General features: G+C 28.8%; 1 protein-coding gene across 2 annotated transcripts; it reads left to right on the forward strand.

Moving 5' to 3' along the window:
• Positions 1-17,704: 17,704 nt before the first annotated feature.
• Positions 17,705-44,538, forward strand: LOC116774362 (uncharacterized). Of its 2 annotated transcripts, none has more exons than XM_032667078.2 (6): positions 17,705-18,024; positions 32,323-32,489; positions 33,203-33,386; positions 36,485-36,624; positions 39,881-40,100; positions 42,468-44,538. In XM_032667078.2, exons 1-6 carry the CDS (start codon positions 17,994-17,996, stop codon positions 42,551-42,553), a joined length of 828 nt encoding a protein of 275 aa, XP_032522969.2. In that variant the 5' UTR covers positions 17,705-17,993; the 3' UTR covers positions 42,554-44,538. The 2 variants fall into 2 exon arrangements, with proteins under 2 accessions (XP_032522969.2, XP_061377313.1); XM_061521329.1 differs by lacking the exon at positions 42,468-44,538 and adding an exon at positions 40,513-40,739.
• The last annotated feature ends 27,551 nt before the right edge of the window (positions 44,539-72,089 follow it).

Raw genomic sequence — 72,089 nt, forward strand, 5'->3', positions numbered from 1 at the left:
TTATATGGTGGAATTGTGTATCTTATATAAGTCTACAAAAAAGTCCGCAGTGGCATATGTGAATGAACCTTAACGATAACATACTATATCCATTTTACAACTTTTAAAAATTGGCATTCCTAAAGCGTTTATTGGAAAGCTATTTACATAAAAACGGTTCAAGTCTTATCAAAATAAATTACTTTGTTTTTAAGCTTACATCAGTATCTGTAAATTACTTTTAAATCATTTAAATCGGGTGTACAATTTGAAAGTTATCATAATTTAAGTTTAATAATTCTGAAATTTAAATAGGCTTATTTATATTTTTTTGTAAAGAGCCCGTGCGAAGCCGGGGCTAACACCTAGTTATTGATATATGTACAACTATACCGACATAGCTTTGTTATCATCTCCGATGAAGAAAGAAGTGATCAAGGCTAACATTTTCCTATTTTAAATAATTTGTTCAGAAGAAAAGCTTAAATCAATTTAAATTGATTCAAATTTAATCTTTTAATATTTGTAACCTCTAGCATCCAATAACTTTTAACTGATGAATAGTATAACATTTATTACTTTTATGTTTTCTTTTATCAAGACACGATCCAATTAAAGGGTATTTTAATTATTTGAGCTATTACTATTGTAATAGTTCTAAAAAAAAAACTTTATAAAATAATTCGGTAGTTTAGTATTTCTATTAATGTATGGAATTAATCAAAACAATCAACATAAAACCTAATATAATAATATTCTATTTAAATTTTCATATATTCCAAATTATGCAATATCGAGACAAATAATAATTAAGTTAATACAAGTTTATAATACGAAATTAAAAGTTCATCAATATGAGCAGGATTTTGAACATGAGACTGTTGGATTTTTGAAATTCCACTTACTTTACCAATGATTTCACCAACGATGCTTACGTAATCTTACTCATGTTTGTGATAAGTATTCGTAATATTTAATTTCACTCCTAATTATCTATATGAATTTTAATGAATTTTAATTCAATATATTCCTATTTCATCAACCATGAAATAAATTGGTATGGAATACAAATAAAGCAATGATTTACTTCCTATAAACAATAGATAGACAGAAATATTTTAAAAATGGCATCGTATCAAATCCACTAAACTGTGCTGTAATGATAAAATTGAAAGAAAATGTAATTTCTAAATTTAATCAAATGTACGTAGCTCTGGCGTATTATAATTGGAGTGTGAAAATGGATATATAATAAAAAACTATTAAAATAATAAGTAATTCTTATAATAGAAATCAACTGACTAATGAAAGTAGAACACCTAAAATAAATGACAGGGAAAGTTTTTGATTAAAACTCAATGCTCCTATATGTGTATTAGGAAACTGCTCAAAGCTGTTGAACCAAAGTTTGGAAGAGTCAAATCGCTTGGGAGTCTCGTAACAAAGTGTCAGCGCGACGGAGGAAACTACGTTCCAGTAACGTTTAGACTTTAGCTGGCTGTTTCGTATTATTATACTTACTTTATACTTTTACATTTAATTGTATTAATTTTTAAAATGACTTTAGTGACTCTACGAAGCAAAGAGCTATAAGAAATAAATAAAGAATTTAACGAATTTTCAAATTGTTTTATCGTTTAAAAAAATCTATGTCCCCCAAGAGACCTACTAGATGTTCTTCGTTTGTATCGACGTGACTGTGTACAACAACGGTACTTAAAATATCTATAATACATTTTTAAGGTATTTAACAGAACATCAAATTACAAGAAAATATATTAGGTATTCTTAAATTACAATTATTTGTTTATGTTCTTATTTCAACAGACAACTTCAATTACCTACATATGTTATTTTTTATTTGGTTAAGATTCTTATATATTTGATGATATAAAAAACTCGTCACACATAGTTTTATCCTTGCATAAGCTTTTAAAAGAGATTTCTTTATTAGGTTTAAGAATTTTTATATTATGTAGATTGATTTCTTTGAAAATAATATTGTCATCCCTAAAGAAGAACGAGATTAATATTAGTTTGTCCTAAGACGTTGAAGATTCATTATTATTCATTGAGTGTCTCCGGATAAGTGACAAAGAGTCCAATGCGGTATTGGAACGCTTCCGATAGATTTACGATTGTGCAAATCCTTTAATGCTTTACAATTTCGAAACTGATACATTTAAATGGGAAACTAAATAAAATGTCCACGAAATGAATGACAGATTAGTTACGGTGTGCACTCGTAATGCTTATAACAACCTCTAACAGACAACCTTTGGTTAAAAAATATATATTCCTTTTATTCTGGTACTGGTAATATTTACTAACAATTACTTTTGTTCATTTTTGAATTCATAGATACAAATCGTAAGCCTTGTTAGTTAATTTTTAATTTATATAAAAGTATTTTGTCATTTCGTTTTATCTTTTAATACTGAAGATCTATTTTCTCACTACTTAGAAAAACTGTAGAACGAGAAAAATATTTGACTTCAAGATAAAAAAATAATAATATGAATAGGGCTTCTGTTTTACAGCGAGATTGGTGAAATAATTTCATAGCAAATATCAATTAGCAGTTCATTTCATAAAATATAAGTCACATTTATTATAGTATTCGTAGTGCATATGAAATTTTGAAAATATATAATTAATTAAATAGGCAAAAATATCTAAAAATTATAAAAAAATCCTTAATTATTTAATTAAAAGATAAACAAAGAAATCATATTAATTCGTAATAAACAAATCTGAGTAATTCAGACTATATAATACAGTTGTAAAATAGTGTAACTGTAATCCTTGTTTATACTGTTAGTATGTTGTTTTAGAAGCTACCAGTTTACTAGGTTTACCATTTCACCTTTGTTTGCGGATTATACAAGAGCGCTTTCACTGGATTAAACTGCCCCAGATTATATCTTTCGTCCCGCAATATATTGGATAGCTGGCCCAGTCTTTCTTTTTGACAAATATACATTTAATATATACATATATTTTAGTATATCAGTTACTTTATGGCCAAAAACTTTTTGCTTCACGCACTTACGACTTAAAGCTGATAGGAAAGTAATTCATAAGTTTTCTTTTTGTTACTATATCTGTTTTAAATAAAATATGAATAAAACAATTCAAATTATTTTAGACAAAAATAAAGCAACTTATATTTTATAATAACAATATAATCTATATTTTTATATTTAAATAATAGTAATTATAATTACTATTCCATGTTATTTAGTACCTAGCCTAAACGGTGTAGTTCACGCTAAAAAATTGTATATACAATTGAAGATGAAAGATATTCTTATTCTTTTTTTATTAATAACAACACCGTCCCTTATAGCTTATCAATCATATAATAAAGTTATGAAAAAATAAAATTTTTATATGTACCCCTTACGTATATTAAAAACCCTATCGAAAGTTTCATTTAAAAATTATTCAATTCTATGAAAAATACATTCATTTTATGATAAAACAAAATCGTTTATTGAAAATATGATGTTAAAACCAGTGTATTACAATCAACAGAGTTAATGAACAAATGAAGTTTCTGAAATATATGTGAACTGATTTTAATAAAATTCTCGGAAATATAACGAAAATATATTTCAACAACAAGTCTGTGTTAAGTCATACCAAATTATGTAGATGAAAATTCCTGTCAAAAGTTAATACTTAAAATTTTTGCTAAAGAAAACACCGCAAGCAGTATTCATGAAGGTCTCAATAATAAACATCGAGATATTTATTAATTGTGTAATTCATAAATCACAATGCTGTGGAAAGCGAACTTTTTTATTTCAAAAACTTAACTGGTTATGACATGACCTGCTAAAATTTTTTGTGAACATTCTCTTATTTTTAATCTTGTTACACCTAAACTATTTTTTTATATCTTCAGAGCAAGTATGGAATTTTGTATTTCCAAATGTTGGAATGACATTTCGATACCAATCAAATCAGTGTCCAAGTCAAATGTAACTTAAGAGGAAATATAAAGTCTTCTTAATCGGCACAGATCAAATTGGTCAAGCAATATCGTAAATATATAATATCGTAAATATACAAAAATAAATATATTCAGTTTTTTTTTCTTAAATATTTCGTTAATAGATAACATTTTTTGTGAAGTTTTGTTAAGTAAATAAATATTTTTCATCAATCGTATATAGGTACATTTACTTTAGTTATTATTAACGATTAATAAGAAAAAATTTTAATCAATTCTATACAACCTTTTTTTTAGGGGTCATACAGGCAATTTAAAACAAAATTCGCTACAAACGTTGACAAAACTATTGCTAGCATAGGCTTTAGAGTCTAGACTCTGCGGTCGCTAATTTGCGCTATTCCCTTAAAGATGTTTACCGAAAGGCAGTCTAGACTATGAGAAACAATTAACGTGTGCTCACTATGTAATCGCGGGTATTTCTAGCAATTTCTAAGTATGTTGTATGAAGGTCTTCAGAAACTTCCTGTTATTAACAGGATCAACGGACAGACATTCACATCTCGTCTGTTCGTGATCGCGGTTGCTGAAAACTAACTGAAACGTCGGGATTATGTAGTTTTAAAATATAAAATTCGCGTAGTATATCCGAAATATATTAGTTTCATTTAAATGAATAAAACTCGCGAAATCTTAGGTCTCATTAAGCTCTTCAGAATTTAGCACGCCTGTTAATATAGTTGGAACTTAAGTAAAGAACAGTGTACGCGGTGACCAGAGATAAAAAAAATATATGTTTGTACGAGTAAGAGTATCCACAAAGAATTGTACATAAATACAACTTTACATTGACATAGTAGTGGATAACAAGTTTTCCACAAACCAATTTATTACTGTTTGTTATTTATAATATAAAAAACATAAAACTTGTTCATATCTACACATATTCATTTTAATATATTTTTAAATTTTTATATAACTCTTCAGTCTCTAAAATTGGGACTAATCCTCTATGGACTTTGTTGTATTCCAGCACAATCAAAACGAATTAAATTAAATAGACATTTATACGTATATATTGGTCTTCAAATTGAAACATATTATTTTATATTTACCATTGTAAAGTCGAGGTTTCTCCTCATTAATGAAATTGCAAGAAGCCATTCTACATATTTCTGGATACTTAGTGATATATTTTTAATGAAATAGTCCAAGTAGGAACTGCAGAACTAAAATATAATTTATTATTATATCTGGGTTCAAAGAATATGAATATATTAAACAAATAAATAACTATTTTCATACGTATTGAAATTCTTAAAAACAAACACACCTTTATCCATTACATTTATTATTCTATATTGAATATTCGAGACAATAATTTAAATAATTATGTTTTGCTTGATATGTATAAACTTTATTTAACTGTATATTTAAACATGTAATAATGAAAAGGATTAACTTTGGTATCAAATTATCTGGAAGTAAGAGCAACAGTTTCTAACTATATTAAATGAATGTAATCAAATCGTGAGGATGTGTAACTTGTAGACGGGTGTTTGTTACGTATAAATACGGTGTAGGCGATAGTTGTATTAGAAATGGTCTGTAATAATTGCGCTTTAAGAGTTTATAAAAATAAATCTTTATTACTATCTACCCGGGTCGCAAGTCCCAGGAACTTTTAAAGCTCCTCTCCATGCTTGCGATGGACTCGGCAACCATGCGGTGAAACTATGGAATCCTGAGAAGTTTCGTCTCTTAGACACTTGATTTTTTAAATATACATTAAATACTATTCAATGCTTTTAATATTCTATGACATTAAGTATTCAAGATTTTTAATAGCAGGGATAGTCTTAGTTTCAGTGCAGCTCATTATTATATATATAATATAATAAAATAATTTAAATGCAGTACGTTAAGCCTATAAAAGTGCATATTTGAGGTTCTTCTTGGTATACCGGTGACAAATCAAACTTTCATAATTTATGTTATATATAGTAAAATAAAGTTAAAGCTAATCATTTCAGTACTTGGTAATATGAAATTCTAATGTAAAAAGGATAAGAAAGCTCCACAATTGTAATATGTCTTTTAATACCTCTAAAAGTAAGTTATTTTTTGATACTAATAACGACTTTCTTCTTAAAATAGGTTGATGTTTATCTCCAATAGTATTTAATATTGTAATTTATATCTTAGTAGATAAATTAATCAGCAATGAGGAAAATGGGGGTATCGGTTCAAGTTCAATAATAAATACACGGAATCCATTTTAGCTTTCGCTGACAATCTCGCCATACTGACACGTAAGCCCAAACACTGTCAGGTACTTTTAAATAAAGTGGATAAATTCTGTAAGTGGACGGATGGATTGAGGACAAAACCAAGTAAATGTCATTGTCTGTGTCTCGGTAGGCGTAATAAAAGATATACCTCATACGATCCGGGAAAATTGTTACGAGGTCAATGCGTTTCTACGGTCACGGAAAATGCGCCATTTAAATTTCTCCGTCGTATGATTGATAATATAGGTCGTACTCCATCTTTTTGAAGGAGTAGTTGATAGTTTTTTAAACGATCTTAATAAGGTAGATAGCGAACAGGTCAGTAACGTCTTAAAAGCTTGAATCTACGACAATTATCTAACTTCACGTTTCAATTGGCCTTTCCTCGTCTATAATTTTAATAAAACCCTGTTGTCAAAATAAGATGCAGGCGTCATAAATATGTTGAAGTTGTCGCTCAGGCTCACGCTGACGGCTGATTCATCTGCTTTAGTCAGGGATCGCAATAGTTTTGGGATAAGTCTAAAAAGACCATCGGAGCTCTATAAACACCTACGAGTTTCCAAGAGATATATCCAGGGGAGAACCCATTTTGAAGTCGTTAAATCGCTCCCAAAAGACAAAGATGCCTCAGAGCTGAAGTCACGACTTCAATTCCATAAGCAGTGTATTATAGGAGCACAAATTAACAGAGTAGGGTTTCGATCAAGCAAGAAGGCCAAAGATACGGATATATTGAAGTCTTTTATTCGGCGTATAAATGATAAATACAAGATTTATGCGATGAGTTTAGCGATGCAGAACTAGTGGTTAGACATAGGAGATATTTGGCGCATCTAGGCGCACGGCGCATCTAGGCGCATGGCGCATATAGGCGCATCTTAATTCATGATTGGTCGCCAGCATTGCAAAAATGTAACCTTAATGCTTTTCAGATGACTCTCCCAGATCAGAGTAATTTAGTAAAATGGGGTAAAGGTATCAAAAAAACTTGCTATATCTGTGGAAAGGCATTTGGAACTGTTAAGCATTTGTTGGTGGGATGTAAGGTACTCCTTGATAGTGGCTAATACTCGCGTTGTTACGATAGGGTTCTGGAAATCATACGTGAAGAGGTTAGTCTTTCGGTAACCAGAGCGCATGGGGAAATAACCACAAATGAGCGATCAGTAGGTTTTGTGAGCAAAGGCACTAGGGCTACAAAATCAAACGTCAAGCTTTACTCAACCCTTAAAGCGGTTTCAGATTGGACTATAATGATGGATACGTATGAGAAACAATACAAAACCCCAGCGGATATTTGTGCGTCGTCCTCCAGACCAGACATATTTATGTATTCGCGAATTTTAACGCGTGTTAGATAGGGGCCTTAAACCTACTCCTGGGTCGCAAGTCCCAGGCACTGTTGAAGCTCCTCTCCCTGCAACGCGATGGACCCGGCACCCGGTGATTCCATTGAACGCTAAGAGGTTTCGTCTCACATACAAGAATGTTACTAAAAAGTGTAAAAAGTAATTTTAGGTGTAAAATGTATATTAAATTCAGAATCTATATGAAGCATTAATATAAAATAAACCAAGATTAGAATTATTAAATTAACTATGTAACGAATCGTCTAATTAAACCGCAGGATTTTCCCCAGGAAACATTAATTACTTATGTCAAAGTGTGCTAAGCCCGCTCAAAACTTTTGAAGTTTAAAATCTATTGACCATTGGATACGGAAGTTGTCAAGTATAAAAAGTTTTCATTGCTGATAAGGATGTAAAGTTACCTGAAAAAACTTCTACACTGAAATATGGGAGGTGCAGAGATTATAAAACATTATTGAGCCACAATGGAAATATTCCTCAATGGATAAAAATAAACTGCTGTGAAATAAAATAAATGTTTTTTTATAAAAAACTATTTCAATTTTTTTTGTCTAGTGAGATGTTACAATTTTTCATGTTCGTTTTGATGATACGATGTGAAATTTGTTAATTTTAAAATCTGAAATGAAATTGGTTTTGCAAAATCTGCAAAAACAAGGTAATTTTTTTTACATTTATACCAGCTTCCAATGAATATCTCATTTTACATCATTAATTTTCTAACCGTGTAGTGACTAACTATTATAATAAGGATCTCCACTTCTTTGATTTTCAATCATAAAAAGTCTTTTATAAGAAGCGAATGTATGTTTAAATTTTAATGAGTTTATATATTATTTATTTATTTATGAGAATTATTTTCCGAAGTACGAGGTTTTTTATCGAGTCCTCTATTTAAATGGAACATATCGACAAAATTACTTTTGGAAACATGTACAGTTACAAATAGCCTTCGCAATTTGTTTGTAGCTTTATAGATATTACGGTAAACGGTTTTGGCAAAAATTAGATTTTTAACATTTAAGTTACTTTCCTATTAAATATAAAAATATACGAAAATTATTCTGATATCATTGGGATTTTACTTTCTTTTGAGGAATGTGATTTCATTTGGTCTACCATTCTTAAATTCTATTTATCTACATATTATATAAGGTAAAAATATTATAAATAATAAATAAAAATAACAAAAAGTATTATTTACACATAATATGACATTATTCAAAGAATATTTTACTATTTATGATTTTTTTATAAAAACAATGACAACGACTATGATAATAAATAAAGCTTTATCAAGTAATAACTATTAAAGTGCTAGTGTCTGTGAAAGTGACCCCAGCTAGGGGAAGCCTGGCGTCTCGAGTGTAATAACATTGTCACTCTGATTACATTGTGATGGACTGTAAAAACGACACATGATTAAGATGTCTCGATGTCATAAATAAAGATAAAAGTATAATTACTTTTCTTATATCCTCCAATCCGTAGTCTTTGTTTGATTATTTTTTTCTTACAGACTGCAAATGAAAATTAAGTAGAGAATATATAGAATCGGTAAAATAATTTGAAAATGACGATTTTATTAATTCCTTTAACGTAAACATCAATTAAGTCTATTTATAGTACACATGAATCAGTTAAAAATATTTGCCATAGTCAGTAGTATCGAAACGTATATGTTAATATGCAGAATACAATATAATGGTATATGTCTATTTATTCAAATAAATTATTTTCGAATCAGCAGCTACTTAATATTAAACACATAGCTTTGAATTTTAATATGTTTAAATATATAATAAAGGAGAAAAGTATTTTTAATCAATAATAGAATTGTTGTTTTTATTAATGTTTGTTACTTATTTAAGAACGAAAAATTGTAAACCCTGTCTTAAAATTTATATCTTCATAAATTTTCCGTACCTTTCTACAAAAGTATTTATTAAAGAAATTTGAATTGTAATGGGTATCCGCTATTAATTTTTTTTTCGTCAAAGGCGAGGAAATTTCTCTTAAATTCATACGTAGCTTTTTAAAAATCACTCACCATTAGGTCTCAGTATTTGTCGTTTAAACTTTAAATGTTTATATAAACTTTTACTGTTTCAGGTTCCACGTTAATTCGTTCTTCCAATTCTGTTTAAAAAGCACAAAATCGATTAACTTTGACACGTCTATTAAAGATTTTAGGCTCCAAACGTAATGAAAATTATTATATACTCCGTAATGACTTGCTAAAGGTTCAGATAAGCTTTTGATATTCAAAACAACCGCTTTGTAGAGTAATGAACTGAAAGTCCATTGTGTTAACATATAAGTTACGGAAATATTCAACTTATTATGTCAATACGCTCATGGTTTTACTCTTAAAAATCTACCTCTCATTCGATAATAATCCACCTATGTTTTGGTTACTCAAGCTAACCAACTCATTTGCACAAGATTTGACCAGGGTCCAATACATCGTCGAATGTGGTCTAAAATCAGGAACTGACTCCCATTTCTTCTTCGACTGTCCTAAATTCTTTCATCCTCTGTATGATTACTCCCTTTAGACATATGTTTGATTTATTTGCAATATACCTGTACATTGTTGTAGCGACGATTCTTTTAATTTTTACAAAATGTCTACATTTTTCTCTAAATAAATAATATTGCAATGAAAATAAATATTGGAGCTATAGAATGAAAGAAGATTAAAAATAAAGTATCAATATTTCCCACTAAATTAATATTATTTATAAAGTTCATTTTTAATATATACTTGGTAAATTAATACGCTTTTTAAATATATTATAATATCTATCACATTCCAATAAAAGAGGAACATTACTAACACTAAAATCTTAGATTTTCAGAATTATTATAGAAAAAAAATTGAAAATCTTTCAACAATTCCACAAATTTATTGTCGGTTTAATTAAAATATAAGTAATTTTCGCTATATTTTCTTGGTTCAAAAGAAAATTTCCTTTCAGCAGCGGAAAATTGCCACCAAATTCTTCACACTCAATAAAAAGGAAATGATCGTAATAAGCGTGATGGAATATCACTCCTGTTTGAGCCCAGGGGAACGAAGAGCTGATCCTGTTTGATGTCGTCTCTTTTTGTTAAATAAGGAATCCATTCTGTTTTGTTATCACGGCACAATACAAAATTACAAAAGAAAGAAATTAAAAACATTATTATATTTAAACACACTTATTCGTAAATTTATCAAAATATACTTTTTTAAATTTCTATTTATAATGAAATCTTTTACCGTTTTAATGTCATTTATGTTATATTTATATACTTTAAAGTATAAATCACTACGTTTTTATCATTATCATTAAGCTTTTTGCTATTGTTATGTAGATCTAGGACGTTAAGAATTTATAAGAACAAGGATGTCCCAGCAATGTTAGACCTCTTACTAAAGGTATTTAATGAAAAGTTTTGTGGAGTGAAATAAAAGAATAAATGATAGTTTATCTATTATTAGTTTAAAGTAATTAAATTTATTATATATTACAAATAAAACTAAACTATAGTTAATGTTAAATGTAATACGTAAGTTTTATATGATTTACCTTTGTTCTGTGTTTTAGGTCATAATTACATTCAATGAGATCTAAGATTTTCGCGAGTAGTCATTTAAATGAAACTAATAAACTCATGACGTTTTGGTTACTTTGCGGCAACCGTGTCTGCCCGTGATCACAATAATAAATACCAAGATGATAATAGCCTGGATTACTAACAATCGGTTCCAATTACAATTCTACATTACTTGTATGTAATTTCATGAATATTGGATTTCCAACGGAAACAGCAAAATCAATGTAGTGCTGACACAGTTTCTTGTTTGCTCTTTGCATTGAAAGTGAACACATGGCTAGTGGTTGTTCCTGTTGTCCTATTATATCTTGTATACTTATTGATTATGGATATTATTTTAAAATTCATTAAAATCTATTCGATTTATGGAACTTAAATAAAATATGTAAAATTTTAATTTAACAAGATTAGCTGGGCCTCACTAGGAGACTGCCTAACGTTGAAATTAACAAGCCAAACTATAACTGTAAATAAAAATGCAAGATCGAATAAAGATCCTAAAAATAATTTCGTACCATATATTATTACATGTTACTTGAAAATTTGTATTTAAAATCAATAAAAAATTTGAATTGATTGTAATGAGTGCTTACAGAAATTATACAAGGCGAAGCCATTTAAATATGTGTTTAAGATGATCAGTTATTGTGTGAAAAGTGTTGTAAGTAGCAAGCAAAGAATTAAATTAATTAAGTTAACAAATACAATTAGATAGTATTTTTGAAGGTATATTTATACAGTTTATTATAATTTGATTCATAATTTACTAATTTTCTATTTAATAGTTATATAAAACAGCTGCTCCTTTTTAATTAATATAAATTTAATGTAAATTTATTGAAATAAATGAGTCCGCAATTCACAGAACTCATATGAGATATTACTTATTATTTTTTTACAAATTCCACATAAAATTCAAAGAGAAATTGTTTAATAGTTATTGAATCGAGACTTTAAATATAATGAATTTATTGATTAAAAATGTTCTTAAAGTTTTTATGCGTCTGACACAAATATGTTTTATATCTCAAAATATTACATCATTGCATTTCTCTAAAGAACGTTTATTGCCGTTTTTATAGCATAATGTTGTTCCATAGAATCTGAGCGAAAATGTTTTTGCATGACAACTAACAATTTCCTTTTCATATTTAACTAAAAAGCTAAACGCTTTCACGTCGAAGCATCATAACTGCAAGTTAACAACAAGATCAACATACATGTTTCAGCTTCCAAAATAGCATAAATAACGAAACGGTATATTTTGACCAAAAACATAGCCTTAAAATAGCTGAAATAGCATTGGGATTTTCAAAATTTTCCGCAATCCAAATCCAAATTAAATATTATATTTTATATGATTTACGGTAACATATAAGATAATGAAGCAAAAGAAAACATCATAAGACGAGTTTACATTCTTAATTCAAGCAAACAAGCATGCAAGTATTTTTTGCAACTAATTTGAACATTTATCGAGTTGGTTCCACATGCCACATAACTAAAATCGAAAAATCCCGTTTAAACTAATTTTAATTTATATAATTATTTTTTTCATAACGCTACGGTTAATTGACATAGTCTACATATTTTTTTTTAAGTGTCAGATGCGAGTTGTTTTTAAAATTAAAACATTTATCATTCTTTAGTTCCATTTCAAAGAAGGTTAAGGTTCGTTTCACACAAAATTTATATAAACCGGATTTAAAACTTGTTTAGATACAGAGCTCAAAATATGTTTCTATATGAATTATCCTTGCTCTACTATTCTGTAAAAAATTTAAGGCACAAATATATTAAAAATATGAGACTACTAGACAATTAAATTCAACAAGAACTATTCAGGATCAGTAATGTATCAATCTTGATTAATATTGTAAAAGCAAGTTGATGCTGAAATCTCTAATTAAACCACACGATTTGCTCCGGGACACATAAATTACCTCTATCAAAGTGAACTAAGCGAACTCAAAACTTTCGACCTTAATCGATTAAATGGCGCACGTAGCAGGTACAGATTGATTTTTTTATCGCGATATAGAAATGTTAATAGAATTTTAAAAGTTAGCTTAATTCCATCTTAAAATAGATAATGAACTGTTTTGAAATGAAATAGCTCAAGAACTTCATTAACTAAGAAAAACAAACTTTTAAGTGTAATTAAAAATATCATAATGTAAAAAAAAAATATCAGCTTACATTTACAGCTTACTTTGCTAAATTACGTTTTATCTTAAAGTTAAAATGGTTATGTAACTTATTTAAATTAGAAGACACTAATTGTAAAAACACATATTCCTATAAAGTCTATAGGAATATATGTTTATAGTATAAGCATAAACTTATTCATAATTTATATTTATAATTTTTTTTTAATGAATGGCAATTCAATATTCTTTTAAATTTGGTATATTAATATTTTAGTAAATATTTTTATTATTATATATTAATATTAATAGAGTCACCAATAAGAAATTAAAAGAAATTTCTTTTATATTTGAAACATGAAGTACCAATCACATATCACAAGTGGCATTAAATTACGTTAAAATATGATTCATAGTAATATTTTATATTGGAGCAAGAATAAAGGAATTTAGGAAGAAAAATATTTTACTTTCTTTTTATAACATTAATTTTTTTTAATAAAATATATGTTAATGTTTTACTTGATCACGTTTTATCAACCTTTGTTAAATACTTACATAACTAATAGACTTACGAGTTTATTTATTATCAATTTACACCTTTACATCTTGAATTATAACTATTGGTTTAATGTATTCTCAATACAACAAAAATTATGTTCTTGTGGGAAGATATCAAAAGCATTTGCTGTGAAATACAAAACATGATGTTTCTTCCATATACATAAATAAAAATATTTATATATAAGTAACACTGCTATCCTATTTAGATTTCTCGTGCGATGTGAGTCGTCAGATCTCACCGACAGCTGATCCAGCTTGAACTATTGCATTCTCAACTTCGTTGCGAAACATTTACAGCTAAATAAATGTTAACATGTATGGACTACGTAAAGTTTATTACTCAAAAAAACTCGTGAAAAGATTTTTAGTGAAACATGCAACGCATGGAAAAATTTCCCCGGATGTCTTTTTTATAAAGCATACTGAAGATTTTGACATTTATGAATGTAAGCATAAGTAACATTTGAAACCTTTATACACATTTACAAATTAAAACATGGGCTGTCTCATTTTGTTCAATTGTAGTATATGTACATCAATTTCATAATGAATAAACGGGTTTTACTTAAGTGGATTATTTAAACTAATAATTCAACCAAAGCCATTAATTAGAGATATTTTAAATAAAATTCTAATTAATGAGGCGTCCTTTAATGTAGGTGCCTAATTTTCGACTAAGTTTTTTTTATTGTAGTTAGCAACTTTAACAATTTGTACTTTGTTTTTTTGTTTTCGAACTTCTGCTTAATTTTTAGAGTTCAAGATATTTTATTCGAACTTTAATAAAGAATGTTATTATTAGAGACGCAAAGAACTGCACAAACGATTGTGTCTATTGATTGTAATTTTTTTTTGGGGTTTAGGAATAAAAAGTATATATGTATATAAGAAATAGTAAGTGACCAATATATTATTGGTTTCTAATGACATGTCTTAAAATTGTATTAAAAAAGATTTTGCAGGTTTAAACATTAATTTTTTAAATCTATGACGATAAAAATTAAGCATGTAACTATGGTTAAAAAGAGTATTTACTGTCCATCTACTGCTGTTATCTTTCATTATGGGTGACCTGTGAATTCATATCTTTCCAACGCTGTATACATTAAACTTATAGATAATTTTTGATAAATGTAATATAGGAATATATGTTAAATATTACTCTGATACAAAATAAACAAACTTCTTTTAACATAGACCAAGTACACATAAAATTCGAATAAAAATAAATACAAAAACACACTCATTCACGTCTTTTTCAATTTTATACCTATTTTTAAGCACCATACTGTTCTTTTTAAAATTTATATGTAGTAAAATATCAACATATCAAACCTAAGTCATGAATACCTTATAATGTACAATACATCACTATTTAGAAAATAATATGTTTTAAATTTATCTTATTGTTTAAAACCAATTGTCTATTTTACGATTGGTCTGATCATTCTTTCCTAAATCCATGTGTACAAATTGTGATATTTTGATAAATAATTTGAAAAATTCAATGTCATTCTATAATCTCATTACCATAGAATCATAATGTTAATAAAAAATAATTGAATTTGAAATATTGTTATAAGAAAATTACAATTCCAAAAAGAAATAATTGTCTATATATGTGGAGAAACTAGAGTTTTTATTTCCTAAGAGTTATTGCAGTTTCTACATTTTATATGAATATATTCAGACTTCATGGAAATTAACACTGTATAGATAGCGCGGGAAGAAATATTTTAAGTACAATAAAATCCGCCATCGTAATTATTAAATCCGTGTTTTTAGAAGAATCTTTAAATGGTATTATCTGAAACAAAGTCTTTAGTGGTTACCCGAAAAATATTATTCGTATAAAATGTTATATAACAGTATAGAAATAGCGATAACGTTTCACAATTCTAGATAGCATCAAACTCAATCAGCTCTTTGTTCCCACGGGCTCGAACAGCAGTGATATTCTATCATGCTTATTACGATCACTTTCGATCGAGTTTATCGACTTTATTGAGTGTAGTCTATTGTGTGACAATTTTGAACTACCTAGCTTTTTCTGTCTATTTATAGCGGTTCGAAAATAGGGGTTCTTTCGCATATTGAAAAACTACAACTTTAAATAGTAGTAGAAGTATTTTGTCATTAAAGAAGAGTTAAAAAGGTTATAGAACTCATAACTTAAGCTACAGTTCACATGATTTAATTCCACTACAGCATGAAATATGTTTTTTGCGGTTTTTCAATCATTATATTTCTAGCTGTTGCTGTTTTTTAATCATGATTACTAAAATAGATCTTTCATTGCAACAGTTTTCAATATATTTAATAAAACTGTAATAGTTACAAAAAGACAAATACAATGCAGGTATAACTTATGTAAATTTTGTAAGTGATATGATATGCAAGCGCTTAAAAAAATATACTTGTTGCTAACCAGTATGTTTTAGTTAAAAAAAAAATTTTTTTGAATTATAACCATTAAGATTTCTATGATTGATTATTTGCATTTCTTTTTCTTAAAAAGGTAAACACATTTCGATGATAAATTAGAGAGAAAATTTACAATTATGCAAGATAACATTTTACAGATTTAGTTGCCTACTACATTGTTTTAATTGATGTATACTTGTATGTAGGTAATTTATTAAATATTAAAATTAAAGTTTGTTAAACTTTGAATATTAAGCGGAAATCATGGACTAGTGGCAAACTTCAAATCGTTAAAGTTACTAACTGCAATGGAAAATCATACTCGGAAACTAGGTACCCTCCGTAAAAAAGTAAGTACTTAAAAGTTTATAAAGTAAGCCTTTATGTTAATAGGAATCGTTAAATTAGTACAGAGCTCGAATCTTTAAGACTAGAAGACAATATAACTATAAATTTTACCTAAATAAAGGAAGGAATTTGGATATTGTTTAGAGCATATAGATTTAAAGCATTGTAAATTGTAATTTGACCGATTATTAAATTGTTTGGTTCAGCTTATATTAAACCGGGGTAAGCAGTTACAATTGAGTGGTGTAAACGGAAACAGACATAATGTTTCTATGAGGGGAGGAATGACGCGTACCAAATAATTCACATTTAGTTACATACCAATATCTGTAGCCCTTCAAAAGCTCAATACCCTAGCGCGCCCCTAATTGGTAGAACGTATAGCAGCATAGACAACAAGCTTGTATAAGTGATACATTGTTTGAAAATATTTTTACCCTTAACATATGAAGGATGAGTACGTATGTAAGTGGTTATATCATCGTAGCTACCAAAAAAGTATATCGAGTTTTATTGACTTCATTAATTAATTTCTCTTCATGCATTATTATTGTATTTCATATAACAACAAAAATGATACAATTTAAATACGAAAGGAAGCTTCGCAATTAACTTTTAACTTCATATGTAGTTTGTACCCTATTTACTTAAAGCTTCACAACAAGACTTCTGACGTGGTGTCTATTTGTCGTGTCTTTATCAAGCTCCGGATGAAACCACTACGGTACAAACTAATTAATGTTCTATAGTTCTTAACATTAAAAAAAGAAGTTCAAGTTATATATAAAAAGAAAATTCAATAAAGAGAAAATTTTTATAATACACTGGTTAATATGATATTTACGATATATATTACTTGAGTTGTCACTTTTCACTTAAAGTCTACCTCCTTATTCGATCTCATTTTATCAATTGTCAAAGTTTAAAAACTTAATCCACTTAAGGACCCTTTTGGGAAGCGTGCACTGCGCATGTCTTTACCCTAGCGGGAAATCCAAGGACATTCGGCGAGTCAGCTCGACGCGAATAGCACGCTTGCTCTTTGCCATTTGATTATGTTATACAGTCGCGTTTGGTGACTCGTAAACAAGGTTCCAAATTAATAATACAACAAAAATTTTATATTTATTCTTAGTGTTTTTATTTAATATAAGGGACTGATTATTATACCATGTGTTAGCTATTAAAATGGAGATTAGGGAAAGACTTATTGGTGAAAATTGTGACTTATTTGTTTAATCACTAGTGGTTGGAAATCTTGCACAACAATATTATGTAAAACAGTTTGTTATTGAAAATTATAACAATGAAGTGTCTAACTCTGATAACTTTTTGTGGTAAGTACCAATTATTTTCGCGGTGCTAATGGAGTTGATAACATAATTAATAATAAATAATGAAGACTATGTTCTACTTACATACATTTGTAAAACGTATATAGACATAAAATTTGACATCAAATAGTTAATCATTTCAATGGAATCGATTTTCAAAATGAAAATAATTTACTATATGATTCTTTCACTGGAAAAGTTGCTGTGTATTTTTTTTAATTTCAAAGTAACTCGAAGCTTGGTTCACACCCAAAAAACTTTCAACATTATCAGAAAAAAATGTTACGAAGGAAAAATATTTTTACACATCCTTATATAGAAAGCAAAGAGATAAAATTTATTACTAAATATAAATTCATATCAGTCCCGGTTTGGTTATGTCCAAAGTTATGATCATATAATAATGACAAGCAATTGTTAAGGAAATGAAAATAGTCTCAGAATTGATATGATAAGAAGTTGAAAACAAAACAGAAATTATCATAACCTTTGTATATTTACTTTTAACTGTTACTTTTATATGATAAGGTTAAATAATAAACCCAATTTAATTATTTTTTAATTTTTATACATATTTTTTGTTTCCTTTTAACGTTTTTTATTTCGAATCTCCAAAATCTTTTTGTCAATAAGCACTATAGATATGATTAAACGATCCGAAATATTTAAATAACTTCAGACTTACTAAAATAAAAGGTGATGACTCTATTTAGAATGTAATATCTTCTTCACAATAGGTTCAACCTTCAATAGGTTTCACTGCGATATTTAAAATATCTTAATATTAAGGGATAAAATTAATGTAAGTCCACTGATTCTAATTTTTATAATTTTATTTCTGTTTTGTTTTTCTTTGTTTCCTTTTGATGAAAAAATAAATTTTAAAGAAAAATATTGGATTCATTTGTAAAAATAGAATAACATTCTAAAGATTAAACTGACAGCAGTCACAATATTTCATTATTCTGAATAACCATGAATTAAGTACGAACGTAGAATATATATTAATTCAGAAAAAATGTAAAGTCTTAACAAAATTAAAAATGAAATTTATGAGAATGAGCTCTAGACAGAGAGCACAATTTCTAAAGAAACTGAAATGGCGTATTCTACATACCAATGAAAATTAAATATTGAAGTGTATCAATTGTATTTTGTTTAAATTATATTACTAAATCCAAGTGGTTCAAAATATGTACAAAAAATATTCCCGTGAATTGAGATAGGTTAGAATAAAAAGAATGAGAACAATTGTAATGTTAGTTGTGGCATATCAATAGTTAGTACCGTTTGTTCCTGTAGATAAAAAAAAATATTACATATGTATATATATATTGTAGGAGCTTTAACAAGTGCAGTATTTTTATTAAACTTTAAAAAATTATCTATTGTGTTGTTTTTTTACTTACGAAATATATATATGGTCTCTATTTACTGTAAAAAGTTTTGACAAAAAATTAATATATAAGTTAATTTATTTTTCTGAATATTTCATCGGTTTGGCAAAAAAATTATTTGTTCAACGTTATCTCTAAAAGCTTATCGTTAAGTTTGCGAATACAGAGCAATTCAAACAAATTGTAAGATAATACTATGTTAGCTCGAAATAATGTGGTTTAATGATTCGTAACAGTTGCCACGCGTCAGTGACTTTGCAAATAAGAAACCTTCTTACTGTTTACTTGCTAAAAATCATGTTAATTTTTACATGATCTTCTGATCTTGCATGATTAAATAAAAAATTACATGCTACGAAACAGATTATAAATACGTTTTTGATGATTTCGATTCTAAAAGATTAGATACATTAAAATTATTTAAGCAAAACTAAAAGGGAGAACCCGATAATACAAATTTTTTAGATCGTCATATGGATTAAAAAAAGATGTGGTATTTTTAAATTGAGAAAGTGATAAGGAAGTGAGGGGCAGTTGTACACTAGTAAATAGAGTAGGAACATACATATATTTTTATGTGAGTATGGATGACTTCAGCTATCTCTAAATTTTGTTTCTCGGCAATCAACACAAGACTAATATAGGTATTAGTAAAAGATCATAGAAATAATATAAAAAGACATTTAACAATTTCTCAAATCTACATACATTATTTAGAAAAGCAACTTCCGTAAACACAACTGCAACTCTAACTTGCATTCGATAGCCGGGCTGGCACAAAACTAATTTCCCGACAATTCAGTAAAAGTTTCTTACTGATATTATTAATTTCAAATTCGTTTAGATTCTCTTATTTGTTTGTGAGTATTGGATCTGCTTCTATTATTGTAATAAACAATTAAAGACAGATAATTTTGTATAATTTAAAAGTCTACGGTTTTATTAAATAAAAATCAATCGTTTTACACTATGTGGAAATTACTTAAGGTATGAATTGCTACTATTTCATTGCTTTCGGTTTAATTGCAACACGCCATTGAAACAGATTACTGTCCTTGGGGGTAAGAGTTTCTGCATGTATAAGTTTAAAATAAAGTATGGAAAATTTTTTATTATGGACAAAAAATATTTTAGCTTCACTTCTGTACAAAAAGTGAATAAATTATTTTTAACTAGATAAAATGATCTTAACATAATTTTAAGGATGAATTAAGTGATAGATATAATAATTGATGGATTATAATATCGTTAATATTTTGTATGTATATAAATTTTGCTTTGACTTTTTTCTGATCAAACCCTTAAAGTTGAATTATCAATATATATATTATATTGATAATTCAACTTTAAGATATTAATCAGTATGTAGAAAAAAAAATCTTTAGTGATTTTCAGCTATTTATCCCATCAGATTTAAAGTGAAAACATTTTTTTAATGAAAAATTCGTAATAATAATTCAAGAAAAGAAATAATTTGTTATCTGTTTCCACCCCCTATAATATTTACTTTGAAGTTGTATAGCTGACCAATCATCTCAATCTAAGCTTGAAGTGCAAAAATAAACAAGGTATATAGAAAATATCACTCTAAATCTGAAACAAATCGAGGTCATGTCAACTATTACATAACATTATATATATAATGGTAGGAGGAATAGACATTTAAAATAGTCTCAAAGAGTTACATGAATATTCACAAAATGTATAAATGTATACAGTTGTACTCAAAATGCTAATGATGTTCTTCTTGCTTCAGTGCTCTCATATGCTGGTATAATTGCAAGTGTAGGAAATAGCCAGATGAATGTAATTTACGGTCAACGTCAGATTACAGCACTGAAAATAATAAGATATTGTACATACATATATTACTTGATAAATAGAATGCTTACTTTGGTCGTGATTTACCATATTTCTGAGTAATTAATTTCATTACAGGATTTAATAACATGAAACTAGAGATTTGCATATGATCAGAATGCATAAAATTTTATTTTAGCATGGTGAACCATTTATATTAGCATTTAAATAGCTGCCAAAAGTTAGTGACAAAAGAAATCCTCATGGTAATTTAAAAACTTGAGTATCAAAAGTCAAGACTAAAATTTGTTTAGTAAAAGGGACCAATAATAACTTTAATGAGTGCTTTATTTTCTTAGGTGTATTTAAAATTATATATTTAGAAGAATACATAAATAACATGTTTTAAGCAAAAATAATATTAATTAATTTAAGAGAATTCTTTTTAAGCAAAAAAATATGATCTGCTGAAAATAAAGGATAATTAAAAAAAATATATATTAAACTGTCCAATCTAAGTTCTGAAATAATTAAACATACTTGAGTATTTTGAGTTTTACGTCCGTTAAAATATCTTAAACATCGTAGTCGGTATTTTTAAACGGTTTCAGCCTGTCTCATTTATTTCGGTCAAAAGCTGTGATTAAAATTTTAAATACATTCTTTAAAATGAAACTAATATTTTTCGAATATTCTACGCGTGCTTTATTTTTGTTAAAAACTTAATACTCCCGACGTTTAGGTTCCTTTTCAGCAACCTTAGCCAACCAGCAAAATAAAGCACGCGTAGTATAGGTATCCGAATAATATTAGTTTCATTTAAATAAATAAAACTTGCGAAACTCTTAAATCTCATTAAATACATTCTGTTAAAAAGGTGACTACAATTTATAAATTTAAAAAGATAGGCATAGATGCCTACTAATGCCTTGCTGAGGTACGAAATCAGGCTTAAACAGATTTTTCCAACTTTAGTTCATACAGTGGCTACATACTTTTCTATTCTGTAGATTTTCTATAATATACATAAATACGTATAAACAAAGATACGTGGACATAAATAGTATATAAGTGTATACATATATTTAACAATGCAGCACATGAATATATTGCTTCAATTCACAACATCAAGTCTAGCCGTCAACTATATTTTTAAAATAATTTTCACCAACCTACAGAGGTACAAAAAACCTTATTATGTAGTGTTGTGTAGTTTGTTTCATCATACAGATCTATTCATATTAGCTGAAGGCCTATTCTGTATATACATATTCACAGAAATAACTAAATTATCAATATTAACAAGCAAAGGTTCAACAATATAGTGCTCTCATCACTATTAAAATAATACTAAGATTAAAGTAAATCAAATAGAAATAAAACTTCAAAAACGTATGAACAACATCAAAGCTGATTCTACGTCAATATCGTGTCGGAGTAACTTTTTGTAATTAAGCTCGTTTGTAATATCGAGATCGAGATGCCGAATAATGTTTTGTTATGCAATCCCAATTTATGCCTTCTAACTTTCCAATTAAATAAACTTTGTGAAAATGTTATTATCAATATAAATTCTTCACAAATCTTTAATATTTAACCTCAAAGTCATTATTTCAATATATGCAAAACGTAAGCTATAAAAAAAAATATGTTAAAAAAACTATAATATCAAGTTTTCACTCCATCTAAAAGTGTTTAGACGATAAACAGTTATCCTCCTTGAAACAATAAGAGCTCAGAATAAAAGACTATGAATAGAGTATCATCAAAGAATTGAGGTAGACGGATACAATAAATAGAAAAATGTAATAAATATTCTGTTTAAGATTTAATTTTCATAAATATATTCCGACTTTTTAACTATTCTATGTAAAAGGTAAACCGTGTTTTGCTTACAATGAATGCGTTGTTGCGTTTTTCCTGAAACACATTCCCAAAAATAGGGAAAGTATTAAGCAAAATCAGTGACTTTGCTGCCGATGGTTTAAGAATATTTGAAATTCGTTTTTTTATTAAAATAATTAAACAGTAAGCACCCATTTAATTTCACATGAGCGTACATAGACTAGCTTCTATATAGATAAAGCATGTTGTCTGCGGTTTGATGACATTTTTCATATATTATGCTGTCAACTACAAACTATGGAAGCAATTTCTCTTTAGCGGGAGTTCATCTTTAAATGAGGTCAGGACATATATAGTATTTCCTGTTATTCTATTAAAAACGTAAAAATTAAACCTCTAATGAACGATCTGTAAATTTCCAAAACTGGCACATCTTTTATAATAATAAAACAGTATAATGGTGATTTATAATACTTAGCATTCAGCGCTAAGTTTTGGAGACAAGTATTGATAATAATTAAAAGTAAAACTCAATAACGAACAATAGTCAACTGTCGATGGTGGATATGGTATTTTATATGTGACTGGCAGCTATGCCGATCCCTGGTAAAAGCTAAATTGTTAATTCTATTGCTCTCTAACACATTGGAAACCATGTTTAAGCTGGCTGGCTTGGCAGCCGTCCAGTCGACGATTGTGCTTTACTATAGCGATTATTTTCACTGCACAGTTCAAACTGTTCTAGAATTCAACGTCTGAATAGACATGAAAGAAATTTCTTGTGCAGCAACCGTTTGAAACGACCCTATATTTCTTAGAGGGAAACCAAATGATAAAAATCGGAATGTGATGTCATTTTATTTATTTCTTACTATATATTTTTTTTAAAACTTCATTTTGAAATACATATGAAAGTCCCGTTTATTAATTTTGTAGCCTTTATTACAAAAAAACTACCTTTCAATCACATGCACCACGGCAACTGCTTTTAATCTACATATATACAATAGATCTGTTCTCGCAAATACTAGTTGTTGATTTTGAATTAAAATAACACTGTTTTATATCCATGTATATGATATAAATTGAGATACAACTTTTCGAATGGGGATAATTGAGAAATTTTACTATAGCACCAAGGCTCATTTATAATCATACTACTAAGAGTCTTGAATGCGTTTTCTTACAAGATTGAGTTGACTAACAACTATCTAGATTCAAGAAATTTTTTAACGTCAACGTCTTTATTAAGCCCGTCACATAGTGCTGCAGTGTATCATGCATTAGTTAAATTTGAACCCTATAGGATTGCGATAGAACAGAACAAAAAAGGCAAACAAGTAAATAAAAGCTGGAAGAAAGAAGGTAATTCATAAATAATTGGTTAAAACACCTGAAAACGGTTAGTGGTGTTCAATTTTTGAACGATGTATAACTACAGAAACTCTTTCTTGGGCTATATTTTATGTAAAAAAAATATATTATAAAATATCTTATATTTAATACATTAAATTTTCCTTAAAATCCTTATAATAACCTACAACTCAAATTCAAACTTAATTCGATTATAAATCATAATTCAGCCAGTATGTATATATATATATATATATATATATATCTTGGATAACAAGTTTGATATTACTCATATAAGCTTGGAACACAAAACTAAGTTACTAAAACTATAAAGTTAAAACGCATAGTTCGTAGAAAACATGACAACCACATTAATTTCTGTTGTATGCTCCCAATTAACCCGTTTCATAGCAGAACATAACGGTATCACTTTTAGGATAATGTACCAAGGTATGGCCAAGGCCATCCTTCTTAATTTAAAGATGTAGGTATTAGAATATGTGAAGCTGTTTTATACATTATAACTGAATATAATACATATTGTTTCTCTTATACACTCGTTTTGGCGAGTGAATGAATTTCAGAAATATATTGTATTAATTATGAATGAGTGAAGATTATTATTATGAAATAAAAATATGTGTATATTACGAAATGGATGTACAAATAAGCTGGCATTTCAGAACTAGGTTAGGTGTCAAGGGACGTCATTTTGTACCTTATGACAGCGTTCCACGTGATCGTAATTACAATTTTATTTATTAGCTTCGGTTATCGCAATATGATTGGTCTATTGGGAAGTCAGATACTAGTTTTATTTTAGTTTCCAATAAAACCAGGAATAACTTCATTAAATATATTATAAAATTTTCTTCAGACTTGATATTCATATGTTGTTTGATAACGTATCTTTTATTTTTTAACAAAAATATAAATGACCTCATAAAAAATTACTGAAAATCAGTTTACGAGTTCGCCTTGTTTATTGTATTTTTTTATTTTGTTTACGTATGTCATTGCAATAGAAGAATATGTATGTCAGTGAGTACTTGAATATTATTTTACATCTATGAGTGAACAGCTTATAAATAAAGACTTAGAACTGTTAAATTATTAGTATTGAAAAATATTCAAAACGTCGCGGCACAAATATTTATAAGGTTAAAATTATAAATTTTTAGTCAATATAGTCACTGTTAATTTAATTTGATATTATTCACACAGAAATTCACAAAGCATTCACTTTATAGAGATAATTAAAACTGTTTTATTAATTGACGTTATTAAATTTTTTTACTTACCGAAATTAATTCACTTTATATTTTTTTATTTTATGCAATAAATTCAAATTTAATATGAAAAATGAACGAATATCATATAAAGTGCTTGTTGTCACTAACACAATAAAATAACACTTCAATAGCATATGAAAGAAAACGTAGTATAAATACTTATTTTCTGTACTAAGAAAATGGTGTGTTGGCAACTTTCGCTATATGGGACGGGTTCATATTCACTACAATGGCTGAGTGCATATTGTACGTACGCGTTAACCCGTGCAGAGTAGGCTTAACTGTTATTAAAATGTGATAAAATATTCCATGAACTATAAAAGTATTTTTCGGCTATGAATGACGAACAAATTGTACTTTTATTCCACAAAAAGTAATTGTTTTGTGACAAATTAACGATAAAACTGAAAACATTGGTTTATTTCATGTTTTTTCAATAGACCTGTTTTAAGAATTTTGGTTATACGATTATTATATAACATTAGTTATAATTTTAATCAATATTGATTTTGTGATCTAATTTTTAAAAGGCTTTTTATTCCAGTTGTGATTGTTATTAAGTAAAATATTTTTTCCTATAAATTAAGTTATTACAAGATATTTATAATAAATAAAATTATTATTTTCTATAAATCACTTCTTCTTCATGTAACATGAAAGACGATTTGAATATACTACACAAAGTGACAGTGTAATTACTCAGGGGAAAGCAATTTTTCATGTATTCTTGAGGCCAGCTTAAACAATGCGAAGTGAAAAATACGTATAGAAAGCCCGATTGTAGGCGGAGATGTTGGCTTAAAGCCAGCATTGGCGACAATTCTACCTTTTTGTAGCTGATAACATTCCTTGTCGAGAAATATTTTTATATTACAACTGTTTTTCTAACAGCATAATGGCTTCAATTACGTAAAACGCAGCAACCGTTGTAGTATCTTTATTTTGTGTCTGATTTAATAGAATTGAGTTTTTATATCAAACATGGAATGAAAAGACATTAATAAACATGTTTTTTGATATTTTACCAAATGTATTTATAAAGATATTTGTCTTTATAAAATGCATTGATAAAATCGAACACAGAGAATAATATGCTTATTTTATATATGTATAGAAAGAATTACGATGCGCAGTGATTTATGTTTGAATTTACGATACATATTTAATTGTAATACGAATCCGTACTGTACTGTTATGACCTCCGCATATTCTAAACGTAACTGCTACATACAAATGTAGAGAAGATTGCGTGATGCATGTAAATGCTTGCTATTTCGCTGAGCATATTAAATGTCAAATAGCGAACACCGAGATTTAAAATATTATATTCTTTTATACAAAATGGTACTTTAAAAATATAAGACGTGTAGAAATTTTGATCTTACTTATCACAGTTTTTAGAATGTATGTCTCGAAATAATATAAATGCGGCTTTATATAAAATTTTAATTTACTAATATCTATGGAAAGTTTAAAGTTAAATAAATTTTAATATTGATATAGCATTACAAAATTTAATTAATGTTTGCGTGCACTCACTTAAATTAGTTTTAGATGTATTAAGTTCCCTGTTATTATGACACAGCAATAAATTATTTGGACTTGCGTTTTATTTAGAACTTAAGTTTTATTAGTAAAATTGTATATTTTGATAGTAATTAAGAGTTTATGTTAGTTATATTTCTGTTTTCGCTTCCAATTGTAATAAATGACAACCCTTGAAAATTTTTCTGCCTATGATCCTAATTGGTTTTGAAAACTACTAAATGTTATAGCTGCAGGAGATAAGGAATAAATATGTTTTCTATTTCATAAATCTTCTTAAAGATATGCGTATGTCACCACCGGAAGATCGTATATGTATATAAATATTCAATTTAATAGCGCTATCGATATTTTGAATAATTTCTTTGAACGTTTCCGCTTATCTTCTGAGAGAAACTTAAACAAATTACTCCGGGAACTCTCCACCATAATTATTATTCAACCTTTATCCAACGCAAATCGAGTAAATTTGTTCCAAAATTACTTTTATTAAAAGCATTTCTTTCCCTCCGTCGAACCAAAGTGCTAAAGTAAATGGACTGGAATTTCCATTTGTGAAATAAATTATTAAGTATTGTAAATTTTACAAACCTCTGGATATTGCATACAATAAACATCAAATTAATAGAAAAAGTTGTGTCATATGTATGCATAGTCAGATCACCGGTACAAAAATCTTATATGAAGAGAGAAATTCTTTATGTAAATATATTGTTTCAATATGAATTAGCATAAAAAATATTTCTAAAATCATTTTTTTTACGTAATAACTTTAATAAATAAATTTAAAGAAATATTGTTGTTTAATGACAAAAATTCAAGATAAATTTAGTCGCGTAAAGTTAGATTTTTACTAGACAAAAGTGAATAAAAACTATTTTATAAAATTATATAGTCAACCTCCTTATACTACAATCTACGAAGATAATCCTAATGGACTGGACTGGAAATGGGTCTAAAAAGTAAATCATTTATTTTGCATGATATCTTCCTTTTCAAACTCTTCTATTTTATTAGTTTACTCCTTAATGTTGACGGCAAAGGTAACTCCGAAGTTGGTTTGAAGTTAAATTGATTGTAATAAAAAGTTTATTTTATTTCATCTGACTATTTATATAATTCTTTTGGTGAAAATGTTACTGAATACATCTACAAGTAATTCAATAAAAAACTTACTCATATGATACGAAGAAAATATGTTATTGACAAAATTATTTCGATTATAAATAAATTTTTACGAAATGCTTTAAATCAGATTGGTCAAGTGTTAGCTTTAAAAGCAAACTCTTGAGCCTTTTTATTAACTTTTATAATGACCTTTTTGTTTGTCTTGTAGTGACCCGCATTTGGTAACTAAGGGCGTTTAACCTTTTGACACCACCAACTTTATTAATTTTGCCTTAAATAAACTTTAAATTTTCAACGGTTTGAATGCCTAAAAATATCCCAAATCAAAATTTACTTTCATTTGAAAAAGAATCCATAGAGCTCTTAATGATGAGGTTGAAATTTTCACTATCATTATATATATTTTCGTTCTACATAGGAATATTTTATTTTCTTTTGGAAAAGCATGAGATAATCATCCGAATAAGTGCAAAATGAGGAAGTCTACGCGTCTTGTTGATGGATATTACTGAGTCATTTTCGTAAATAATCATCTGAGATCGCTCGCGTTATCTTTCTATTAACTCCTACATACCAAATTGGAGTTCATAGTCTTATAATTGGCTAATCGGCGGATATGCTTCAGTGGGTTTCAATAAGTTATAGTTTACTCTTAAATGCTTACCGTAACTTATATTCTCAGATATTTGAAAACTGTATGAAATCTTTGAGTACCAAAAAAGAATAAAACTTGACTATCGATTTAATATTATATAAATAGGTACACAAAAAGCGTAGAACAAATTTAAGTCAATTTGCCGCGTCTATCAGCTGTAGATTGATTTATATCAACGGTCTAATCTTGGAACATTTGACAGCTTCTTTCGTTATCGTAATGACTTCCTTTAGGGGCGGAAACTTAGTCCTTTCTCTTAAAAACTTTTTATTGCATTTGATAGACCTTTCTCGTAGTCTTAGTTACTTGATATGAATAAAGTAAAGTTTTTATGACTATTTTTGTTTTTTTTTTTCAGTTCGATACACTACAAGTTCACTAAAATTTCCAAAGATTTCTTTTAACTATATCTAATTATAAGCAAATAATGTGACAATATATTCGTATAATAAATCTACATGTTATTGCATGTACAATGTACATACAGCGAATATTACATAATGATAACATCGAATTCTATTATAATTTCAATAAGCAATCTTAGTTCCAAGTTATTTATTGGTATATTAATCAGATTCATAAGGACGGCAATAAATATATGCGTTGGTGCTAGACCCGGATCGCGAGATTTGTGAAGATTTCCAATTTAGATAAAGCTCTGTGTAAAATGGCTTCTATTTAATATCATTTATTATTGAGTCCAAGTATCGTACGTTCGGTTGTTCTGTATATAAATCAAGCTGTGTTTCCATAGAGATAAATATTATTGTAATTGATTGGATTTCTTAATTTGTTTAATTATAAAACGTTTTAAATAAATAAATATTATGTAGACTATATTAATGAATATCTATTTATTTTAACTTAACTATTTATCTATGCCATGATTACTTCACTACTAAAGCGACTGAGACGCTATTTTATGTTAGTTGCAATTTTTGGTCGTGTTCCTATGATATTTTTTTAATTAAAAAACTATTTGAGTCTTTTAGGCCAGGTTCACTATTAAAAAAACAAAAGTTTAATGTAGTAGACACAACTATAAATATATATACAGATGGATATTAAGAACCCAGACTAAGCAAATTAGCCTTATGTTTGTCGGTCGAGCCCGAAGTTCAGCAAACATTTGTTCCTCCTATTATGATGTTTGTGATGCCAATATTTAGTACTTTAGTAGAGTATACAGGTATAATTATATCACTTCTAATATGTTGCCCTTAATTAATGTTATTTGGAGGGCTGGTAAGTAAAATAAAAAGTTTTTTGACATTTATATGTAGCGCTCCTCATTAGGAAATTATGAGCGGAAGTTTAAAAAAAATATATTAGCAAGTTTGGATATTTAGTTTGATAAGGAAAAAAATAATACTTAATCTTTTATGTATTTTAAAATCCAAGAATTATTTACATATGTAGGTATTAAATCAAATAGTATTCAAGTTTGTCCTTTAGTGTAAATCACAAAATAAATAATATGAACACAACGGAACAAATATACATACTCGTATATGTTTAATACTCAACATCTAAAGTGCTCACCCATAATAATGTAGAAGTGCATTAGAAGCTAAATAATTCCATATTTGTATTGTAAAATAAATTATCAACGTTTAAAGTAAATTTGATAAGAATTTTACACATACAATTATATTTTTACCTAAATTCTACATATAACGTAACCATTTATACTATAAGATAATGCTTTAAACTTAAACATAATAATTTTTTTTTATATAATATAATATCTACTAACATCACATTTAATCCATTGAAATACAACGAAATTTGTCGAGAATTTTGTCGTAACAACATTAAATATTCAGTGATCGGAAGCTTTTATTAAAAAAAAATTAAACCTTTAAAGTACACAAATAAAGTTATGTTATGATATTTATATATATATTAAATAAAGTCCTAAGTCATTATTTATATTGGAGCCACTATAATGTGCATGATAATAATCTAAAAAATCTGTAATGTATTCATTAATTAACTAATATCACATAATTATAGTTTTATTATTTTTTTTATAATTTACATTTAATACTTCTTAATAAAATGAATGATTAAAACGTGTTCATTATTATACGTGTATAATAATGAAAAATGTGCCACGTCATAATTACGCACTAAGAGCTACATTTATAGGGCCTCTTGATTCAAAAGTAAAATGTTATCCATCTACGAACATAATTTATTAACATTTTTATGAAACGCGAAGGGACGAAGTGTCACTAAATATTAATATTTCATTCATTGCCCGCAGCCTTAACAGAGAAAAAATTTAACAAGTGCGAGTCGGACTCGCCTATGAAGGGTTCCGTAGCACCAAGTAGACTGTCATCTATATTATGTCATAATATAAAAGTTATTGTAGTGCGTTGTAACTTTGATCGATGTTTTATAAAAAAAAAATAACTTGGTTTTACATAGTGTTTGTATGAATGAAAAAATTGTATATGCATTTTTGAAAATATATTATTTCTTAAAAACTAATAATGATATCTCGTTCAAACCATTGAACCATCGTTGAAAGTTTCCATTGAAATCAACAGCATATATTTTTTAAAGTTTTTTCATTCTCTTATTTTAAAAGTTTGAGGGGGGACACTCATTTGTCTTTCTTCAAACAATTGATTTTGACGAAAAAGGTTTTAGAAACCTTAATAAAACCTTTTTTAAAGCCTTATCCATAAACACCCATCACGTATAGGTTAGCTGAAAAAAAAATCTGTTCCATGTATGGACTGCCACCCTTTAATTTTTAAATTAATTAATTTTTATTCAAAATTTTAATAGCGGTTACCAGAATACATCAAGCTACAAAGTTTCAACTATGTAGGCTCAACAGTTTCGGAAATAAATGGCTGTGACATACGGACGGACGGACGGACAGACGGACAGACAGACATGAAGAATCTATAAGGGTTCCGTTTTTTGCCTTTTGGCTACGGAACCCTTAAAATGTAATAAAAGAAGGCCACATCCATTTTGTTTATCCAACCAAAACAAAATACTATAGTTAGCCTCAGAAAGTTTAGATTTCAAATAATTGTAAATAAAAGAAATAAAAATATCTTTTTTTTTTCAAAAAGTTATAAATACATAATAAGATCATTTTTTTTATTGATTCCATAACAAAATTAAGATAAAAGTATTATTTTTTTTAGAATAACGTTCACAACATAAATCATATTTTTGTACAATCGCTCTAAACTAAATAAATCAAGACCTTCTGATATTTATTGAATTGCTGAATATTTAATTTATCATTTTATTTCAGCAATAGCATCAGCACATAAGATAACTCAGCTTAAAGTACCTCTGTACGCCGACTCTCGGCGAGCAGCAGAATTGAGCTGTCACTTTGAAATGGATGATCAGAAGTTGCACTCCGTCAAATGGTATAGAGACATGCATGAGATCTTCCGATACAATCCCTCACAAAAGGTACAATGGTTTCTTTAAAATATTAAGTATGTTAGATCGATTCATGGTTTCTTTGAATATAGTAAATTTCAACATATATTGTTAATTTTTAAAAGAAATATGTAATGTTATAAGATATAGGTTATAATGTACTACGCTTTTAAAAATTATTAATTAATGTTAAGCTCATGAAAGTTACGGGAAAAAGGAAGGTTGGTAAATGTGACGGTTTATCCCGTTTGAAATATATATTCGAAAATCTAAATTAATGTCAGAAACTTGACCTACAATAACAAATAATTTGCAACGGCCTATGTTCCATTTTCACTTGTTGAGTTTAAGTCACGTTTGTGAGGTCACGCTAAGTATGTACACTGCGGACATTTTAATGAGTTTTGTGTTTATTAAACTATTTAGCATAATTTTCTTATGATTTACACAGTCTTTATGCAGTTGAGAAATAGTATTTATGTTTAGGTTTTCACGTCTTACTTGTGTCCGAAGGAAATTAAACGTATAATTCTGAATTGATTTTTTTTTTAAATGAATGAAACAAAATTTTGCAGTAGAGCTTTTAATTACTTTAAAATAATTAAGCCGATTCCTTGCATTACCTTCAACTCGTTCTATGTTATGAATATACTGTATTGTAATGATTGTTCAATGCTCGCTAGGGTTTTTCAAGTAAATTATTATATAAAATTAAATAACCTGTACTATTTGATTGTCCCCAGCCCCCAATTCGTCTCTACAACGTCACGGGTATCATGGTACAAGGAGGTGAATGTCAAACTGATTCGTGTACGGTGAGGGTGATGCCACCCCCTGTCGCCACAAGAGCCGCGTATAGTTGCGAAGTGTCAACAGAAGGACCTAAGTTTCAGATAGCAAGACAAACCAAACATATGACGGTTGGAGGTAAGTCAATTAGTTTAAGATTAAACTATTTTAAACATCAAGAAATTCTCGGTATTAATATATTATAAAATATATACACACGTAAAAACATCTTCGTTTCATTTCTAAGTTGCACAGGGCGTATGAAAATATGTTGGAAAGAAGGAGCTGTTAGTAAAATATAAAATAATAATATTGTTTTTTAAGCTTACTATTTTCATTTACAGTTTCATTTAAACGAAAATAACGTATGTTTTTCTTATAATATTCTATAAATTCTATTATCTGATGTGATAGGCTACAATTGTTTTTTTTGTTACTACTTGTATATTTTATTATTTCGTGAGATTCGCTTATTCGCAATATATGGCAAGAAAATAATGAAACAACATCCATCAATGGCGAAAATTCTGTTTATGTATATTCAAGGATTTTATAATATATGTCCAAAAGTGATTCTCCATGACATTTTTCAGAAATTTATGGGGGATCCATATCCCTTTACATTAAGTGAGTTATGAAATTCTTTCAAGTCATTTAAAATATTGTCAGTCATCAGCCATTGTATGTATCTTTGTATAAAAATATATGTATGTATGTGTGTAAGGATCTCATTTTGAAGGTGCAAAAAAAAGTGTTTTATGCTATATAGGTTTTTATATTTGAAATCCAGTTTTCCTAAATCAAGCTTTTGTCTCACTAAAAACAAGTTCAAAAACAAGATGTCTTAAAAATTATATTTTTTTAAGTCATTACATTTCAACTAATTCAACATTACAATTGCTTAAATTACTATTTTTATTGCATATATTACAAATAATGATACCACATGCCATATAGTTTAATTTGTGGGAAGAAATAATAAGTAAAATATCATTAACGATATTCTAAGCAGCATTTAGTGACGTGCAGTGTGTGTTTTACAATACAATTTTCAACCATTAAGATTATAAATTTTTCTTGGTATGTCTTCCTTTAATCGTTCTTATCTTATTTTCTTGAAATATCAAACAATAATATTTTTCACTGACATAGTAAAACTGTTCAAACGATCAGCTGTTATAGCGAGTTACTGCCCGCAGCTTTATCCACAACAATTCGGGATTAAACTCACCCTTGGGGATAATGGCTTTTCTTTGTAAGCTCACAATGTAGGCTTTGCTTTCTTTTGAAATGGTTATATCTCATAAAGACCTCTAAATTAACCTAAAATGCAAATGCAACTAGAACATGTTATCTCAAAATTAATTAAAATATCCAGCTACATTATACATGTGTTATTTTGGTGCTGTTCGCTAAACATCACTGTTTTCATCTAATCCTGTTAAAACCAGCTGCATACACCTCTGCGAAATAGTTTTTTAAGGTAACGTTTTAAATTCTACATATGATTGAAAGAAAAAATATTTCGTTCAAGAACAGAACTTGTGTTCTGTTCTGTTTTTATATGATGGTGATGATCCCCAAAATAAATGTTATTTTTAAATTTCTAATTCAGTTTTTCTTAACAATTATCATTGATCTTATATTAAATAATACCAGACCTGGTAGATTATTTTGAAAAATTTAACCAACAAAGCTTTTTTACGTAATTGAAAAAAATTTTTTTATAAATTAAAACAACAAAGCTCTTTTACGCAATTGAAAAAAAATATTCCATTTGATAGGTGTTGAAAGCTAAGCCTTAGATTGATTCATGAGACTATTTGAACTTAGAACTTTAATTATGTTCACTTTCCCACTATTCCACATCAAAGCGCTTTATGTTACTAAAGTTCTTATACAAGATTATCTTACTCTCTAAGTTCTCTGTAATTTAGGAAGGTCCCTCTAATTCGTACAAACGAAATCTAATCACCCTAACTGGTTTGTAAGCAAATACTTTTACACTTTAAGATATTTTTTATTAAAATTAGCTGTGCCTATGAAATTATCTGGGTAGATTCAATAGTATTGCTAAGCGTTATCTCATAGGAAATAAAATATAATTGTAAAAAAATTCATACCGATAAGTTTGAATTGTATCTATATATACTCAAAAGGATTTTTGTGTTTGTCATGTTTCAGAAGCTTAGTGATCAATTTGTTTATTAAACATAAAATATTATTTATCAAAATTAAATGACATTGTCATGATATATACACAATATACTTTACAATAGGTTGTACTCTGTCTTTGTAAACTTATCTGGGTAAGGTGATGTCGAATATGAGTATATTATTTTTATTAAATTGTTTTTGGGGGCCGAGTCTATAAATAAATAGTTACGACATGGTTTTTTCATCCAAATATAAAAAAAAAATATCCAAAACTTTTTTCAACTGGCTAATTATTATATAACAAAAGACTAAAAATTCTGTACTTCTTTTGCTTTATGTATCTATTTAAATTTCGAGGATAGAAATGTAACAGTTTTTTATATTATATTTCCCACTTTTTTATATATTTGTACTTTAAAGATATGAATATGTTAATCGAGATATGTACTTAATATATTTTGAAGATTTTTCTTACAATAATGATACATAATTATAAGCGAACTTTTGTAATAAGTTAAGAAGGTGCTGAGTGATATTTGTTAAGACTAAAAGGTACGTAATAGATCTGAACTGCTCTCTTTTTTATTGTTAGTCTCTTTTAGGACAGACTGCGTTTTTTTTGTTTTTGAGGAATGACAGTTATGTATTAAGCCAAGCATTGAACAGTCATTTTCATTATCCCAAATAATCATTCCAATATTTGAGCAGCAAGCTGGGCAACAACAGTACTTGACATTATTGTGAAAATTTGAAGACATTGTTGCATTTTATTTATGTGGCTTTAGAATATGATGTACATAACTGTTAAGTATATATTTGTTAGAATAAATCACAGTATTATAAATATGGCAGACAGAATATTTTCAAATTTTAAGTCTGCGCTAATTTTATTCGGTAGTCCATTTAATATTCAAATATTCCTGTTCCTAGATGGATAAATTTTTATGACAAAAATCTAAACAATATGAACATGTAAAGCATATTTCACAAGTTTAAAAAAGTGGAAATAAACAAATGGATTATCTAATAATATTCGAACACTTAATGTCCTTAATATTATGTTTTTTTTCCTTTTTTAGCAATGCCGGATAAGGATCCGGTTATAGTGGGAGCAGCTAAATTAGTGAAGCCCGGAGAGCAAATACTTCTGAACTGCACTTCTGATTACTCGCTTCCCCCGTCTGACATCAATTGGTACATCGATAACGAGCTTGCTAGGGTAAGTACTTTATGTAATACGTATAAATTTATTCTGTTCTTCCTAAATAATGAAAAATTCTGCATTATAGAAGCAGTTCAGGTTGAAGACTTGTGAATTTGTATATTATTTAAATACAGAACCAAAAATATTTCACCATTTTTAGCTCTGCGGTGCATCTGCTAATGTACACCTTAAAGTAGACTAAACAACAATTTTACATATAAATATTTATTGCTGAAATATTCCTATATTAAATTTATAAAAATAAATCACCTGAATTGTGGCTTAATTTTAATATTCCTTATATTGAATAAGAATAAGAAAAGAAACATTTCGGAATTATCAATTTTCCATTATTATTGCTACCATTGTAGTGTGTAAGAAGAGGATAATATTATGCAATTTTAATTTCTTATTTTAATTCTCCTTTCTGGGCAAAAATATTTTTTAAGTTATACCAATTAGTGTTAACACAATTCTCTGCTATTTTCCGCTTGAATGAACATAGATATGGTATATTATAATAACATAATCTGGAAATCCTAATTATGTAATTAGTAGCCCATTTGCTAAATTTACTGAAATCTCAAGTCATGCATATACAAATATAAACACTGATGCATAAACAAACCTTCATACTTTAACCATTAACCGTAGAAATATCATTACTATTTGAATAAAAATCACATCTATTTATTATTAATTCAGCTCACCCAAAATCTCAAATGAAATTATTTTAACTAACTTTTCCTTGAGGAACTTGTAACATTTTTATGATATTTATGTTGCATCACAGCTACTTACGAATAAGGTCGATCGTGTTTGACTTTTGTAAAAACACAACCACGCTGAAGCTAATAATATTCATAAAATATTGATATTTCTTAACTTTTCCAGAAAAACTCTTAAGTGGAATCATACATTTCTGGAGTTCATTAGGGATTAAGAATTTTAATACAGTTTCGTTTAATTAAATTATAATTGTATTGTACTTATTTTAAAATCAACGTTTACTCATAATTGTATTGGTTCCCATGACAATTTACACTTCTGCAGTAATCACTTTAAAAATTATATTTGTTATAAATATAATCCATAAATGTCAATAACAAACACGTTCTTGATTTTTACCCTCACTAGACTACGACTTTCTTATCACACATTCTTAGAGAACGTTTTACGGTTTTATAAGACTGAAAAATCATTTCATTCATCGCATGGAATTACCACATGACATAACATAATAACACATAACATGTCAGAAAAAATATCACTTGGTTTGAAGACAAATTTCAATGGTACTTATCGTTTTATAATTTTACAAATATATATTTGGGAAACTTTATATAAATTTTGTTGCGAGATGCAATACTATATTTAGGTAGTTAATAGATATACTAAAACAATTCGTGGTGAAATTTTCATATGTAGAAAATTTTATTACGTATTATAAGTATATTTCTCTTTTTTTCCTACATAAAAAAAATTGTATGAATCACAAACCAAACCTAAAAATTAATAGTCCTTGAAAGCCTTCAGAGCTTTTAAGCAAAGAAAACAGAATTTCGTTCATAAATGAAAATTTAAAAAAAAAATCATTTATGAACGAAAAATAAAGATTGTTTTCCATAAAAATAAAGTTATTTTTGTACTGATGACTTACTTCAATTATATTCGGCTTTATTCGATAAAAGGACTAGTAATATTCGTAATGCTTTCGAGACAATATTGCACTCAAGAGATGGCTAACTCGATTTAACTGTTTGCTCTCTTGCGCTGCTAATGGAATCAGGAATCCAATCTGACTGGATTAGGTACTATCAATTATTGTGATTGGGCTCAGTTGGCAATTGAAAGGGCAAATTAAAACAATTGAACATTCGTAAAAATTATTACATTTCCTAGTTAGATTATAATGTCGGCATAAAATCGTATTCTCTTCACTTCAATTACTTTAAGGTATAAATATTATACATTGTTTTGTATAATTTAAACTCAAACTGTTTGTTTTTCATTTTATGAGTTAATTAAAAGCCGATGATAAAAAAATATTTTAATAGTCTAACTTAAATAAAGTAAAGTAGAATTTCATAAAACATCATACAACAACAAAAATAAAAGAGTAAAATGAACACATTATTTAAAGAAATATCTCTTTTTGATAAACTATGATTTTACATAATTTTATCAAGGAAACGATAATGTTTCGTTATTAATGTAGGTATACACATTAATTGTTATACATTACATAGAATGAGCAAACAATAAACTAGTAAATGTGATTAAAGTTATATAAACTTAAAACTGGAACACTTTTTCACTGTTGATTTTCTTATACTAAAATCATTTTATGGTTCATTAAGACGTATCTCTGTATAATTATTATTGGGTCATGTATAGATTGCTGCAAAAATCCCTTTTATTAATTATTTTATTCTTTAAACTTCATCTCGAACCAAACTAAAAACAATAAATATTATTCTGTATAATTTGCAAATATGACTTTCTAAGAAAAAATAAAACATAGCATTCTTGATTTGGAGTTACTATATAATTTAAGAGACTTTTTTGTTATTGAAATTGTTTAAATAATCAATTGTTTCTTAATTATTGTGGGCGTATTACTTTTAGGTCGAATATGTGAACACACCCGAGAACCTAAACGCAGACTTGGTAGTTTGTATTGTTTGCCATTATTAAGCTCATTGTTAAGAGACTTAGCAGTCGGGGCACTTTAAATCTTCACTAACGGCCTTTTAAAATGGTTAATATATTTTGCAAATTCTCCATTATCCTCTGAATTGTATTTTAAAGTATGTAATATTTATCTTGTTTATAGTTGTTCCTGACTTAGTTTGTGATAATCTGTTTTAAGGGTCACTTTTGTATAGTTTTCATTAGTTTTACATCCATTTAATGTATCGAAAAAAGGAATATTTATATCTTCTATGCAAAAAATTTGACCCATCTATTTGAAATTATTATGGTATTAACGTTTTAAAAATGTTATTGCATTTATTTTTAAGTTTATCACAACAGGCAACTAGAACGAATAACTAGTTGTAGAAATTTAAGTTAGTTTTTTTTATCCAAAGAGCCGTATAAAATTTTCTCGTTTGACAACCTCCAACAGTTTTTTGAGCACAAAGTGGAAAATACTGAATTTTTTTTCATCTTTCAATTAGCCGAACTTAAAATTCGACGAATACAGTTGGATAATTTTTTATAAAATAAAATATTTTGATTAAAAAAACTAATACTATAATTCTTAAAGACAGAACCATGGCAGAGAACAGAATTAAGCGCACCTCAACCTGGAGGACTTCGCGCCTCGTGGCGTATACTTCGTGTACCGGTGCCAGCTTCAGCTAGCGGTGCCCTACGAGTGCGATGTGAAGCAATACTCTTAGTGGAGCCGCCAGTAGTCAGAGATACTACAGCAATAATTACGGTGTATTCGCGTACACAGCTATCTAAATATGTTTCCAATATAGGTAAGTAATGACTACAAACAAATGGAAGAAATGTTGCTTATAAGTTTTGTTATACTTGATAAAAAAATAAGCGGGAATATACATTACTCCTTTCGAAGCTGTTGCATTTTACAAAATAAACAATTATTAATGCCTGAATTAAAGATTTCAATAATAATTAATAATAGATTTTAATAACACTAACATGGAACTAAAACTACATTATATGTTTATAGATTTAGTGGTAACGAATAACAGTGTACATAACAACAATCATTTCAAAAATTTAGTTTCTTGTGCTTTTTTCTTCAAAAATATATTTTGTAAAATATTAAGTAACCTGTTCATGTAATGGTCATATTACATTAATATCTACAACATCATAAAAAAGGTTAGTAATAAAGGAGCAAATATTTTTATCGATTACATAAAGCTTTATGCCTGGCGGTGGTGTATTGCATTATACCCACCCCTTCACCGGCAAAAGCCAAGTGTCGACGAACTAACTGGCATCGAGACAACAACCCGAACGGATACATACGCTTTTTAATTTTTTTAATAAATATATTTTTTTATGATTTATTTATTGGATGTGTGACTCTAAGTCCGAAATGGTTTAAGTTTATTTTAAGAACTTCGTTTTGAAAATTTAATAAACAAGAGATTTGTTACCTTTTCAGTGTTTTCAACTTTTTAGTTTTTCCTATATAATATGCAACAATAGTGTTTAGAACACTGTTGTCGCATAATAATGCATGATAATAATAATTAAAACAAACTTTTTTTTGTACAAGTGTTATTTAGTAATTTATGTATAACGAGATTTGATGAACTCCAACAATAGACCAAAAAATAATAATTAATCTGACTATTTGATGGGAAATTATGCATGCCAATGAATAAAAAACATATACACGTTAAGTAAGTAATTTATATTTAAACAATACAGTTTTGCTAATCTCATCAAATATAAAAAATGAGAAGTGCATATTAATTTCTTAACAAAATCTTGAAATAAAATGCAAATGTAAAATGACAGAACCAAAAAAATCCCAGTTAATATTTGTGTCTACTTATTTTCATTGAGAAATATTTTTCATTATAATAACTGTTTATTTATTTATTATTAACCTTTATACATTAAGTCTAGTTTGATTATTTTGATAAATATCAATATGTTAAATTTTTTAGATAGTCTTTTGTATAAGGAGAATAATTTTGATCAAATTTTGAACAACACGCCTCAGGTCAGGACGAAATTATTTGGCTTTGACTAAGATAATCTCAATTTAGACAAGTTTTATGTTTATAATTATATATATCCCTTATTCTGAGCTATGGTATTTAAAATAATATTTAGAAAGTTAAATCGAATTCGCTATTCCAAAATAAAAATAGCTCTATTTTAAACACTGGTGGACGGTATATACAGTAGGATTTAATTCAAAGTCTGCAAGTTTTCTCGTCACATTTTTTGTAATAAGCAAAAGTATTAATAATACATATATAAGTGAAGACTTGAATAAAAATCTTAAACAAGAAATTAAGTTGGGAAGAGAGGCCATGGTAGAAGGTGTTAATTAAACAGTTCAGGCAGTCTCACTTGGGTAAATGCGAATCTAGCGAAAATTTATGGTACCAAAATACAAGAATGTTTATTAGAATAAAGAATGTTTTTTTTCCACCAAGACTCGTTGGCTAACCTTGATTCTAACTTGTTAGAGTCAAAACAAATGTGAGTAAGTATGCTTTTACAGAGATAGTTAGTTTACCATCTACGGATTAAATAATAGTGACTATCAATCAGGTAGAGTATTCGTCAAGCTCTATCCAGTCGATAAATTAGAAGAAACTATCCAAAAGAATTTTATGTCTCTATTAGATAAATCCTCTTTATACTACCATAATTATTTTTTTCTAATAAATACCCTTAACTGCATGAATAAAACTTTTATTAGAACATTACCTTATAATAATATGTTACTGAAATAATTAACAACTTTTAATTGTTTGATCTAATAAATTTCACGGTTATTTTAAACTGTTGTTAAAATAAACAAAAGTGTTATTTGCACTAAAGTACTCAACATTATTAACACAGGTTAACGCTTTGAGGAGCCCAAGGGAAATTATGAGTAATAATAACAAGTCTGAATAACTTCAATATTTATGAAGTGAATCCACTTCAGCTATTTAACTTTGTTATTGTTCTAATTCTAACCTTTATTTAATATATTAAAGAATAATTTCATTTAATTTACAGATTGTATGTAAATTTATTCAAGAATAATGATATAACTTGTTTTTGAATTTTGTTTATCGCATAGTATTTAAAATTTTAAAATACTCGTGTAAGAAAAAAAAATAACGTATTTGTTTTTGTTTCAGGTACTCACATCGAATATAATAAGATAGTTATTTTAATTGCTTTGATCATGAATTTTAAGAAAATTTCAAACTTTCAGAGCTTATGAGGCTTGGTTTGAAGAACTTTTACAGTGATATTAGTATAAGTGTAGATAAATGGTAGCCATTGAAACATTTTAATAGTCAAAGAGCAGAAATTGGTTGAAATTAAAGTGAGATCTATCAGCTCTTATACTATTATTGTCACAAATCATTATATCATTTGTGACCTAAAAATATATGAATTAAATTCAACATTGTAGAAAAATATTAGGTCAAGATATATATAGTCCATGCGAAATTATTATTTTTTGTACATTACAAAATTTTTAATTAACGGTAAAAATTAATACGTAAAGTGTCAAAATAGTTAGAAAAACTCTATGATGAACATTTAAAATGTAGAAGTTATTCATTTAAATAATTCTCATTAAACCATTTCACATTCCTTGTTTTATGCATTACTTCTTCTATATGAATATCAAATAATCATATATAGTTTCACTTAAAAACATTATCATCAAGTATTACGGAATTTCATGTGCTGTCTGTTGTTTTTATATAAATATTTGTTGTTCATTCTCTGAGTTGCATTCCGTGAGCAAAACGAAAATTGCTCTTTCAGGGATTTTCAAAAGGTTATCAACTTACAGGCCCTGTTTGTTTTTTTGCATCCTTACAGGCGTTATCCCTATTATTTTTGCAGTTTTATCAGAGAGTTAGGTCATCAGTGAAAAGAGTTAAATGGATTGAAGTTTTCTATAATTAATGAAATAACGTAAGATAATAGAGCCTAAGGGACTCCATGGAGGGTGCAAGGAGTTCACAATTTGCGAATGTAGAAATTCGATAACTAGTCAATGTTTACGAATGTATTTGACACTTAAAATTTTAACAGCCTATAAATTAAGGCACTTTGCCAAAACTTTACTGAGTGCTTTTGGCACGTCAAAAAAAGGTGTTCATCTTATGGGAGCGTTTATGGTTGAGTCCTTTGATAATATGCTTTGACTGGACAGTTTTGGCTCTGAACCTGAAATGTTTTCAGAGGATGATTTGTATTCTATCAAAGTCCGCATTAGTCTGCTCAAGACAACGCTTTTGTACATTTTACGGATTTTACGTTTTACAGGTTGATAACGTATACGGTTTAAACGGTTTTTGTGTTTACTTTTATATATTACTGATAAAACAATTGTTTACATCAAATGGAACTTATTAAAAACATAACTTTTTGTTTCCTTGTCACTTATTCCGTCAACATAATCTTCTACATAACTTCATTTAAAGAATGTGAGTTACGAAAAAACGGATATGAAAATACTAAACCTTACAGGAAGTCTTTTTTCTTTTTTGAAGGAATGCACTGGTGGTCCACTTGTTTTGCGGAATTTGTATAATGTTTGGACATTTCTAATAATCAACCATTCCTTATGTATATAATGTGAATTAAGAACGAAATAACTAATAACATTTTCTTTACCATTATTTAAAAAATATAAAAAGTTTATAGGATAACAGAACAAATAATAAATTCAAATGATAAATCTTACTCTACCCTCTACATTTTGATATTTAAACTCGTCCAACTGTCGTCATAACAGTCTATCATGTGATGCATATTCATAGCTGTATGAAATAAGGTCATACTATATGAAATAAAATACTAGAAAAGTATGGCACATGCTCAGTTTTATTTTTAATATCGTTCCTATATATCTTCGATATTGTATATTTATTGTACTAGTCGTCGACTTCAATGTTAAGCTTACCTTATTAAATATGAGTGCGAGCATTTCGATGTTTTCTTTCGCATATTTAATGAATAATTTTATTTAGTTTTTTGTAATTTGTACACATTTTCAGCTTTTTGATAATAGTTTAATAATATGTATAATATAGGTGTTAATCTATGGCTGTGTTTCACTTAAGGTAATGTCAATTCTTTGCACGAAAACATCTTTTATCTTAAAATGTACAGTTTTCAAATGATTGTTTTGTTTTAATTCTTGTAAAAATAAATGGAATACGTAAATAAATTATGATACTAAAAGTTTAGATTTTTTTATTTTCACCGATAATGTTTTCTTTAGAGTAATAAACAAAGGAACATACTTATTTTGAAAACAATTATTTACCTAAATAACCGACAATCATCAATTTCTTTATAATCCAAATTAAAAAAAATAACTACACTTTCTAAAAGGTATCAAAAATCAATATAATTAAGAAGTAACATGAAAACAAAACCATTTGATTTTAATAAAGTGAATGTATATTAATCTCGTGAGATTATTAAATGGTTCACAATATTTTTATAATTATGAAGAGAAATAAATATAGGAAAAGAAAATAATGAATATAATTTATTGAAATTTTTGCGTAATGACATTGATATATCAAACAATAACGGATAATATTAATTGTATGAGATTTACATGATAATTTAAAAATATATATTAAAAAATGTTTACAAGACATCATATTAGTTTTTTACTGTAGAAAAAAATAAAAATCATAATAGTTTCAAAGGTGAAGAACCATACGAATCGTATAATTTATACCTAAACAGCCCAAAGCCTCGAAACCTATATTGCGATCAAAAAACAAGCATGGAAACTAGTGTATTAAGTCCGTTATATTGTTTTACTTGCACATATTTGACATACGTCTAATTAAAAGAATCCCCACATATTTTTAATTATTTTTATTAGAAAAGTAAAAAATATATACACAATAAGTCAAATAAAACATTAAATTAAAAATAAAATGTTTAAAAAACGTATATTCTATATTCAATTAATATATAAATAAATGAATAGAGTAGGTAATCAAAACATAGACAAAAATGGTTTTAATATTGATCAGTAGTCAAACAAATTTCTCTGTTGGTAAAACCGTAGATATCGATTTTTCGTTCACAGTCTATGCATATTCATATTCCTCCCTGTTGATAAATGACTTCGAGGAATCTCCCTCAAGGCGTCGGAAAACATTTATTTTGTAAAAAGTTTGTTTTCTGGTTATAATGATATATTTATTAAAATTGCGGTAATTATCCCTCTTTTATGGAAAAATATCTCTGAGTACCCGTTGCTTCAAACTCAGGCATTATTAGTATTTCTGATACAAATGATCCGCAGTTCCGTTGGAACGTGCCAAAATGGCTAAATTAAAATAGAGTACTTTTGGACACGAAATTTTATGCGTGCATAAAAAGCCACAATGAACATAGCCTGCCGAGTCTGGCCAGCCTCCAGCATTAACTTGAGTTTAACCTTATAGACTATGTACATTATGACAAAGTTTGAACTCATCTCGAATGTAATTAATTTTGTTATTATCATTTTACTTAGTAACTTCCGCCAGTGCTTTTTCTCTTCTGAACATGGCGTCAGTTTAGAAATCAAAAGTACCCTATGTCTATTCTTATGGCTTAGAGTTCCTCAATTGCAAATCCTTGTCCAACTTTTGGGTTTGGTTTACCACATACTTAAATATTCTTTACATGGGAAAAGGTGCGGATGGGAGCAATTTTTTTGAATATCCAGTGTCCTCCAGAGTCCTCTTTAAATATTTCCTTATAAACAATATCTTTATCCTTGCTATCGGATTGCGGTAACATGTGATTTATAGTATATTATATATTAATAGGTACTATAAAAATGTACTTTATAACGATAATTGTAATTTTAGTCATACTCCAAAAGATTTAAACATTTGGTCTTAAAATGTGTTTATCGTCTATCGTCTATCGTCTAAAATTCTACTTATCAGGCAAATGGATCGTACCTTCAAAGTCAAGGGGAATATCGTTTGAAATTATGAGATTTTAGGTAGAAACTCTATTTAACTCTGATCATAGGCAGTTATAATAAAAACATCATATAAGTTTTGATTTAGATGCTTGACCTACAGCTGGGTACCGAGGAAGAGGTTTGGAGGCCTAAATTGTAATAGTTATAATATAGACGTCCCTTGTCTGTAATGTAAGTTATGAGGGAGCATCAAAAATTTTACTGAATAATAAATAGCATATTAATTTTAAGAAAATCGCGTTTAATGTACACAAATATAAAAATACGGGGGTTACACGATCATAATTATTTGTGGTATACTGGTTGACATCCCAAACATGATAAATAATACATGACTTGTTAATATTACTTTTGTAATAAAAAGCGTTATGCGTACTTATCTAAAAATCTATCAAGTTGTGTATCTTTTTCTCTCACGTCAACTATTTTTCACCATTTCATGAATTGCGTCAGCTTGATCGTCCTTGGGTGTCTTTAGTCATTTCTTAAAACAATTTGAGACCTATTTTTGTATGTCTTATTTATCAGGGTGTATTTTGCTAATTCATTAATAGACAATAGCCACCATAGTGCACGACTCGTCCTTTTCAGGCACTTATTATATGTTAATCAACATGTCTTCTCTCATTTTTGTAAGTTTAAGAAGTGTTACTGATGACCAAAGAACAGATCGTTCAATACTGGCTTTACTGGATACATCGGCTCTCGTTTCCAGCTTCTCAACCGATAGAGGTGTTCTCGCACTACTATTAAATTTCTGTTTTTCTTTATACCAAGAATGGCACTTTTTAGATTGCTAAACTATTATTTATGTACATTTCAATAACTTAGTGAAAGGGCCTCCTTTAGATACGTTTAATTTATGGTTTTATCAAATAGTGAAGAGAAGGAGCAATTTAATTTAATTTCAGACGAAGCAGTTGATTATTTATTAAAGGATCATTTTGATCAAAATATCTCTTTTTAGTGAAAGAAAGTACAATTTTGCATTTTGATTGATACTAGAAAAGTTTTTGTAAGAATATACTTTCTGTTAAGATAGAAATGTCGTTTCTAAAGTAATAGTTGAAAACCAGTGTGGAATATCAATCATACACATAATTAAGTACGTACTCAAAAAAAGTTTTGAAGAACATGGAACTCAAGTTTTATTTAAATCATTGATATCTAGTTTTAATATTTTTCCATATTGACTTACAACCCCTAATTATATCCTTAAATCCTTTCTTAGTGGTTTTGGTATTTTGAATTAAAATAATGACCTAAATTTTTCTACAATTAGCGGTTGTTTTACATAATAATAGTATTGATCCAACTCTTTTACAGGATGAAGAATAGTGTGTCCTAGTTTGAAATTGAGAAAAACTATATATTACAATGACATTCTTATTTTTTTAATATAAAAGTGAGCAGTGGGTACAGAGGCTCACACACTAATCTTTTTTTAAATAAAATTTACATAATTAATGTGGTGACTGCTAATGAATGAACTCCACACATTGATAATATTTAAAATCAAAAACGGTGACAAATCTTTGTTTCAGTATCTTGGTTTAAATAAGTTCTAAGATAATTATGCGATTATAAAATAATAAAAAAAAACTTCTGCATCACTCCAAAAATTAAAAAAATGCAAGAATATGAGTATAAGTTTTTATTTTCCTAATAACATTTTCTGATTATTTTCTGGCTTCTGGAATTCTAATTTTATGTTTTTCCTAGAAAAGTCAAGTTAAAGGAAATAATAGAAACGAAAGCTTAAGAAACTTCATTCCCGCTTGAGCTATATTATGTTATCATCTAAACGAGAACGACGGAAGAATAAGATAGAAATGCAAATTTTGTGGCGTATTCACTATCCGCTTCCATTAATTAGAGAACAATAAGTAGGACATCTATATTTTTTATGTTTTTAAGTGATACATCAAATTGGTTTTACAATCTGCGTTACGAACATTAAATTTTAATAGACTGAAACAAATTGTTGCGGTAAATTTAGTTATTTCTACTTGTATTTATTTTGCATATTATTAATTGAAATCATGTTAAATCTGGATAGAAATAGATATTGATTGTCACTTTTGACAAATAGAATATAGAATTTAGTATATAAAGAGACATTATAACCTTTGGGTCTTTGCATATAAAATATTTTGAAAAGAAAAAAAATAATTTTAGTTTTTAAGTCGCACGAAACACTATGAGTCACACTAACTTTTGGTATAATCTTTTTTTATTTTCATTGTGTGTCTAAATTATGATAATTGTAGTGGTCAGAGACAAGGAGGAACTCGCTTTAAAATTTTGTATCCGATATAAACTTTTTTAAAAGCACTTTTTAGTTGTTTTTAGAAAATACGAACAATAGTCATACAACAAAAAAAATTCAACATTCGTTTTTTTTTTAAATACAAGTAATGTGTTATTTCAATATCGTCCAGAATGCGATCAATTTTTTTTTGTATTTATTAGTGAAACATTTTTGCTTTTTAGCAATTTGTTCATTCTTTTTCCGGCTATTTATATTGAATTATTATATACCATAGAATGTTCTAAAGTAATCTATTCAGTAATTGTAATGCTTGGTTTAATACAAAATATTAGTAATAATTCTCGGTTTCTAGAGTTTACAGTTTGTTTCTTGGGGCGACCACCTATTGGCTGAAAATAGTAAGATTTCGAATTCTGAATACAAAGTGAATATATCCAACTGTGAAACAGAAGTCTGAGGGTCTCAGAATAAATATTAACACATGCTGTCGGCATAAAGGTCCAAATACTTATAACAACGTATTGAATTAAGTGTGTCTTTATATAGCATAAGGAAACAGTAATGCTTGTTGAATTTTTTTTTTATTCTAAAGTTAAATTTTTAAATAATTCAAATTATCCTGCCAAAGAAAATATATACTCATTTATTTAAATTTTTACTTCAACAAATATTATATGCATCACTATTTTATACTATAAAATTAGTCTATAAGTTTTGTATGCGTCATAAATATAAATGTCACATACGAATTTAATACTTTTGATACACATCCTCAAATATATTTCTAAAGTACAGTGGCTATCTCTACTGAAGCTCTAAATAAACATTGCTATTTACTTTTCGCAGATCCGTTTTATACTCTTGAATAGTATTTCTAGCTTTATATATGTTATATCTTATACGATAAGCTTTTCAAGAGAGAATTTTCAAGTGTTTGTATTGTTTAATTTTTTAATATTATATTCTTTGACTTAAATAGTAATAAGTTTTTTGAAAGTTATTTTAAATATTATTTACTCAAGTCACTTACATTATTAAGTTTAAAGTAACATATTTTCAAAATACTTAAAGAGCCTTACAAGGGTGCTCAAGTCACTTTAAACTTGAAGAAGTTTTCAAAGTCCTTTGACTTTATTCTTAACCAAAAGTAATTTTAGTTATAAATCAATTTGTAAACTGAATTCGTTTATAATTTTCTTTTATAAAATTCATTCCAAAGATGATTATGCCAAAGTTGATGCTCCGAAAGATCAATTATTATTTTTTTTATCATAAGAGTATACAAATTTGAAAGGCGGAGTTTTTTGAAAATACCAAAATTAGGTATAAAACTGGTTTTGACTACCAATACTAATTTTTAATCTAGTTAAAAAAATGTTTGTATCTAATTTATAGGTAACATTTTGATCTTAACTAAAATGTAAATGAAACTAATATTTTGGGATTACTAGGCGTTATTTTTTTAAATACACACTCCCGAAGTTGCGGTTACTTTGCAGCAACCGTGATTGGGCAGACGAGATGTGAATGTCACAAAAATATAAATTTCATTTATCTCATTATTAAAAATACATCCATTAAAAACCGTGTCTCATATATAACTGAATCACTACTGTAAAGTTTATTGCCAGAATCGGCACTAATTTATATCAACCTTTCTGTTAAACCCACCAAAGCAACATAGTGGTAACTCCTTCTTGAAAACCTGTTTGGTGTAAACCTTAATATTCTAAATACAGGATTTGAACCAAATTATGTTACCAAATGGATATAAAGAGATTTTCAGGAACACATTCCCAAAGAGATTCAACCATACCAGTATAATATTATAGGAAGAAATATGGTTATTCGGGTACTCTAGAGTGAGAGTAAACAAGTAAGCTAGAAAAATGTTTTGCCAATGATAACATTATAAATACTGAGGTGGTACCTCAGCAAATCAGAATATTCAGTATCTATGAGAAATATTTTCTTTATTTTTCAACTAGCTGAAAAAGTCCTTTTAGTTAGTCAAAGGAAATTTTGGCTTTCGGATATATAACCTAAAATTAGGAATAGTAACTAGTAAGGTATACTTTCATTTAAAAGCCTGATAAAGTGAAAAGTTCTTAAACTTTTTGATATATCCGTCTTTAATCTTGATAATAAAATGTAACTGAAGTATCTATATGAATAAATGTAAAGAAAGGTATTATATTGCATCTGTTTCTCAGTATGTTTGGTATAGGTTGCTCGGTCAACTGATACTGCAGAATGACACTAATACCTCACTGTCTATTGTGTGATCAGTCTGGCACTTAGAAACAGGACAATAAAAAAGTGGAAAATATTGTTTTATATTATCTTTTCCTGCCTAATTATTTCTTGCTTAGTATCCAAAAAAATTATTACGATTTTCACTCATGTAATTTAGGCCATTAAGCAGAAACTATTTTGGTAGATATACCATTATTTTTAATAAGTTTGATACATTTCAGTATCTTTAATAAATGGCAAGTTGTTCGGTGGTCATCTAAACTAATTAATTATTAGAACGAGATTTGAAGAACACATTAATTATTATCTGTTTCAAAAAGTATGTTTCGGAGTTAATATGCATAGAAATGTACAAGAGACGAAACCTCTTAGCATTCAATGGATTCACCGTGCGGGTGCCGGGTCCATTGCGTTGCAGGGAGTGGAGCTTCAACAGTGCCTGGGACTTGCGACCCAGGTGTAGGTTTAAGGGGCCCCTAACTAACGCGCGTTAAACGCTCACCTCCACTGTCCAAGCTCCTCTCCCTACCTAACCATATTTGAAAAGAACCTACTAGGGCTGCCTTCGAAGTACGTTCCAAGAACGAATTGATGTGAGTTCTGGACAGGCCTAAGTCTTTTAGTAGGTTGTAGAGAGATTTAGCCGTTATACCTCTCGCTCCCACTTCTACCGCGTATAAATTCACGACGAACCTATTTCGAGTGAGTTCGTTTGTGAGCTCGTAATATTTGTTGACCTTGATGGTATGGTCTTTGGGGATGTTGGTTTCCCAAGGAACCGTAAGCTCTATCATCACAACGCGCTTTAAGATTCGCGAATACATGAATATGTCCGGTCTGGAGGCCGACGCACAAATATCCTCGGGGATTTTGTATTGTTTTTCACACGTATCCATCATTATAGTCCAATCCGTAGCCGCTTTAAGGATGGAGTAAGGCTTGACATTTGTTTTTATAGTCCTAATGCCCTCTCTCACAAAACCTACTGATCGCTCGTTTGTGGTTATTCCTTTTTGCGCTCTGGCTACCGAAAGACTAACCGCTTCACGTATGATTTCCAGAACCCTATCGTGACGACGCGAGTATTGACCGCTATCGAGGAGTACCTTACATCCCACTAACAAGTGCCTAGCAGTTCCAACTGCCTTCCCACAGATATAGCAAGTCTTTTCGGTACCTTTACCCCATCTTACTAAATTACTCTGATCTGGGAGAGTCATCTGGAACGCATTGAGATAGAATTTTAGCAATGCTGGCGACCAATCATGGATTAAGGTGCGCCATTTTAGTGCTAATGGGATGCAAAAATCTCCTATGTCTAACCACTCGTTCTGCATTTCTAAACTTATTGCATGGATCTTATATTTATCATTCTCGTCTTGTCGAATAAAAGACTTCAATATATCCGTATCTTGGACCTTCCTACTTGATCCTAACCCTACTCTGTTACTTTGCGCTCCTATCATAAACTGCTTGTGGAATTGAAGCCTTGACTCTAGCTCTGGGGCATCTTTGTCTTTTGGGAGCGATGTAACGACGTCATCCTGGGATTTCCCCAAGATGTACCTCTTGGGAACTCTCAGGTGTTTATAGAGCTCCGATGGCCTTTTTAGACTCATCCCAAAACTATTGCGATCCCTAAATAAAGCCGATGAATCAGCCGTTAGCGCGAGCCCGAGCCACAACTTCAACATCTTTATGACGCCTGCATCTAACTTTGACAAAAGGGTTTTATTAAAATCATAAACGAGGAAAGGCCAATTTAAACGTGAAGTTAGATAATTATCGTAGATCCAAGCTTTTTTAACGTTACTGATCTGTTGGCTATCTACCTTGTTGAGATCGTTCAAAAAGCTATCTACTATACCTTCCAAAGATGGAGTACGACCTATATTATCAATCTTCCGACCGAGAAATTTAAATGGTGCATTTTCTGTAACCGTAGAAATGCATTGACCGCCTAACGATAATCCCGGATCGTATGAGGTGTATCTTGTACTCCGCCTACCGAGACACAGACAGTGACATTTACTTGGTTTTGTCCTCAATCCATCGGTCCACTCACAGAATCTATCCACTTCATCTAATAGTACTTGACAGTGTTTGGGGTTACGTGTCAGTATTGCGAGATCGTCAGCGAAGGCTAAAATGGATTCCGTGTATTTATTATTAAACTTGAACCGATACCCCCATTTTTTCTCGTTGCTGGTTAATTTATCTACTAAGATGTTAATTACAATATTAAATACAATTGGAGACAAACAGCAACCTTGAAATAGTCCTACATTGTAACTAAAAGTTTTTGAATGGCCTTCTTTAGTTGTTATAGAAAACTTTAATTTTGAGTAATACGACGCGATCATATCAGTAACTAATCAGAACATATATATATTTTTAATTACGAACTATATTAGGATAACCATAGATTCTAAACCACATACGCTCAATCTGATGTTAATACTAAAAACTGTAAATGGAATCAAATTTCAATTTGCTGTTTAGTGGTTAACTCTAGCAAATAAGAGACGTTTAATATTTGATTTTCAATTACTATTTTGTTCGATTTAAATGAAACCGTTAATACTGAAACTGTTGTGTATAAGCTGGTGGAAATATCAATCAATAATTTAACTACAACGTTTTGTTATGTTGAAAGTATTATGTCAGTAACATTTATGATTGAATGTATAATACAAAAACAAATATGACAAATTTAAATTAAAAATTGCTTCAATTAAGATAAGTTTATGGATAAAATTTTCGACTAATATGAAGGTTGCGGGTCATGATTCTTTAGAAAACTAATCAAAATCATATTACAAGTTATTACAGCACAATACGGTTAGTACAGAAAGTACAATTTTATCCAGGAATATCTCAAAACTGCACTTATCTTAAAAGACTTAAAGTAAGGTAGCCTTTTCTAAAACGAAATTCAGAGCGTTAGCTAAAACCATAACAGAATTTAACCTTATTCCATAAACACGGCTACCTGGTGATTTATAACATTTGTGTATACCACAGACCTGACCTATCCGATGGGATACGGAATACATTGATATAAAAGTAAATTATGTTTAATCTAACATAATGATTACAAACTTATAAATTTTAGGTAGTTTAATGTTTGTGATTGGGTTATAAAATACACACATCGGATTTTGTATTGATTTGATGGTTATACATACCTAAATAGGTACCTACCACAATCCAGTAATTACTGAAATAATTTGGATAAGGATTTGTTCCGTGGTTCAGATATAAAATTCTTCAAATTAGTATATTCCATACAAATTTGAATGAACAATTTGTGTAGTGAAAATCATATGAGTTTATTCATAATAATAATATTATTATGAATAAACTGTTGTTTTGAAGGAAATCGTCGTGTTTAAAAAAAATAAATTGATAAAAAAAAAAAAACAAATATACAAAAATTATAACAAGTGTCATATTGGAAGAAATAAATGATTTAATTGATATAGATAATATTCAATTTATTGTAGCATGCACATATACGTATGTAACATACATTACTTTATTTTAAATATATTATAATGTGCTCTGTTGCAAAAATTAGTGAAAAGGATATGTGTAACGTGATCGTTTTTCGTGACTGTGCATCCGATCATTGAATTTTCAATTTATTTTATCACATTGACGTACGAGCATCAGTGACAAACAAAATTAAGACCAACATAAAACATTCGGAATGAGCTATTACGTGGTAGGGTGATTTGGTTATGAGTACATTTTTATTTACATTCCCTAAAAATATATTTTGATAACCTTATACCGTGTACAAAACAATTACGTAAATAAATAAAACGAAATGAGTTCCGTTACTATTTATTATTTATAAATGTGATTATTATAAGATATTTGGTAATCTCCATTTAAAATAACTTAATGAATTTAATATATTTACAAAAATATAAATCATACGTTACAATAAAATATCTTTTATTGCTTATTTCAAAGTTCTATGTTGTTTAAACGGGAGTAAGAAATAATATTTGTATCTTATATAAGATCCTTTGAAATAGTCAATAGACGGCGTTGCTCCCTGATTGCAATTTTTATTTTTATGAGAACGTTTCTGAACCCCTTACAAATTCCATAAGGACGAAAGTCACGGACATGCACATACAGATGATTGTTGTTAAATTAATGCGACAGACACTAATGAAAGCTATGCTCAAATAGTACTTTCTGTAATTACAAAAACAAAAATATTGTACTTGTTATAAGATTATTGATCATATTATTGAACGTATGAACACCAAAACTTTCACATTTATAATATTACAGTTCAAGGACATCCACTATTGATATGTACTGAAGGGATGGAGTGCGTAGTCAACTACTACGGGATACTGTCTACTCAATGCCCTAAGATGTCCTCAATCAGGAGATTAACCGGGCATACATTAAGGATAATAAATCGGGAGGTCTATTGACGAAGGGATTTATGACCACTTCAGAATTGCTTGGATAAAACGGTCCTTTGTATCTAAAGATACAATGGTATTATTGATTTACAACAACATAAAATAGGCATGAGATTAAACGAGTTAATTTACATATTTAATATTTATAAGCAGAAATTGCTTTTTAACAGATTTATTACACGCCACAAGTTGTTTACTGCTATCATGAAAGTGCTCTCAAGCTTTATTTCAGAGATTTTTAAATTTGACATAAAAATAAGTTATGCAAGAGCTACAGCCTTTTAATTGATTGACGAAATAAATACTTTTAACGAATATCACTTGTCCACTCATAACATTAGTGGAATAGTTCAGAAGGTTTAACGTTTAAATAATGGTTTAAAATGGTAACGGTCAAGGTAGTAAAAGAAATATGGTGCGCATTAAGTTGTCATATGCACAAAGACAAAAAGTTACGTAAACGTGTATTTCACATTTTTTTTCTCATTTTATGTGACTATTATTATTCATATTTTACTGAATACATGAACAATTGTTAAAAATGAATTAAAAACACTCATTGCACTTAGGGTTTTTATTATGTTAATATTTTTTTGCTTAAAATAAAAAAGAATAATAGTAGAATTTTAAAGTAATTCATTGAATGAAAAGCAATATAAACTTTAATTAGCGACGTAATATTCATCACATTCCATTGTATTGTCTGCACGATTTGAATGAAATATCACTATACTCCAGCTTCGTTGGATGATTCCCAGATTTAGCATATTTTATTTAAGTAATATAAGTGAAATGAGAAAAATACAGCGAAAGCAAATTACGAGAAACGAAAGGACTGAAAATGCGAAAACCGTAGGTCGCGCTTGAACAATAAAATATTTGCATCCAAACGAGAACGGGAAAACAATAAGATGGAAATGTTAATCCTGAGCGACGAATGCACTAGATTTGTAATAGTTCGTATAAAATATTATTTTAATTTCGTTTATAAATATATCCTCATATTTTTGCGGGTATGTGTACTGCATATAAGTTTTTAATATGGTAAGTAATTTCATTATAAATGTAGTAAATTAGGTTGAAATTTCTGTTATGGAATATTTATTAAATTATTTTCATATTAAATATCGTCACATTTTAAATTAAAATCTTGTTAAATTTATATAACAATATTAAATATTTTTTTGAAAACATACGCTGAACTATATGTCCTTAATAAGATTTTTATTTCATTTCCTGAGACGTATGAATCATAAATTTGTAAAAAACACCACAAAAGTTTTTCTTGGTATCCGGAATATGATTTATTAATAACAGTAACATATTATGGTTGTTAAAAATAAAGCCCGCTTTGATGTTTTATATATGAATAACTATCAGAAGAGAAGATCGGTTTTCGAATCACAATAAACAGCCGTTGAATAACGTATGAACCAAAGCGTTTTTGTTGTTTGAGTGTTTGTCCCTTAGGGTTGTCAAAGCAAAGAAACTATGTGAATATTGTAGTTTAATATTTTCTATAAAGTATAGAATACGTATTTGTTTGTATGCATCAATAAAAATTAGAACCTCTTAAAATTCACTTCATTTTATATTTGTTGAAATTTAAAGTTTAAATACTTGTTGTCAACCCTCACCCTTTTCGTTTTTGAATGGTTAATCCGCTTTATATGATGAATGTTAGGAAAACAGCTGTTGGCATTTTAACGCTTTCACCGTGTACTTAGCATTTTGTTTCATAATAAGAATCTTAATTTCTTTTAAACAAAGTGACTCTTTCTATTTGGACAGAATTGTTTAAATGTTGGTTCTTATTACTTTTCGCATCACATTCTTTTCATTTCGGTAAGTTTTTTGACTTTTTTCGCTTATATAAAGGCAAATTACTTTAAAATTTTCTGAGACAAATTTTTAAGCCTATTGTTTTGTCATAATTAGCAATGAAAGTGGCAATCAAACAAATTAATAATTGTTCCCACATTTAAAATTTGAGTTATTTATTACTTTTAGCAGCAAAAACTATTGACACTATCGATAGTTAATTATAAATAGAATATTTATTTTTTTAAGTTGATTGAATAAAGCAATATATAATCATTTCGATAGATACTAAACGAATGACTTTAATACATGTTTGACGTTTAAATATTTAAGTGGTTGAGTCCATTAAAGAATTGCTAAAACGTTCCACCGGCCTGAATAATACATGTCCCGGTGAAATTAGCTTAATCTGCTTTCCATGATGAATGTAAAAGGGCAAAATAACTTCCCCTTTAAGGTGTTTTAACAAACTGTCGGACAGATAAAAGATCAAATGGTTGTAAGAAATTTTACAACGACTTAAATTATTTGTTACTCTGGATTTTAAGAAGGTATATTTGGATGTTTATTTTTTAGTAAAAATTTTATTACATTGCTTCAAATGATTTGTTCTATTTATCTCATGTTATTCTAAATTAGTAGAGAATAAGTTGCTCTACAAGGCTTTCCCCACCCTCTAGGATAGCTCATGCTGACTAAAGTTCTTATAAATCACTTATAAATTATAAATCTGAATAATTGTCTATTATATATTCCTTACGCAGATTGCAATAAAATTGTATATTCCATACAGTTGAATATTTTACTTATTATTTATAATGTATTTTCTAATTACTAAGTAAAAATTAATTTCGCTATTTAAAAAAAATCACAATGTATTTTCTTCACACCACAGTTCAATTTCTAACATTTTAAGGTAAATAGTTATTCTATAGAGTATGGATTAAAAGAGGTTCTAGACCTATTCTGTCGTATCATTCTAATTTAGAGATATATGGAGCTTTTAAGGTCACTTAAAATATTTCGCGTCTTATAATTGTGTTACGTTGATTGGTTTATTGAAACATAATCATTAAACAGTTATCGTACATTTGTTTTATTTAAGATAATCTGCGATCCTGAAACCCAAAAATAATAATCTTCGCCAAAGTCGGCATTTAGGTGAGTATAACCAAGAGTGTGAACTATGATCTAAATATTTCAGTCATTCCGTTATGTACGTATATGAGTATTGATTCAAACAAAATATTATAGTACGTTTCTGTTCATAGCTTATGGCATGGGCTTATAGCAACAAAAAATAATAACCAACAAAGGTCGAGATAATGAAAAAAAAAATTTCTACACCTACCTACAAACAGCTTTAAATAAAAATTCCTATAAATGTTTGATCATACTCCTCATCGATCGTGTGTTTTCTTAAGGCATAAAAATGCAAAGTAATGTAACGTATGGGATATTTAATAATATTTTCAGGCTTGACGACCTTTATTTATTCTGTAGTATGTAGTTTATCATCTGTTGATATAATATGGACAGCAAGTTTACGCTTTAGGACTTTTCAGATAATAAGATTCATTTAGCGTGTGGGTGACACTGTTCTTAAGTAAATTAGAAATCTTACTCCAACCTATTTTGATATTAGGTCTAAATCTTCTCAAAATAAAGATATAACACCCTTAGATCGCCACATTATACTCATTTTAATATTTTAGATATATATTGGTCATCGATCTGATAACGCTGTAGCAGAGAAAATGTTGAAATACTACATAATTATAATAAGGGAAGCAAAATAATACCAAATACTAAATAGCACTCAGAATGGAAGTATTCTACAACTTAGGTTATAAACGAGGTTTTAGCAGAATGCAGTGAAATAGTCAAAATACAAATATTTCGACAAAGGTGAACGGGTAGGTATTTGAGCTTTCATAGAATATTTACTAGGTAAAAATGGAAATATTACGAAATATACTGGACATTTAAAGTAAAATATTTTATATAATACTTGAAAATATTTTATTTACTATTAATGTATGTAACAGGTTATAAAAATATATTAAATAAACTTTTCTTGTATCATTCCTTAAATTTTTCTTCATGATCTTGAGTGCAGACTTTGTTATTATAACAATTAGTCGGAGGCAAATACTACAGGTTTTTACTGCTACCCTTATAAAGTTACTATTGCTCACAAATTTTTTTTTTGGTGTCGGTTCGGAAATCTTTATGAAGCCTCCATCCTCGAGAAAGGGCGAAGGGTACTGTCAGACTCTTACTGACTAAAAACCAACCCGTGTGTCAGAGGGGCGGGTATCGCCGAACATTCATCGCTACCTCCGACAGATATTGACCCACCAAACGGTCAGACGGGCCCCATCACCCATTCTGCTGCCGTCACTCGGCCACAAGACTCAACTATGAGGAACACTCGCCGCCGCCTCCTATTGCGGAAGTCACCACAATAGTGGCACTGAGACGTCCGCTCCCGGCCTATGCGACGTAGGTATTCCCCGAAACACCCTTGTCCGGTAAATATAAGCGTCAGCCGGAAGCTGAGGGCGCCGTGGCTTCTATTGAGCTATTCTCTAGAACCGGCCTTACTGCCGATACAGCGGCATGCCCCGCCGTAGGTAGCTCTAAGCGCGTCAGCCACTCCGCTACTAGGACCTGGTGGAGCTCCGCCCAGCGTGCTCCAAACTTTCGAGGCATGAGGCATTCGCCTTGCTACTATTATTCATAATTCTTAATACTGATGTCATACCATACACCATTTCTGTCTGTTACCATATTCTTCTTTTTTATATTTTTTGGTCTTGGCATTCTAATAGCAACAATTATTTTTAAAAACTTAAGTGCAAAACCTATGCACTTTCAGTGAAACATGAACAAAAAGGGAATCACAAATCAGAATGAAGTTGCTGCCGCCATCTCACCATGGAAGAGCAAAGGCTAAGGGGTGGATAATTAAAATACCCCACATTTTTCAATTATTATTCAATGTATCGGGAAGTACATTGTTAACCGACCTCATACAGTGACACTTGTGATGCTTAGAAGAACCTGACAATGTGCAGTTTGTGGATAGCCGTTTAATTGTTTTTTTTTTTTTTGGGAAGAAACACTTAAATAGACTGAAGTATATGCTTACATAATTCTAAGAACATATGTACATTCAGACTAATAATTTAATATTTCGTATTAGACTTCAGAAATTGGGTACAAAAATATTTGAGACCCAACCTTCAGCAAAGATATAATCGGCGTTCGTGACTTTGCATTCGACAACTGTATTTTAAATTCATTTTAACAACGAGGAGATACTGCGTTTACTTCGGATCCCCAGGAAATTGAATGGCACAAAGATAAGTAAAACAAAATTTAATATAGAAACTTTCCCTAAGGAATGTGTTGTAGCCCTCTGGTGTCGCGGACTGATATTATGAAACTTTTCTTCAATCTGCATAAAAAATGAGCTAAGGGTGGCTCGGTGACCGCTAGCAAATGGGAACCTTTGAAACTGTTAATTTTGTTTTCATTTAAATTACGAAACCGTAAAATGTTTGATATTAATGTATAATTTAAGTGAAAATATAGTATTCTTTAAATAAAAAAAATATGAGTTAAGTACAGTTATATAAAACAATTTCAAAATTTTCAAAAGTAAATATAAGAGTTTCTTAAAACTTTCAGGCCTGTACAAATAAAAAACAAAGCCAAATATACATAAATAAAACAAATGTATTTTTTACAATTTCTTTGAAATGGAGAGATAGTTTACCCCAACTATCCTATAGAATTATTTTGAATCCATCAGGTTAGAACTAAAATGTTTTCATTAGTATTAACTTACTTCAATAGAGTAATTAAAACAGGAAAAGTATAGTAATGCGATATATATTTCCATATGGAAAAACTATACCTATATAATTATTATACTTCTCGGGAAATTAAATATGTAAATGATCAAAATTATGGAAGATGACAAAGGACTTTAGGTGTTATGCAAACCCTCTCTTATTAGTCTGAAAGCAATTACTTGTGATATTAAATCTTATATCCTTTAGATTTCTAAAAGATATAAGATTTAATATCATTCTATTTATAATTTTTTATAACAAAAATATCTAAAATTGCTAACTAAACTTAGTGCAATTAATCAAATCACCTATAAATAGAATATCTAAAGCTAGTCTCTTATAGCTTTTTGTAGCCTAATAAGCTTCTCTGTTGAATAATCGCTAGAAATCGATTGTTCATTCATAGGTCATACATATTCACCAATCTCGTCTACAGCCGACATCTAAATGATGAATTGGGAGAGACACCTTTGATATAAAATGCATTATTTAATAGTTCGTTTTTTAGCATAAAATATATTGATATTCACATTTGTTACGAATAAATATGAAATATGGTAGGTATGGTAGGTATATGGTATCCTATGTATTGTTATAATTTAGAACCCAATCTTTCCTGTTTCTTTACTTTCACAATGAAGGTTTTATAACTTTGCTGTGCATGACAAAGTTGCTAAAATATTAATCGATTACTTGTTATAGAGAAATTGAATATAAACTTAAAATAAAAATTTATATATTTTTTTAACCTGATGAATTTTTATTTTTAGGAAATCTTACAAGTCGGAATATATCTTAATTTTATAGCATTTTTATCATAGTATTATTTAATTTAAATCTAATATATTGCTTTTTATCAATAAATTCCTCTGCCTAATAAATGTAATGCGAGCACTCTGAATTCGGAAGTTGTTCGCTGCTGCGTACCACACTACGTGTCTATCCAATAGTAAATTCGACGACGCTTCGATTATCTTCAACAACCAATTTTGGTAAACAGAAATAAATATTCAAAAATAATCAACTTAGAAACATCAAAAATATATATTATTTAGATGATGCTTATTACTAGGACATATTATGATAAGTCTTTTAGTTATATAATAGGGATAGACTTCCGCAAATTTGATGTAGTGGCTATTATCTTCATTTGAATCAGAGATAATGAGATATGAATACAACAAGCATGGAAATTGAATAAATCTTCAGTAACTTGTCACATAACAGTTTTTAGTTAACAAATTTTAGTAAAAACGTCAAAAAGAGTCGAAAAGGAAAAAACCACGCATTATAGCAGAGCGGTGTAAATTAAATTCGTCAATAATGATGGCGAGATAAAATGGAACATTAGTGCCATCTACTTATCTAATTGCGATTTACTTCAGATGAATGTATGTAATGGCCACTGTCATTTAAATATCGGTATAAGGAATCATCAAATTAAATATTATCAAATGTTATAAACTAAAACAAAAAAAAAAAGAAAAGTTGTTGACGCTACACCAGCTACAAAAGTGGTATGTTTTCACACAAATGAAAAAAAGCTGATCAAATACATTATATTTTATCATTCCTAGTCTGAAACGATTATACCAATAAGTAATTTAGTATCCAGATCAAAAATTTAAAAAAGTCATACCAGTAACATATTTAATATTGGTTTGGTAGCTTTATCTCAAAGTAATAGACACTGATACTCTTGGCCACTCTTACTAATATCCGGATTAATAATTTATGAAATTTTGCCTGTATTATGGTATTTAAATGTATATGGAATCATATAACATATTAAAAAGTTTATAATATAGCTGTGAATATAGTATGATATCCAGGTCTGACGGGATCGTTGGTTATATATGAGAACCCAAAAATATGATGATCCTACAGAAATTGGCAACAATGTTCATGTACCATTACAAAACACCCAATAAATCCAAAGGGCTATTCAGTATACAACATTCAGTTCTATAGCGTGATTTTAACAAACACCTATCTTTTTACTTTTCAAATAACAAGTGAAAACGAAATTAGTTATGGTAACCATTACTATTATGTAAAAAAAAAATTAAGTACAACTTCTAATACATCCCGTTTCTCTTTAGTTTATCACGATATATATGTATATACATCAAGTGAAGTGAAGAGTAGCCAAGGTGATTCATCTGACTTTGCAGCATTTCATTAATTTTCTATTCTAATATACCGAATAATGTAAAAATATCCAGTTAAAAGTGTTACTTGCTATTAATTTCATATTTAAGTCTAGTAATTTATTCTTATATAGTGATTTTAATAACATAATTCGACTTATATTCAAAACATAGAGCCATAATCCAAAACACAGACTAATTCTGAAATAGCTTTATAAAACCCTGCTGTATTTCTTAGTACATTTATTGTTTAATAAATTTTATTGAAAATAAAAGTATTTTAACAAAATGTTTAAAAAATAATCGCCATTTAAAGTAATCACGAATATTGTTTTTCATATATAAAGTTCATAACTTGTAGGAATTCGTAGTTTTTAAATATTTAATTAAAATCGAACGAGGAAAACGAGAGAAAGAGAAAACAAAATTACTGGAAACCAAAAGAACTATAATGCGGTATGTCTCGGTCGTGCCTGGAATATAAAATATTTGCATTCGTCATTAAAAGCAGACCGAGCAACAATATGAAGGAAATGCAAATCCCGTGGGGATACACCGGCCATTCATGTTAGAGAGATATTATATGTTTGTGAAGAAAATTTGTGTATCTTTAGTTGAATAGTTCACAATAATATATATATATATATATATATATATTTACATATAGTTTGCAAGCATAAGTGCTAACTGAGATTATATATGTAAAAACTTAAGATATTATAATATTAAATGATATTATTTAAAAGTAATTGAACATAGTTAAATAAAGGCTTATTTTAATACATTAACAAACACATCTTTGAAATGCCTCATATTGTTATGAACTGCAAATTTATTTTTTATTATTTATAAAATATTTCATTACTTTATTATAAACGTACCTAATTCTCATAAATTCAAGTTTTATGTTAAAGTTTTGAATTTCATTTATAATTAACTTAGGTAAAAGTAATTAACTTTTTCATGTCTTGTTTTGAAGGCCTCTTTCGATAACTTTCGTGAGATAATTATGTATTTTTATTAAAATATTTATGGTAATAATTTTAAAGAGGTAAATATTTTTCTAGCCAATAGGCCGAATATCTACTTGAGGGCTGTTTTGGGCTTGTCTTCAAAACACCCCTAGGAAAAATCAATATCAGATGGTCATTTGACCATCTGATATTGACTTTTAATATGAAGTGACATATAATGTAGGACATCATCGTCCATGGAATGCTAATACAATACATATGTAACAAAAATCACTTTAGGATATTTAAGGCTATATATCTGTAATTATGACGTTTGAAAAACTGAATTGACAGTGCAGTATTGAATGAAGCACTGGCTTACCTTTAATCAAATAGAATTAGTGGTTGACTAAGAATGTGTTTTATATTTTTGAACCATTAAATAAAAGAAATAAACTAAGAGAAGTTAATGAAATCTAAGACTTTCGCGAGTATCATTTAAATGAAACTAATATTTTTCGCATTACTACACGTATTTTAATACTTAAAAAACTACATACTCCCGACGTTTCGGTTACTTTGCAGCAACCGTGACCACGATCACATCTCATCTTCCCGTGATCACGGTTGCTTCAAAGTAGTTTGTAAAATAATAAAATACGCGTAGTAATGTGAAAAATATTACTTTCATCTAAGAGAAATTGGTAACAATTTATTTAAATGTTAGAGCTAACAAATTAACTTATTTAACTCTACGCTCTAGGCTATTGTAAAAACTTTTAAAGTTGTTTTATATAAAAACGAGGTCACAACCCTTAAGCTGTCACTTCTTGAGAAGTTAATCCGCTTTACATGATGAATGTTGAAAAATATCTGTTAGCATTTTAACGTTAACATCGGTGTAGCTGTTTTCATAACAAAGTTTTCTTCTACATTGTGTACAGTTTCTATGTGTAGTCATTCAATAGTACTTTTTATAGTCCTTTTACTGTTTAATTTGATTCTGTACCACAAACAAACTATGGGGTTTTCCAATAGGGACGCTTGAACTTTGACAGCTGATTGCGGCCATGTTGTTTGAGTGACAGCTGTCAAATGCAGTGTGTTATATTTATTCCGTCCTCCCAAACCACCATGGCAGGTTACAGTGTCGAGCAGCACGTGCAAATCATAAAATTGTTTTATGAAAATGGGTCTTCAGTTCGAGCAACGTTCCGCGCACTTCGCCCGTTTTACGGTCGCGATGATCGTCCTGCCGAGTCGACTATCCGTCGATTGGTGGACAAATTCGAGTCAACCGGGTCAGTTAACAATCAGCCGGTTCCCGTGCGTCAACGTAACGCGAGATCTGCCGAGAATATCGCCGCTGTGCGCGACAGTGTCCTCGAAAACCCGCGGCAGTCAATTCCGCGTCGCGCACAGGAACTCGGCCTTTCGCAGACGACAACTTGGCGAATTTTGCGTTGTGACTTGAGCCTGCACCCGTACAAGATCCAGCTGACCCAAGAGCTCAAGGTTAATGACCATAGACAGCGCCGTGTGTTCGCTGACTGGGCATTAGAGCAGTTGGAAGTTGACGCCGATTTTGGCAAAAAAATCATCTTCAGCGACGAGGCGCATTTTTGGATGAATGGCTATGTCAACAAGCAAAATTGCCGTATTTGGGACGAGACCAATCCACACGAGGTTCACCAAGTGGCAATGCACCCGCAGAAAGTGACTGTTTGGTGCGGATTTTGGGCCGGAGGCGTGATTGGTCCGTATTTTTTCGAAAACGATAATGGTGTGGCCGTCACCGTCAATGGTGAGCGATACCGGTCGATGATAACCAACTTCTTTTGGCCTGAAATCGAGAATATGGATCTGGACAACATGTGGTTTCAACAGGACGGCGCTACGTGCCACACAGCACACGCTACGATGGAAGTTCTGCACGAGCAATTTCTGGACATGGTCATCTCGCGCGGAGGCGACGTGAACTGGCCACCGAGATCGTGCGATTTGACCCCGCTGGACTTTTTCTTGTGGGGTTTTCTTAAGTCGCAGGTCTATGCCAACAAGCCGCAAACCACCGATGCCCTCAAAGTCAACATACGCCACGCCATCGATCAAATACAGCCAGATTTGTGCGCCAGAGTCATCGAAAATTGGACCTTTCGTGTGCGCGCCACCAACCGAAGCCGTGGCGGTCATTTGAATAATGTCATATTCCATACATAATGGGGTCAATAGACCTTCCAAATAAAAAAAAATTTCGCAAATATCTTTCCTACATGTATTTTTTTTTGCATTTCAAAGATCAAGCGCCCTTAAAACCCTTTATTATACTGTTCTTATTAAAAAAAAATGGGAAATGTTATAACACATTTTTCAACGAATATTGCATTGTACTCTTTAAACATAGACAAAAACAATAAAGTTAAATAACATTATATTTATTTTTTTCACTGGAATTTGGGTAAATCTTTTTTTAGTTTTGACTTAAAACGTCATTTATTGAAGCATAGCTGAAATGTTAAGTAATTTTGAATAATAAATGTAACGTCAAAATTGAGTTAATCTTCGTTCTATGATAAATATTAAAGGGGAAGCTCCGTTAACGAACTGTTGGATGTTGAAAAGATCAAGTGGTCTTAACAAATTTTCTGCTTAGTTAATTAATTTGCATTTTTATCGTTTTGAAATTAAATAAGAAAAAACAAATTTTTAAGAGAACATAACATCTTTTTTATTTTAATATTAGAAACTGGAGCTTCCTTCAAGGTTTCTACATTGTAGATTAAGGCAATGATCTTTTTTTTCTATCAATTTTACCATAAATTTTACTGTGGATACTAAAACTGACGAATAATTTTTGTCTCTAAGTGTCGTAATAATAAGAAAATAAATATCTCAACCCTGATATACTTTGGAACCAATTTTAAAATAATCAGAATAATGAATGAGCAGATTTTGTATATTCCGAATGTTAACAGCGATTACTGAGAGTTGCTTTCTTTTTTACGACAGCTAATAAAATAGTGTCAAATAATAAGGGTTTTTTAACCGTGTTCAGTTAAAAGAAATCGTATATTTTTGATGGCAGAAATTGTATAGTCCTTACAATAAAATATAGTATAGACATACTATAAATTATCATTAAAGTAAGATATTTCAGATTTAAGGTAGCTGAACTAAGTAATTGATTGCTGTTAGATTTCGTAATGTACATAATTCAACTCAATCATTATGATGATTAATTTTAAAATCATTCCAGAGTATAATGGCAGTGAGACATATTTTTTTTATAATATAAGTTATGTTCTACGTTGATATGGAATCTCTATAAATTTTCAAAGGCGATTGTATATAAAATTACATTTTTGTTTTCATTTTAAATTTTTTATTGTATCCTTTGTTCGAAACTCAAGGAGGTCTATAATACAGAATAAAAGTTTTCTTATGTGGTTGTGTACAAGAAATTATTAAAAAGCACTTGGTTACTATGTTGTTCCAATAACTAAAATTACAACAAAAATAAAAGTAACCTTAATGTTATAGCTTTCTTTTTTTACTCAAAATGTATTTTTTTCATATGTCACATGTTTTGTCGAAAATATATTTGCCGATAAAACGACAGCCGTGAATACACTTCTGTCTCCTCTTGACATTTCTAGAAAATTTATTGGTAGAAAGAAATATAAAATATTTACATTATTTAAGTATATAATAAAATATATTTTAGTAATTTTCAAAGTGTGAATTTTGTTTTACCAACAGTAAACCAATATATCAATTTAATAAACCAATATTCAATGTTTTTTGTTGTTTCTCATCCATATTTTACGAATTTTATATTTTTAAATACTTTTCTTACAAAACTTTAGTCTCTCATACAAACAATAACGCATTCGTATCTCCTGCTTTTCCGGTCTATCACTTTTCTTATACTAAGGGGTAAAGTTTTCACTTGGAAGGAACAAGTTAGCTCCAGCGCGGCATTTCCTTGCTAATTAACGAACAAGTACGAGTCTGCATTGTTGGATGCGTCTCGGTTTTCTACAAGGTTGAGACATTTAGTACAATTTCCTATTATTCATATCAAAATTAAAGAATGTATAAGAAATATAGTTATTTATTAAATGAAATTGGTTTAAAAGATAATTTTTTGTTAAAAAAAATGACACAATCTTTTTTTGTAATCAGAAAGTTATAGAATAAGAAAAATATTGTATTAGAAATTGTTTGTTATATAAACAATGCACCTTTTAAGATACCTCGTTAAAAGAAGACATGTATTCTTTAAAAGAAATCAAAATATGAGATAAATATATTATTTTATAAATATTTCTTTGTGCTAGCCCTACAGGGTATTTCAAAATTTACCAAGAACTTGCTTAAGCCGGGAGATACTCATTGAATGAAAATGTGCAAGTTTACTTTATTTTCGTTAATTAATTACATTCCTGCGTAATAAATGTATTCGCTTTCATCATTAAGTTTTTTAACACAGTAACTCGCACCAAATAATTTTCATATTCCGAATTGCTAACTATTGCCGAATTGCTAACTATTAGTCATGACTTTTCTGGTAACAATAACCATTATTTGAATTCCAAAATCTTTATGTTATGTAGAAAATATTTTGCGTATTTGCCTTATCAAACAATTCAATGCAGTTACAAAGAATTGAATTTCTATCCAACTACTCTGTTATCAGGACATTTATCAAATGTACTCGTAGCCCTTGCACAATTTATGAGTTTCCGAATGAACGAATTGAGACCAAGAATGTTATAATACATTGGTAACTATCATATTATGTCCAAACTTAATAATAAAACATTAAGTTTCATTATGAATATTAAAATTGAAATGTACCAATGTCCTAGTTTACTTATAGTGGTTTGTATTACATATGTTATACAATAAAAAGTAATATAAGTAATTAATTAGCTGAATATTATAAAGTAAATACCAGCCAAATTCAGACATGGTTATTTGTGTGACACTTGAAAAAAATTTCATAAAAAGAAACTATTGTTTAGGATTTTAGATCTCAGATATTTAAGGATTATTCTTCACTGACAATATAATTATAACTTCTCGTTTCCAGTCAAAGGACACAGCTTCACAAGGTATCTAAAGTATTCACAAGTTCTTTAAAGAATATTACCAGAAGATTCACAAAACAATTTCGATACATTTCGAGGAATTGAGAATTTTTATCACTAAAAATTACGTAGGAGACAAGTAGTCACCGGGATGCACGTGGGTTCTCGAAGTTCATTGCGCAGCGGTATCTTTGACAGATCCACGGTCTCAAATCGAGAAGATTAGGATAGTAAGCTCAGGATTAATTATTGCACTTAAAGAATCACCTCCTGAAATTAATTTTATCCTTATGAAGTATAGAAATAATAAATGAGCTACTACGGTTAAAGTAACATACAGATTCATTTCATCTTTATTTAAGGAGCTTGTTTCTGTTGGACTAAGTTACTCAGGAGAACTTATCTATGTCTAGCTTTTTTACCACATTAATTGAATATTTATAACGCAGCTATTTGAAAAATATAAATTTAAACATATCTGTGAGTGGGCCCCTTTATCTCATTCGATAAAGGACCACTGAAGGCACTGTTGCAAAACATAATTTCTTTAAGCACAGGATTAAAAAAACAAAGCAGACCTTTCAGGTGCGTAGCCAGTAAGTTGTTGTTATGATTTATTTAATCTCGACAACGACACATGTGACTAGGAGGGGTTGACTACGACACATCTTTTCTATGAGTTAGCCTTCAGAGACTGTTTGGGAGGAAGGTTGGACTGCCCATCCTTCGTGCTAATAATATTATAATAATAAAGTATAGAAAATGAATTGATGCACTCAAAAGCATCAACTTTATTAGCTTACAATAACAAACAATAAATCTTTACGAGTAGTCAAAGCAATTATCAAAACTAAGGCCAATAGTTAGTTTTCGGAAACGTTTAATGTTCCAAAATACGTTTTTAACCAAATGAATACATTGAAAAATAAAAGATAAGTAGAACAAGGATCATTAGAATTATTGATATTATACTATCTTAAGTTGATAAAAAATATCAGATCTCCGAAAATTCAATATAAATATAGGTTAACCAAAAATGATGTTACTATAAAGACTGAAATCGAATAACGGTAACCAACTGAAAATCAAGCCAATGAATTCACATAGGAAAAATTAATTTAAGTATGCAACCGGAAATAACAACTAATTATAAGCTAATATACCAGAGATAAGTAAAGCAGGTTTAAAGTAATAAAAAAAATAAAAGAGAATGTGACGTACCAGCATTTAATTTTCAGCGATGCAGAAGCTTATTAAAACATTTTTATAAGCCTTTAGATTATGCGAGTAATGTATGATGAAAAATATATATGTATATGCATATCTATATACTTGCTTATGTACCTACATATATATAATTATTTTCGACTTGTAACTTTTACAAAGCTATTACCCGATAATATATAACACTTAAGCAGTGAAACTGTGAAGTATAATGCGAATATATTTTAAGTCGTAAACAAGTATAAACAGCCACTACAAGTTTGCGTTAAGAAGAAAGAAACGAGCATAAAACTGTTCCTACTTTGGACCTTTTTTAAGATTGTATAAATTTTTCGTTGGAACATCAATAACATGACTAGAACTCGTGACTATTTTGATATACAAAAAAATATAGTGTTGTTTTTTTTCACTTTTTCATATCAATCATTCGTAATTATAAAGTTAAAGTAAGTTTATGTTTTAATTACAAAATTGAAAAATACAAATGAAGTGAATGAAATATTCAAGATCCTATTTGGCGTCCTAAGATCGATCAAGATTCAAGATAATGAGTATGCATACATTTTAAATTATACAAAGTTTTATCTACAAACATAAATATTAACTACAATATTATGTATTCACTATGAGTAGACTGGCAATGAAGCCGTAACAAAATATTCCAGGTAGAAAATGACGTTTATCAAATTAAATATCGTACTTTACAAAGTAAGGTGTTATCGTCATCAATCTTAGTCCAACTCTTTCTAAGGAAAATCTGTTTCTATAATAAGTAGGTCAAAAACAATATTGTGCCACTATATATGTGATACGCTCTTCCTTATTTGAAAAGCGACAGAGTATCTTAGAACAAAAATGCTCTTCATTCTCTTAAACTTATACGCTGCCTCACAGCTGTTGACATTAGCAATTTGCTGTCTGGGGTGACTTAAATGAGATACTTTAAGAAAATAAGAGCAAGATACTGAATTTTGTTTTTGTGGTAATTCTAAAGCATTAATCTCAATCTCATATTAATGCCTGCAATTTCCACATTTCATATCAATTTTTATTCATTGGCTACGGAACCTATTTCAAAATAAACATAAACAATAGTTTGCTAAAACGACCGAACATCAGTCAAGCCACAAACTAGCTACATTGTAATCAATCAGCGGGGACACAGTCGTTGGTAATAAATCAGTACAGCGAGAATAATTACTAGTTTACAAGATGAGTCTTAAGTTAACAATTAAATTTATTAAGTGATGAAATTCAAATAAAATATTTTTTAACAACTTTCACATACAACTTTCTTAAAGCACGGGAATGGGAAATTAAAAGTATCTTGTACATTTCGGTTGGGTTATGAATAATGTTGTAAAACTTCTGCATACTTGCATAACTGCATGCCTGCATATATAAGGTTTTTAAAAAAGAGGAATAAAGCAAAAATAAAAAGGTACTCTCAGATTTTATTCTTTATTGAGAAATTCTAAAAAAAATCGTAATTTCAATAAATATGTAACAGAAAATTAATAGATTGTTATAAACAATGAGTATTTATTAATTATAATTATTGTATATCACTTAACTAGCATTTTTAAATAATTAATTGATATTGCTATTTAATAATTAAAATGGGAAAAGTTTTTTTCACAAGCCACTTATCAGAAAAGGATGAATAAAGGAGATTTCAAGGGACTTCCTTTGAAAGGTGTAAG

This window comes from Danaus plexippus, chromosome 8 (genome assembly GCF_018135715.1).
Source record: "Danaus plexippus chromosome 8, MEX_DaPlex, whole genome shotgun sequence".
Lineage (NCBI taxonomy): Eukaryota > Metazoa > Arthropoda > Insecta > Lepidoptera > Nymphalidae > Danaus > Danaus plexippus.

Bases quoted from the DNA above. Each gene is read 5' to 3' on its own strand.
- LOC116774362 (XM_061521329.1), top strand. From the start codon at position 17,994: ATGAAGTGTCTAACTCTGATAACTTTTTGTG. The intron at 18,025-32,322 runs GTAAGTACCAAT...ATTTTATTTCAG, and splicing joins AACTCTGATAACTTTTTGTG to CAATAGCATCAGCACATAAG. The intron at 32,490-33,202 runs GTACAATGGTTT...GATTGTCCCCAG, and splicing joins GATACAATCCCTCACAAAAG to CCCCCAATTCGTCTCTACAA.